The sequence below is a fragment of the Theropithecus gelada genome, chromosome 16 (assembly GCF_003255815.1).
Source record: "Theropithecus gelada isolate Dixy chromosome 16, Tgel_1.0, whole genome shotgun sequence".
NCBI lineage: Eukaryota > Metazoa > Chordata > Mammalia > Primates > Cercopithecidae > Theropithecus > Theropithecus gelada.
In genome coordinates this window covers 55560029-55628557 of record NC_037684.1, presented here as the reverse complement: position 1 = coordinate 55628557, position 68529 = coordinate 55560029, and the positions used below count along the sequence as shown (strand labels likewise).

Genomic DNA, 68529 nt, shown 5'->3' with positions numbered 1-68529 from the left:
TGAGGTCAGGAGTTTGAGAGCAGCCCGGCCAACATGGCAAAACCCCGTCTCCACTAAAAATACATAAAAATTAGCCGGGGGTGGTCGCACACACCTGTAATTCCAGCTTCTTGGGAGGCTGAGGCAGGAGAATTGCTTGAACCTGGGAGGCGGAGGTTGCAGTGAGCTGAGATCGTGCCACTGCACTGCAGCCTGGGTGATAGACTCTATTAAAAAAAAAAAAATCCTAACCACCCCCCCAAACTACTGAAAAGACCCCTCTCAGCCAAGGGGTCCCGGAGACACCTTAGAAATTTGAGTTTCCAGCCGGGCATGGTGGCTCATGCCTGTAATCCCAGCACTTTGGGAGGCCAAGGCGAGTGGATCACCTGAGGTCAGGAGTTTGACACCAGCCTGGCCAACATGGCAAAACCCCATCTCTACTAAAAATACAAAAAAATTAGCCGGGCATGGTGGTGGACGCCTGTAATTTCAGCTACTCGGGAGGCTGAGGCAGGAGAATTGCTTGAATCCGTTTCAGTGAGCCGAGATCACATCACTGCACTCCAGCCTGGGCAACAGAGTGAGGCTCTGTCTCAAAAAATAAAACCAAAAAACTGAGTTTCCAGCCATGCTGGGATGGTAGGTCAGAGGCACCTCATTCTGCCCGCTGCCGTGTGCGGTTTAGACAGAATTGACCAGCGTTCATGTTAAAATAGAGATCATAAGACTAAGAATACGCTCTGTGGCAATAAAATACCAAATTATAAACAGGACCTAAGGCCAGGCCTGGCGAAAGTAAGTCGTGCGTCCCTGCATGTGAAGAACCAACTCTATTCTAAAGGCCGCAGGTTTCTCTTTTTCTCTAGCAGCTAAACAAGCACTAGCCTCACGATAAGCAGCGTTGAGACCAGGCACGGTAGCTCATGCCTGTAATCCCAGCACTTTGGGAGGCTGAGGCGGGCAGATCACGAGGTCAGGAGATCAAGACCATCCTGGCAAACACTGTGACACCCCGTCTCTACTACAAAAAAAAAAAAAAATTAGCCGGGCACGGTGGCTCACGCCTGTAATCCCAGCACTTTGGAAGGCCAAAGCGGGTGGATCACAAGGTCAGGAGATGGAGACCATCTTGGCTAACACGGTGAAACCCTGTCTCTACTAAAAATAGAAAAATTAGCCGGGCATGATGGCCGGCGCCTGTAGTCCCAGCTACTCAGGAGGCTGAGGCAGGAGAATGGTGTGAACCCGGGGGACAGAGCTTGCAGTGAGCAGAGATAGCGCCACTGCATTCCAGCCTGGGCAACAGAGCAAGACTCTGTCTCAAAAAAAAAAAAAAAAAATCAGCATTGAAAGAACTGCAGCTCCTCCACCAGCCAACTCTGACTCTACACCCCTGCTCCACCAGCCATAGCTAGAGCTTTCCTTGGACAAGAGAGTCATTTCAGTAACTTTTCCCGATAAGAGACCCCGACCATAGACGGGTTCTGGCTGGTTTACAGAGATTCTGCCCTCATACGCCTTCATGTCCTGAAAAGACCTTTCGAGGTATACGACCTAATTGTAATACATTTACATGTTGCCTCCACCCCAAGGCGAACATGGGTCGTATGTAACATGCATGTTTGGATAAAGCACACGTGTCCAGATAAACATGCATGCATATTCACAGCGCCTCCTGTAACCTGTTGAGTATGTATACCTGACCAACCCATTCGACTTACATTCCTGTCTCACCCCACTCTCCCTCCAAGTGTCTCTGGCCTTAGGCCGGAGGCCACACTTCCCAGCCTGTCAGAATGGCCACCTTACAGGCTATAAACCTTTATAAGAAGTAAAGTCTCCTTTCTGAATGTATAGATCTTGTGATTTTTTTTTTTTTTTTTTTGAGACTGAGTCTGGCTCTGTTGCCCAGGCTGGAGTGCGGTGGCCAGATCTCAGCTCACTGCAAGCTCCGCCTCCCGGGTTCACGCCATTCTCCTGCCTCAGCCTCCCGAGTAGCTGGGACCACAGGCGCCCGCCACTTCGCCCGGCTAGTTTTTTGTATTTTTTTAGTAGAGACGGGGTTTCACCGTGTTAGCCAGGATGGTCTCGATCTCCTGACCTCGTGATCCGCCCGTCTCGGCCTCCCAAAGTGCTGGGATTACAGGCTTGAGCCACCGCGCCCGGCCCGATCTTGTGATTTTTAACTTAACACAATCCACAGCCAGTTTCCTTCTTTTTTTTTTTATAATTTATTTTTTTGAGATGGAGTCTTGCTGTCCCCCAGGCTGGAGTGCAGTGGTATGATCTCTGCTCACCACGACCTTCACTTCCCGAGTTCAAGCAATTGTCCTGCCTCAACTTCCCAAGCAGTTGGAATTACAGCCAGTTAATTTTTGTATTTTTAGTAGAGATGGAGTTTCACCACGTTGGCCAGGCTGGTCTTGAACTCCTGACCTCAGGTGATCCACCTGCCTTGGCCTCCCGGAGTGCTGGGATTATGGGCGTGAGCCACTGCACCTGGCCTTTCTTTCTTGCTTTGGCTGGGCCTCCCGAAGGGGTCCCAGGTGCAGAATATGATCAGAACAGACAAGACCCCTCTGATTTCATCTGTTTCTTTGTTACTCAGCCATCCTTGCTCTCATTCCTCTGACTCGTAGGCAGCCCTTCCACTGCGTTTTGTGTACATGTGTTTTTTCCATCTCGAGACGATAGATTTAAATGCCCATTCTTGTTACCACTATTAGCAAGCTAGGAACGACGGGGAAGAGCCTTAACCTGCTATGGGAGCAATCAGGAACCTACAGCAACTTTTTCCTTTTTTAGATAAACATTTTATTTTAGAATAAATCTGGATTTCCAGATAAGATGTGAAGATAGATAGGAGGGCACTCTTGTTAACATCTGACATTAGTTTGGTGTTTGTGTGTAATTAATGAGCCAATACTGACACATCATTATTGACTAAGGCTCACACTTGATTCCTGTTGCCTCAGTTGCACTTCCTGTCCTTTTCCTGTCCCAGGAGCCCATCCCGGACCCCACAGCACACTCAGTCCTCAGGTCTCAGGCTCCTCTCGGCTTCCCTCGTGTTCGATGACCGTGGCAGTTGTGAGGAGCGCTGGCAGGTGTTTTGGAGTGTGTCCCTCTGTTGGGATTGGTCTGATATCTTTCTCTTGGTTAGACAGGGGATATGGGTTTGGGGAGGAAGACCGCAGGGTTGAAGTCCCCTCCTCATCCTGGCCTGTCAAGGACATATGCTCTCCACCTGCCAGGTCACGGGTGGGGCTGGCCTGGGCCACCTGGCCGATGCAGAGCCTGTCAGGTTTCTCCACCACGACGTCCCCCTTTCCACACGGTGCTGTTGGCGGGGAAGTCACTATTTGCAGCACCCAAGGAAGGCGTGGGGAGTTAGGCTCCCCCTCGTTAGGGGCAGAGTGTCTACATGAATTACTTGGAATTCCTTTGTGATTCATCTCTCCTCCCCACTTATTTATTTACTCAGTCATTTCCTTATATCGGTATGGATTTGTGGAGATTCATGCTGCAAGTTATGAGCCAACACGGTGCTGGTTTTGTTTTTTGATCACTTCTTCACCTTCTCACTATATTACCAGGGCTGCCACAGCTAAATGCCACAACCTGGGCGGCTTAAACAACAGGTGTTTTTCTTCTCACAGTTACGGAGTCTGGACGTCTAAGATCAGGCTGCCAGCAGGGTGGGTTCCTACTGAGGCCTCTACTGTGATGGCACCCCTTCGTGCTCACGTGGCCTCTCCCTGCATCCTCACGTGGCCTGTCTGCATGCTCACATGGCCTCTCCCTGAGTCCTCACGTGGTTTCTCCTCTGCATGCTAACGTGGCCTTGCCCTGCGTCCTCAGGTGGCCTCTCCCTGCATCCTCACGTGGCCTGTCTGCATGCTCACATGGCCTCTCCCTGAGTCCTCACGTGGCCTCTCCTCTGCGTGCTAACGTGGCCTCTCCTTGCGTCCTCACGTGGCCTCCCCTGTGTCCTCACGTGGCCTCTCCCTGCATCCTCACATGGCCTGTCCGCATGCTCACATGGCCTCTGCCTGAGTCCTCACGTGGCCTCTCCCCTGCATGCTCACTTCTGGTGTTTCTTCCTCTTCTCATAAGGACAACAGTCTTGGCTGGGCACGGTGGCTCACACCCGTAATCCCAGCACTTTGGGAGGCCAAAGTGGGAGGATCACTTGAGTCCAGGAGTTCAAGACCAGCCTGGGCAATGTAGTGAGACCCTACCTCTACCAAAAAAAAAGAGACACCAATCTAATCATGACCCTCATGACCTAATTGAACCTTAATCATTTCTTCAAAGGCTCCATCTCCAAATGCAGTCACATCAGGGGTTAGGGTTTCAACTCGTGATTTGGGGGCAAAGAAATTCAGTCCGTAACACTAGCACTGCAAGGCACTCCAGGATCATCTTGTGTATTTGCTATTCCAGTCCTAGAATCAGTCACTTAGCCAAAGACCTGTGGTTGTTTTCACTGGAGAAGGATCTTAGAGACCAAGATCTGAAGGCTAAGTGTGCTCATTGCTTCTCAGCTGACAGAACAAAGAGATAGATGTGTGTAGACGAAGCTGTGTATATACACATCTATTTGTACACATATCCACAAGTGGTTACATTAAGCATAAGATTATACCAATGTCTCTAATTCTGTTACCATATGGATCATTCTAGCCTTTCCCCTTGTTTATCTGTAAGCTCCCATTCCCATAGTGAGAAACCTGACCCCTACCACCTGCCACCGCGTACTCGATTGTTCACTTCCAGAATGTTGTACAGTGGTTTCAGAATTATTAGCTGGTATCCCCATGGGAAATGCCTTTATCAACTAGAGGACAGTGTTGACATCCTCTGTCTTTAGTCCTACGAACTCCACCCGTGTCCAGAGTTATTTAGGCCAGCACCCTTCTGTGAGGCTGTCCCACGCATCTGTAATGCAGTGACAGTCCCTTGTCACAGTCTGAATTCCATCCCGGGATCCTCCATCTCCCAAGTGATTAAATTTGCATACATTAAGGCCAACTCTGTCTCCTGTACAGTCTATGGATTTTGACAGGTGTAGTTTTGTGTATTCTGCATTATAGTAGCATACTATGCTAGCACGTAGAATCGCTTCACGGTCCTAAAATCTTCTGTGTTCCATTCTGTTCACCCCTCCCTCTCTCCTCTTTTTTTTTTTTTTTTTTTGAGACAATGTCCCACTCTGTCACCGAGGCTGGAGTGCAATGGTGCGATCTCAGCTCACTGCAACCTCTGCCTCCCGGGTCCAGGAGATTCTTTTCCCTCAGCCTCCCGAGTAGCTGGGATTACAGGTGCCCAGCACCACGCCCGGCTAATTTTTTTTTTTATTTTTTTATTTTTAGTAGAGACAGGGTTTCATCATGTTGGCCAGGCTGGTCTCGAACTCCTGACCTCAGGTGATCCGCCCGCCTCGGCCTCCCAAACTGCTGGGATCACAGACGCAAGTGGCCGCGCCCGGCCTCCCACTGGTTTCTTTCACCCTCATTCACAATTCACGCATGCCTTGGTGTGACGCGCTGGCACCTTCCATCTTACGTCACGGGACGGAGGTACTGATACCAGAGAAAGGATAACTTGGTTGCTTCCAGTTTGGACAGTTTTGGACGATTATGAATAAAGATGCTATAAACATTCCCATGAAGATTTTTGTATAGGCACTGATAAGTTTTCAACCCAGGTAACACCAAACAGCACGGCTGCCGGATTGTGAGTCTCTGAGGCCGCGGGAACCAGGAGCACGTCATTGGGCATTTTGTCCTGGTCATGGGCTCAGCCACTGGAGTTTCTCCACCACATACATGGTTGCTGTGGACACGAATGTCTAACCTGTACCATTGAAAAGTATGTCTATTTACTAAGAGCTTTTAAATCATCAACACAGTAGGTGAAATCAATGATATTCCATCTAATACTTTTCTATGCCTGAGTTAGTCAGAGTTTTTCTTCTGTAGCATATTGATGGAACAAATTGCACTGATATTGTCTGATATTAAACTAGAGAAACCCAGACCATGAGGTCCAGCTAGCCAATATTTTATTTCAAATTTTTTCTTTTTTCTTTCTTTCTTTTTTTTTTTTTAGAGAGAGGAGCTCACTCTGTCACCCAGGCTGGAGTACAGTGGCACGATCACCGCTCAGTGCAGCCTCGAACTCCTGGGCTCCAGTGATGCTCCTGAAATCAGCAGCTCAAGTAGCTGGGACTGCAGGTGCACGCAAACACCTTGGCGAATTTTTTTATTTTTTCATGGCAACAAAGTCTCACTGTGTTTTGCCCAGGCTTAATTTTTAATTTTTTTTTTTTTTTTTTTTTTTTTTAGTAGAGACAGGATCTCACCATGTGGCCCAGGCTAGTCTTGAACTCCTGGGCTCAAGTGATCCCCCGCGTTCAGCCTGCCAGAGGGCTGGGATTACAGGCATGAGCCACTTCACCTGGCCCCTAATATTTTATTTCGTATTTTTTGCACCTAAAATCTGGAGTGAAACAGGCCTCTCATGTTCTGTTTTTGTCTGTTCTTGTCGGTTTGGAGTTGCTATCGCCCTAGCCTCATAAGTGGGCTGGACACATCCCACTCTTTTGACTTTCTGGAACATTTTGTCCGAGACAGGAATTAACTGGCCCCAGAAGATGAGTGGAACTCACTCATCCAGCAGCCTAGGCCCCGTGCTGGAGGAGGGCGGGCCCCAACACACACTTTCAATCTATTCGGTTTTTTGCCTTTTTTTGTTTTGTTTTTCTCATTTTATAGTTTTCTAGGAATTTAGCGACTTCATGCCGGTTTTCAGTGTTACTGGTTTGTAAGTGATTCTAATTGTATTATTTACAACTCTGCAGTCAGTTCCTTGCTTGTGTTTTGTTTGTGCCTTCTTGAGTTTTCCTTGCTTCATTCCTGCAGGGCGCTTTCACGGGGTCATTCCTCCCATGCCTCCGCTTTTGGGGGTTTTGTTGTTTTCTGAGACAGAGTCTCACTCTGTCGCCCAGGCTGGAGTGCAGTGGCACAATCTCAGCTCACTGCAAGCTCTGCCTCCTGGGTTCAAGCAATTCTCCTGCCTCATCCTCCCGAGTAGCTGGGACTACAGGTCCAGCTAATTTTGTATTTATTTATTTATTAGAGACAGAGTTTTGCTCCTGTTGCCCAGGCTGGAGTGCAGTGGCACAATCTTGGCTCACCACAATCTCCGCCCCCACCCCCCGCCCCCATTCAAGTGATTCTCCTGCCTTAGCCTCCCGAGTAGCTGGGATTACAGGCATGTATCACCACGGCCGGCTAATTTTATATTTTTAGTAGAGATGGGGTTTCTCTGTGTTGGCCAGGCTAGTCTTGAACTCCTGACCTCAGGTGATCCACCTGTGTCGGTCTCACAGAGTGCTAGGATTACAGGCGTGAGCCACCGAGCCCGGCCTAATTTTTGTATTTTTAGTAGAGATGGGGTTTCTCCATGTTGGCCAGGCTGGTCTCGAACTCCTGACCTCAGGTGATCTGCCTGCCTCAGCCTCCCAAAATGCTGGGATTACAGGCGTGAGCCACCACGGCCCAGTTTTTGGGTTTTTTAATCCTCGTTCTTCCCTCTCTCTCTCTTCCCTTCCTGCCCCACTGCTTGCTGCCTTTTTAATTTTTCTCTCTTTGTTCCTTTGGGTCTGCTCTGACTTGAGTTGCCTGCCTCGAGTGGATGCCTCAGTGCTGCGTTGGAGCAGACAGAGCTGGTCTGGAGTCAGCTGCCTTCAATGCCTCCCCGTTCCTCGACGTCATCGCAACTCCCAGTTGTGCAGCTGTCCCTCCTTGAGCATCCCGTATCCTGCACCCCGTGCTGTGCTGGGCCCTCCCAGCAGCTCTTCTTCCCGCCCCCAACTTCCCAGCATGTGCTCAGAGCTCTGTTTCAGAGGTCCCAAATCTTGCGTTAATTTGACCCAGAATGCCCTCAGCCTGCTCCAGCCCCAGGGACATACCTCCCAGTGGCCTCCCCAGGGAACACACTTGGGCCTGGCCAGGGCTACCCCATGTTACCTGGTCACTTAGCCTGACCTCTAGAGCTCTGCCAGCTAAGTTGGGTGGGATGTCCTGCCTGGAGAAGGCAGCAGAGAAAGGAGGTGGCCTGGGTGGATGCCCTAGGGAGGAGGTGCTAGGGAAGTTCCCATGGCTGCCGATTCACTGGGTGGCCCCTACAGAGGCTGTGCTCACCTGGGGCAGGTGGGAGGCCCCAGTGGCTGATGACTCATGCCCAGTCACCCCACACAGCTGTGAGATGCAGAGAAGAGGGATGTCGAGGGCATCTGGGCACAGATGCTCCCCAGCTGGCCGGGATGGTGCCTGGGGTGCTGAAGAGCACGCAGGCTGGGCCTCTCTGCTGGTTCTGTGCCAGCCACGAGAGAGGAACGAGACCTCTGGGAGCTGGGGACAGGCATGACCCTTCCAGTTTTGTCCTGACCAGCCAGCAGCAGGACTCATTGGTGGGAGGGGGATGGGGCAGCAGCCCTAGGCCTGGTGGGGACCCTTCCAACTTCCTGCAGGCTGGGCCAGGGCTGCATCCCCTGCACTCCTGTGGGCATCATCCCATCACCTGCCCACACCTCCAGTGGCAGAGGCGGCCGAGGAAGAGCTCTCTGTGACCTGGGTGAGGCAGGTGCCACCCGGACGCCAGGCCTCACTCCTCCCCTGGCTCTGGAGGAAAGACTCCATCCTGCTGGGAGTGGCTGTCCAAGTCACAAATGAGGGCAGTGGCAAGGACACGTCGTTCCTCCTGCATGCAGCGCTGGCTTCTCGGCCATTGCAGACAGTGCACTGATGGTGCCCTGTGTGCCCAGCCCTGCACAATGAGGGTGGAACAGGGAACAGGGACTTCAGTCACTGCCGGTCACCCTGGAGAAGCTGACTAGAGGGTACACGGTTTGCCCAGGGCTGCCAGGCTAAGGATGGGCCCCAGGGCCGAGGGAGGGTGCTCCTGAGCCAGGCATGCAGGGCTGGGCCTGGGAACCCTGGAAGACCTCTGAACACAAAAACTGGAGCAGCACCCAGCCCAGGTGGCCCATCACCTTGTGGGCTATGTGGGGGAAGGTGTGAGGGTCCAGGTATGGGGCAGGTTCCACCCCCAGTAGGTTCCCAGCTCAGGACTCAAAATGTCTGATGGGAACCAACTCCATTGGGCATGCAGCCCCCACCGTGCGATGACCACAGACGTGGGTCACCCTTAGCCCTACCAAGGGCCAGTACAACCGAACCCCTCCTCCCACCTGGCTTCTTCAAGGCTCACACCCTCACCTGACCAGGTAAACCAGCCATGGAAGGAGCCACGTGCATGGAAAGCTCTCCCTCGTAGCCAGCCGTTACCGTGGATTCTGCCAGGGGCATGAATCAGGGCTGGGTCTGGGGCAGGGGGTAGGGGGTCTCTGCCTTAGCCCTACTGACTCAGGGCCAGGCCATTCTCTGTGGCAGCAGCCACATCCCCCCTAGAGAATGAAATCACCTCTGGTCCAGACCACTGGTCTCCAGCAGCCCTGACCACTCCGAGTATCACCGAGCACTTGAAATGTGGCTTCGGAGCCTGAAGAACTGCTTTTTACTTTTATTTAATTAATTTAAATAACCACATGTGGTTGACGGCTGCCGCGTTGCACAGGGCATCTCTAGGGCAACCTCATCACCGTCCCAGCCTTCGTGGTGGCCTCGTCGGTGCCTGGGCTAAGTCGTGGGAGGTGGAACATGAACTCACTTCCATTCCTGCCTGGCGTGGGCTGGGCATTGCTCGCCTCTGCCCAATTAGTCACCAGGGCTGGCTAGAAGCCTCGGGAACATGAAGGGCTGCTTTCCTCAGCTCTACCCGTGCCTCCGTCTAACCTGAGCCCTGGGTGATCCCAGCACTTCCTGGAGTTACCTTTGGCCAGCAGGTGGGTGATAGATAGGTTTGCCCAACACTCACGCACACACACACCTGTGCACACACACATGCATGCACACACATGAACACATGCAAACACGGACACTCGTGCACACATGCACACACACATATGCACATGCGTGCACAGGTACACACAGGCACATGCACACACACAGACACATGCACACACACGGGCACACATGCACACGTGCACACACACGTACACTTGTATGCACACACGCAGGAACACATACTGCCTCTAGCTCCTGGAATACCACCCCAGGTCCCATCTGGGAACCTCCTTTATTGGGAGGTTTATTGCCTCCTTTATTGGCATCCTTTATTGGGCTGAAGTCCCCTCCCCCTGAAAGCTGCTGGAAGCCGCAAACCGCAGCCCTCCTTGTGCAGCTGTCAGTGGCCTTCATCTGTGCAGGGCTGGCTTGTCCATCTTCATCACCCCCAGGCTCAGGGGCGGGGCGACATTGATGTCTTCAGGAAACTGCAAGTGGGATGGGAGGTGAGGACCTCTAACCCAGCAAGGGAGTTGGCTCCGGACTCAGGGCTGCTTCGTGGGTTTTGGTGGTTTTTGTTTCTAGGTTTTGTTTTGGTTTATTATTATTTTTTGAGACAGAGTCTCGCTCTGCACTCTGTCGCCCAGGCTGGAGTGCAGTGGCGTGAACTCAGTTCAATGCAACCTCCGCCTCTCAGGTTCAAGGAATTCTCCTGCCTCTGCCTCCCAAAGAGCTGGGATTGCAGGCATGAGCCACTGTGCCCAGCCTCTTGTTTTGTTGTTGTTGAGACAGAGTCTTGCTGTGGCCTAGGCCGGAGTGCAGTGACGCAATCTCAGCTCACTGAAGCCTCAAACTCCAGGGCTCAAGCAGTCCTCCCACTTCAGCCTCTAGAGTAGCTGGGATCACAGGTGTGCACCACCACGCTGGGCTAAGTTTTATATTCTTTGTAGAGATGGGATTTCGCCATGTTGCCCAGGCTGGTCTGAAACTCCTGTAGTCAAGCCATCCTCTTGCCTCAGCCTCCTGGGTAGCTTGAACTATAGGTGTGAGCCACCACACCTGGCTAATTTTTTATTTTTTTGTAGAGACAAGGTCTCACTAGTTGCCTAGGTTGGGTTTTTTAAAAATTTAATTTAATTAATTTTTATTTTTGAGATGGAGTCTCACTCTGTCGCCCAGGCTGGGGTGCAGCGGCACGATCTTGGCTCACTGCAACCTCTGCCTCCCAGGTTCCAGCGATTCTCCTGCCTCAGCCTCCCGAGAGCTGGGACTACAGGTGCGCACGACCACACTGGGCTAATTTTTATATTTTTTAGCAAAGACGGGGTTTCACCTTTTTGCCCAGGCTGGTCTCGAACTCCTGACCTTGTGATCCACCCACCTCGGCCTCCCAAAGTGCTGGGATTACAGGCGTGAGCCACTGCGCCTGGACTTTTTTTTTAATGTAGGCAAAATTTACATAACAAAATTCATCATTTTAACTATTTGAAAGTATACAATTCAGTTAATTTTAGTACATTTGCAATATTATGTAACCCTCACCTCTGTCTAGTTCTGAAACATTTTCACCGTCCCGAAAGGGAAGGAAACCCCCTCCCGATTAGCAGTCACTCCCCACATCCCACCCAGCCCCTGACGACCACCGATCCACAGTCTGTGTGGATGAATCTGCCTATTTTGGACATTCCATGTAAATGGACTCATACAGTATAGAGTCTTTCGAGACTTGCTTCTGCTGCTGAGCATCGTGTGTTTTCAAGGTTTGTCTGTGTTGTAGCACGTTACTGCCTCCTTTTTTCAGTTAGTGCCTCCTTTTTTTTTTTTTTTGAGACAGAGTCTCACTCTGTCACCCAGGCTGGAGTGCAGTGGTGCAATCTCAGCTCACTGCAACCTCCACTCCCAGGTTCAAGTGATTCTCCCACCTCAGTCTTCCGAGTGGCTGGGATTACAGGCGCCCGCCACCACACCCAGCTATTTTCATATTTTTAGCAGAGGCAGGTTTTCACCTTGTTGGCCAGGCTGTTCTCGAACTTCTGACCTCAAGTGATCCACCTGCCTTGGCCTCCTAAAGTGCTGGGATTACAGTGTAAGCCACCGTGCCTGGCCATCATTCTTTTTTTTTTTTTTTGAAACAGGGTCTCACTCTGTCTTCCAGGCTGGAGTACAGTGGTGTGATCATGGCCACTGAAGCCTAGACCTCCGGGGCTCAAGCAATCCTCCTGCCTCAGCCTCCCAAGTAGCTGGGACTGCAGGTGCGCACCACAATGCTTGGCTAATTGTATTTTTGTAGAAATGGGGATTCGTCATCTTGCCCAGGCTGGTCTCAAACTCCTGGGCTCAAGTGATCCTCCTGCCTTTGCCTCTCAAAGCGTGGGATTACTGGCGTGAGACACTGTATCCAGCCTTCCTCACTTCTGATGAGAGCTCTGGGAAGATTTCCACTCCCCACTGCTCCCTGCCCCCAGCTTCCAGGTTTTAGTGCTAGCCTACAGAGGAATTCCTTGCAGCAGCATTTCCTGTAGAAAATCTGTTTAGCACTTACTTTACCCAGTTCCAGAGAGGTGATCATTATTTATTCTCTGCCACATGTTAGCATGCATGCAAGTATACACACACATGCATGCTGTGTGCATGCACACACAAACACTTGCACGTACACACGTGCACATACGCAAACATGTATGTACATGATGTGCGTGTGCACCTGTGTACTGTGTGTGCATAAATGCACACACACATGCAGACACATGCACACATCCATTTCTAACATGTGGTCCATACACACACAACACACATGTGTGCATGCAGGTGTGCGCAGGTGCCGACTTACACAGAGAGTGCTGCTTGACGTGGTGCCCCCTCCCCTTCCCTGCCCTGTCTGAGAGCTGGGTTCCGTTTTATTCGTCGTTCACAGGGAGGCCTTCTTGGCCCCTTCCTGGCTGGGCTCAGGGTGTTAGACTCGGCATCCTCCCACACCCACAGACGCCTTTCTTCGCCCTGCCAGGCAGATGGCGTCTGTGCCAGGCATGAGTCCTGGGAGCCGTCTTGGCTGTCTGAAGGTGTTTTCTGCAGCTTCCAGTTATGTGTAAGCCGCTATCTCAGTCTGTTCGTGCTGCTGTAACAAAACGCCACGGACTGGGTATTTATAAAGAACAGAAATTTATTTCTCACAGTTCTGGGGGCTGGGAAGTCCAAGATGAGGGTGCCAGCAGGTTCAGGGTCTGGTCAGGGCCTGGTGTCTCCTCCCAAGATGACAGCTTGTTACTGTGTCCTGCAGAGGGGAGGAACGTGGTGTCCTCACACGGCAGAGAGACAAAAGGGGAAAAGGGACCAAACTCCCTCCATCAAGCCCTTTCACCAGGCACTAAGCCATTCATGAGGGCGGGGCCTCACGATCCAAGCCCCCCTCCAAAGCACCCACTCCACTGATGCACTAGGCAGGTCAGTTTCTGACACACGCTTTGGGGAGGTCACAGGCAGGTGACGGCAGAGCCCCAAGCCAGTCTGATTCTTTCACTTTGTTGTTGTTGTTGTTTGTTTGTTTGTTTTTGAGATACAGTCTCGCTCTTGTTGCCTGGGCAGAGTGCAGTGGCAGGATCTCAGCTAACTGCAACCTCTGCCTCACGGATTCGAGGGATTCTCTTGCCTTGGCCTCCTGGGTAGCTGGGACTACAGGTACATGCCACCACACCTGGCTAATGTTTGCATGTTTAGTAGAGACAGAGTTTCACATGTTGGCCAGGCTGGTCTCAAACTCCTGACCTCAGGTGATCTACCTGCCTCGGTCCCCCAAAGTGCTGGGATTCCAGGTGTGAGCCACCTCGCCCGGCCTGATTCTTTCCCTTTCTTAGCAGATTCTTTCTAAATGGGTACCCATAAACTTTCCTTTCCCTGTTGCTATAGTTTGGGTGTTGGTCCCTTCAAACCTCAGTTGAAATCTGATCCCCAGTGTTGGAGGTGTCTGGGTCATGGGGGTGGATTCCTCACGAATGGCTTGGTGCTGTCCTCTTGGTAATGAGTGAGTTTTCACTCTTACTAGTTCCAGCAAAAGGTGCTTTTAAAAAGGCCTGCACAGCCAGGCGCGGTGCCTCACGCCTGTAATCCCAGCACTTTGGGAGGCAGAGGCGGGCGGATCACGAGGTCAGGAGTTTGAGACCAGCCTGATCAACATGGTGAAACCCTGTCTCTACTAAAAATACAAAAATTAGCCGGGTGCGGTGGCGGGTGCCTGTGGTCCCAGCTACTCAGGAGGCTGAGGCAGAAGAATCGCTTGAACCTGGGAGGCGGAGTTTGCAACCTCCATCTTAAAAAAAAAAAAAAAAAAAAAAGGCCTATACTTCCCTACTCCTCCAGCTCCCTCCCGCACGCGGTCTCCACACACTCCAGCTCCCCTTCACCTTTTGCCATGAGTGGAGGCAGCAAGACCCTCACCAGGGGCAGACGCCCGATCTTGAACTTTCGAGACCTCAGCATCATGAGCTATGTTAGGCTGTGGTTGCCTTGCTATAAAGAAATACTTAGGGCCGGGCGCAGTGGCTCAAGCCTGTAATCCCAGCACTTTGGGAGGCCGAGACGGGCGGATCACGAGGTCAGGAGATCGAGACCATCCTGGCTGACACGGTGAAACCCCGTCTCTACTAAAAAAATACAAAAAACTAGCCGGGCGAGGTGGCAGGCGCCTGTAGTCCCAGCTACTCGGGAGGCTGAGGCAGGAGAATGGCGTGAACCTGGGAGGCGGAGCTTGCAGTGAGCTGAGATCCGGCCACTACGCTCCAGCCTGGGCGACAGAGCGAGACTCCGTCTGAAAAAAAAAAAAAAAAGAAATACTTAGGACTGGGCAATTTTAAAAGAAAAGAGGGCCAGGCATGGTGGCTCATGCCTGTGATCCCAGCACTTTGGGAGGCCGAGGTGGATGGATCACTTGAGCTTAGGAGTTTGAGACCAGTCTGGGCAACATAGTAAGACCCCATGTCTACAAAAAATAAGAAAAATTAGCCAGGCATGGTGGCGTGTGCCTGTAGTCCCAGCTACTCAGGAAGCTGAGGCAGGAGAATCTCTTGAACCCGGGAGGCGCAAGTTGCAGTGAGCCGAGATCACACCACTGCACTCTGGCCTGGGTGACAGAGCAAGACCCTGTGTCAAAATAAATAAATAAATAATGAGAAGAGGTTTACTTGGCTCATGGTTCTGTAGGCTTGACAGGAAGCATGGTGCTGGCACCTGCTTGGCTTCTGCGGAGGCCTCTGGAAGCTTTGGATCATCGTGAAAGGCAATGGGGGAACAGGCAACTCACGTGGCCAGAGCAGAAGCCAGCAAGCGAGCGAGAGAGGTGACCCACACTTTTAAATAACCAGATCTTGGGAGAACTCACTATCTCAAGGACAGCACCAAGGGGATGGTGCTAAACATTTCTGAGAAATCCACCCCCATGGTCCAGCCACCTCTCAGCCACCACTCAGTGTAAACCCCACCTCCAACCTTGGGGTTTACAATCCAACATGAGGTTTAGTAGGGACAAATATACAAATTACATCATGATTCTTCATAAATTGTCCAGCCTCAGGTATTTCTTTTTTTTTTTTTTTTTTTTTTTTTTTGAGACAGAGTCTCGCTCTGTCACCCAGGCTGGAGTGCAGTGGCCGGATCTCAGCTCACTGCAAGCTCCGCCTCCCGGGTTTCCGCCATTCTCCGGCCTCAGCCTCCCGAGTAGCTGGGACTACAGGCACCACCACCACGCCCGGCTAGTTTTTTGTATTTTTTTAGTAGAGACGGGGTTTTGCCGTGTTAGCCAGGATGGTCTCGATCTCCTGACCTCGTGATCCGCCCGTCTCGGCCTCCCAAAGTGCTGGGATTACAGGTGTGAGCCACCGCGCCCGGCCTCAGGTATTTCTGGATAGCAACAGTAAAGGAGACACTGTGGTGGTCAGGAGTTGTGTCAGGACGGGCCCGGGTGTAGGCTCGCCCTCATACGTCCTGCTGGGAGCTCAGGGGGCTTTCCAGCCTGCAGGTCGGGACGTCCTTCTAGTCTGAAAGATGTCCTAGTATCATCAAACCACCCCACAGACCATGCCTGGAGACTCTGCCTCACACGCCTGTTCCCAGCAGTCACCAACCCCTCATCCCTCCCTTATCACCGCATCTGTGCAAGCGTCTCCCCTGTGACGGAGGCTGTTCCTTGGCAATGACTATCCTCAGCTTCAGCCCCCTGCTGACAGTTTTCTAGCTCAGAACCTGGGGCTCTGGCTGCAGGATGTCCTGTTCATGCCATGTCTGCATCCTGTCTTTTCGGAAGGGGTGGTGTCATTCTCTGGGCTCCACATCTGTTTTGTCCTCCTCTCTCTGACCCCGGGGCTTCAGGGCACCACTGTCCTCTTCCTTTGTCAGTTTGTTGTGGCTGGGGCTGGTAGTGGGGGAGCCACAGCAATCAGCCTCCCTCACCTTGCCCAGCCCGCACATTCCCAGGGCTCTGGCCATCCCCGCTACACCACAGCCCTCTCCGTGTGCACGGGTTATAGAGTCAAGACACAAACACACAAAAGCCAGGCAGACGGGCACAGTACCTGCTGCAGCTGCATGAAGCTGGGGCACTGTGGGTGAGAAGAGCTAGAAATGTTGGGGCCATCAGAGCCCAGGAGGACCAGCTGAGGGAGGAGCAGCCGACAGGTGGGCAGGTGCCCCTGGTCAGGGAGAGCAGGACTCCCCAGGAAGAAGGATCACAGTCACCGCGGGAGAACTGGGCTCTGTTCATCAACAGAAAAGCCATGAGCGATCCTGCCAATAAGGTCAGTTTTACTAGTCTGGCAGCCCCCACCCCAGGCTCCTGTAACTCAGAAACTGGGCAGTTCCGACTGCCTGTGCCTCATTAGTGACTGACGGTGGTCTGGCCGGTGGCATCTCCTGTCTCCAGGCCCTGCTGTGTAACTTCAGGAATGGATACCTGCCTCCCCCACCCGACCTCCAGCTGTTTGGAGCTGAGGGGTGGAGAGGAAGGACTTGGGGGTGGAGAAAGGCGGGCACCACTGCGGGGCCTGCGGGGGCTGCTTTCTTCTTCTGCAGTGACCTGGACGGGCTGAAGCTGTTGTCTCACTCACGCTGTGGTGCCCACACCAGAGCCCTGGTATGCTACTGCCTCAAAACACACATTCACCTGTTTCACGTTCTTGAGTTTCAGCGAGGATGCGACAGGTCTTGACATACATGGACGTGGGACCATGGGTATGGGTTCTTCAAGGTCCCCATGCACCGCAGCCCAGGGGGCTTGTCTGAAGGGCTTTCTTCCCAGCGATGGGAATCAAAGGCCCCAATCTTTGAAGCTGGCCATCAGCCTGAACGTCCACTCCTTGTTTTCTTTTGCAAGGAGGAACATTCAGAACCAACACAGATAAGAATGTTGACTCGGTCTCCAGGCTGCAGGGACTGGCGGGAGGCAGGTGGTCTGGCCTTGTATTGTGAAAGGTGGTGGCTTTGCCCTTGACCTCCAAGCTGGACATCAGGACCTCCGAAGGCGTGGGCCCGCTCTGTCTCTGGCCTTAGGTGTCAGGAGGTAAGGCTGCAGACGCTGACATCCTGGGATGCCCCAAGCCCGGGAACTGATAGCCCAGTGAGGGGGTCTCCCCTGTGTCCCCTGAGCCTGGCCTGTCACTCTGTCCAGGCCTCAGCTACCTGTCCCCTCCTGCAAAAGGCACCGCCTGTCGCGAGGAACTCATCTGGCTTCCTCGACATCTCGGGGGACACACGAAAAGCCCCCGCGAGAGCAGCGGGAGACTGCAGGTGGAAGGGGCTGGCGGCCCGAGGTCCAGGGGTAACGGGACGGTGCGGGGCAGAAGGGCTTGGCCCTGCGCAGAGTTGGGAGGAGGCCTGGAGCGCTCGCCCCGCCCGGCCCCGCCCCCGAGGGCCAGGCCCCGCCCCCGGAGCGCCGCGGCCCCGCCCCACCGGGTTGCTAGGGGAAGTGACGTCACAGCGCGATGGCGGCGGCTCCTTTAGGCAGCTGAAGGGGGACTTAGGCCCGGAAGATCCGAGTCCATCCGCGGCGGGGAGAGGGCAAGCGGGGTCGGCAGGGGCCGGAGCAGCGGCGGCGGCGCTCGGACTGTCCCATCCGCCCCGTATTGAGGCGCTGGGAGCGGCGGGGTGACAGGAAAGCGATGGTGAAAGCGGGGCCGTGAGGGGGGCGGAGCCGGCAGCCGGACCCGCAGTAGCGGCAGCAGCGGCGCCGCCTCCCGGAGTTCAGACCCAGGAAGCGGCCGGGAGGGCAGGAGCGAACCGGGCCGCCGCCGCCATGGAGCTGAGAGTCGGGAACAGGTACCGGCTGGGCCGGAAGATCGGCAGCGGCTCCTTCGGAGACATCTATCTCGGTGAGGCCCCGCCGCCCCCGCCCGCCGTTCGAGGACCCGGGCCCGGCGGCTGCCAAGACCAATCGCGACCGCGGAAGGAAGTGGCGGCCCCCGCGGGGTCTGCGTGCAAGTCGGGGCGCCGCCGGGTCGTGGCCAGAACCCAACGGCCACTAGGCGAGCGCGGCCAGGGGTGGGAGGGCAGTGGGGAGCGGACGTGGGGGAGGGGCAGGGCCAGGCCGGGGGAGCAGGGTCTGGAGGGAGGAGGGGACAGGGGAGCTGACCTGGGGTGGGGCATGGGCTCGGGGGCGCTGACCCGGGTAGGGGCAGGGTCGTGGGGAGCGGACCCGGGAAGGGCTGGGTGGGGCGTGGGGAGGCGGGCCTGGGGGAGGGGCAGGGCGGGGGTGGGGGCAGTGGGCCGTGGGCGGGGAGGGGGCAAGGCCGGGGCGACGGAGCGGGCGTCGGCTTCCTCCACGCCTAAGGTCACCGCAGTAAACAAAGGCCACGGTCTTTCTTCCGCAGCCCGGTCCGGGGCTGTCTGGCTCCCCCCGCAGAGGCTGCCCCTGCGTCTTGCACGCGTGGGGGAAAATGTCAGAAAGACCCAAATGCCTTGTGGGAGTGGGGGAGTGGCCCGGCTAGGAGCGGAGCTTGCCCTCCGCCTCGCAGCCCCCCTGATGACTGACCGCTGGGGGTTCTCTCTCACCTGTGCCCCTTGGCCTTGGAGCGGTGACTGAGTGCAGATGAGCAAGGGTTAAGTCTAGGTGACGGTAGAGAAAGTCACCCAGGGTTAAGATGTTGGCGAAGGGAGAGGCAGATGAGGTAGTTGTACTCATGAGCTGTCCTTTAGACTGTAATAGTCTCACGGTAGATTTCAGAAAACATGGGATTAGAACGTTCTGGGTGTGTCATATTTACAATGGAAAAATATGCACGTGAACACAAGTGTAATGAAAGGTTGGCTTAAATCTTCAAGTTTGTAATTTTTTTTTTTTTTTCCTTTTTTGAAACGGAGTTTCTCGCTCATGTTGCCCAGGTTGGAGGGCAATGGCGCGATCTCGGCCTCCCAGGTTCAAGCGATTCTCCTGCCTCAGCCTCCCTAGTAGCTGAGATTACGGGCATGCGCTACCACGCCGGGCTAATTTTGTATATTTAGTAGAGACGGGGTTTCTTCATGTTGGTCAGGCTGGTCTCCAACGCCTGCCCGATCTCAAGTGATCCGCCCACTTCGGCCTCCCAAAGTGCTGGGAAGCCACTGCGCCTGGCGGAAGTTTGTAATTTTAAAGTAACAATTTTCTGCACTTGTCAGTGGGATTGTGCAGTGCACGAGTTATTCCAAGACCCCTTGCATTTGAGGATATGTAGCCTGAGGCGGTGTGCCTGCAGAGGGGCTGCTGCAGACCTTTGAGGGGAGCTGTTTTCTGTTCCAGCAGCCCTAGCTTTTGGGGCATCTGTCAGCCAGGGTCAGGAATCCCATGGGATGTCAGTAATGCCTCTGGTCATACCTTTTAGATGAACCCACATGTGGACAGTACCCAGTTCTCACTCCCTTCCCACTTTTCACCAGAGAGAGAACTCAGGACCCGGTGGGCTGACAGCGTTAGGCTGAATCCATACATATGGGTGGCTCATACTTTGGGTGCCTGGTTAATCTGCCGGGTAACCCCGTCATATGCCATGTTGTTGCTTTTGAACCTGTACATATGCCTTAGTGGCCTGCTGAGTAAGCAGGACTTAGACATTTGGGTTTGACTATTTAAACATTTATACCAGGTGGTCAGCTGGATGTGTTCTTGGCAGTGTTTTGGAAGTCAGGGTGCTTGGTAAATGGAAGTCGTTTGGCTTATTTATAGAACAGTAGATTTTGGCGAAAGTTTTAATCCCAGGATCGGAGTTACACTGCAAAGCCAGTCCATTAACCACCTTTAGGCAGGCATCAAAAAGAAGTATTTTGGGCCAGGCGTGGTGGCTCACGCCTGTAATCCCAGCACTTTGGGAGGCCAAGGCGAGCGGATCACTTGAGGTCAGGAGTTCGAGACCAGCCTGGCCAACGTGGCGAAACCCTGTCTCTACTAAAAATACAAAAATTGGCCAGGCATGGTGGTGGCTGCCTGTAATTCCGGGTACTTGGGAGGCTGAGGCACGAGAATCACTTGAACCTGGGAGGCGAAGGTTACAGTGAGCCAAGATCATACCACTGCACTCCAGCCTGGGTGATGGAGTGAGACTCTGTCTAAAAAAAAAAAAAGAAAGAAGTACTTTGAAACTATTTGTTCTCTTCTCTGAGACCTTGTCAGACAACTTTTGTGCTTTCCAAAGATAGAGTCAGACAAATTTTGGTGTGGTTGTCACCAAGTGATTCCAGAGGTGGAGGGTGGAAGGCTGTCTCCTCACTCAGCGTTCTACCCTCCAGGCCTCACCTCTCGCTGGGCATACGGTCATGCTGGATACGGGATTGCAGGCGGCTGTGGCTCTGACTCCCTGGGGTTGGACCCCCCCAGACAGCCATCCATCAGGGTACACGTCCAGTTACTTGAGTAGGGTTGGGCACAGCTGAATTTTTTTTTTTTTTTTCCGTCAGCATTGGCTCCTGGCCACACTGTGGTCCTTTCAGATGACCCCTCTGAGGAAATGAAAGGCAAGGTAGTCACGTTAGCCGGAGTAAGGCAGTTTGGAAGAAGCGTGGGTCTCAGCAGAATGGCAGTTAGAGTCAAAGATGGCTGATCTGAAGACCTTGAGATGGTTTGATCATCTCCACCATAGTTTTGTTTGGGCAGCCAGTTAGACATAAATTGAGGAACTAGGTCTTCATCTTGACTTCTGCGTGTCGTGTATATTCTAGTATGAGTATCGTTAAGACCATTCCTACTGTTGTCACTGTGGTGTCCTCCAGGTGGGGTTCACCTTGCTTTGAGCCTGGCTTTTGGGTTTTTGTTTTTCCACTGGGGACTTTCTGTGCTTTCCGGTGTTTGAGCCCGGGAAGGCGGGGGGAAGGCTGTGTTTCAGTGGAGTGCCCGTGGGCTAGAAGTGTGGTGTGGGCCTGCCTGCCCCGACCCTGCTGTGAGAGTTGGAGGGCAGGGCTGCAGTGCAGGACCCCGCTGGGTTGTCGTGTTCCAAAATTGCCCCTTCAAAGGGGGCAGTATTTTGGGGCTATTTCTTGAATGCCCAGGCTTTGGAAAGTGGGACCCCAAAAAGAACAATCTCAGTCTTCAGTCTGAGATTGCCAGATCTGGAAGGCCCTTCAGGAGGGCAGGCTGGGAGGCGGCACAGCCCACACACAACCTGTGGAGCGCACACCTTGGCAGCCTGTCGTGTGACCTGGCCTCGGCCCTGTGCTGCCCTCCACATTCGTGTCCGTGTGGTGTGGCCATAAACCAGAAGTCCTTTCATTTTTGCTGGCAGAGCACCACTGAAAATAAACTTGATAACATTTGAAAACAGACAGTGTCCTTAATGTGGACCACGAGTTCCCAGCCCTAGTACCACAGGGGTGTCTGGGGGAAGGAGAGTGTTCAGCTGGGCCAGGTTAGAGGGAGAGGCGCTGTGTTCACCCCGCAGGGGACCCATGCAGAGAGGCAGTGAGAGCCCAACTGGCCTCTGTTCTCACCCGTAGTGTGTTCCGGAGGTGAGTGGCAGGACCGGATTACCTGGCTGGTGGGCTGGACAGGTGCATCTGTTGGCATTTGTACTTGATCCCATCGCACCGTCAGCTTGTCAGGGCCTCCGTTTGTCCACCTGTTACATGGATGGACTGACCTCGTAATGTGCACGAATATCTTTTGGGAGCTAACTGCTTCTTCATCTCTGAAGCACATGTTTTTCCCCTCACTGACTGATTTCTCAAGAGGCAGCCTGCAGGGTGCCTGGCATGCAGTAGGACCCCAAGACGTTGACCAGCCGTGAGAGGAGAGCGGCCACCTGTTCTCACTGTAGCTTCCGGGGTCTCCTCACTGCAGTGTTGAGGGCTGTAGCCTCTGTTGACCTTGGACTCTGCTTAACTCAAGCGTCTGTAATGAGAAGTCGTGGTACTGCTGACCGCTGCCCTGTGAGGTGACCTTTGTCCTGCTGCTCAAGGCGTCTCCCTGTTTCTTTGTTGACAGGACAGTCAAGCCTTAATGGGAGTTGCCAGCGTCCAGGCTGGTAATTCAGAATTACCCTCCTGTGCCAGGACAGGGCCACACTCTGGTTAGGTTCACTTAATTCACCATCTGCTTTTTTTTTTTTTTTTTTTTTTTTTTTGAGACGGAATCTCACTCTGTCGCCCAGGCTGGAGTGCAGTGGTGCAGTGGCCGGATCTCAGCTCACTGCTGGGATTACAGGCGTGAGCCACCGCGCCCGGCCTTTTTTTTTTTTTTTGAGACAGAGTCTCACTCTGTCGCCCAGGCTGGAGTGCAGTGGCCGGATCTCAGCTCACTGCAAGCTCCGCCTCCTGGGTTCACGCCATTCTCCTGCCTCAGCCTCCCCAGTAGCTGGGACTACAGGCGCCCGCCACCTCGCCCGGCTAATTTTTTGTATTTTTTAGTAGAAACGGGGTTTCACCGTGTCAGCCAGCATGGTCTCGATCTCCTGACCTCGTGATCCGCCCGTCTCGGCCTCCCAAAGTGCTGGGATTACAGGCTTGAGCCACCGCGCCCGGCCTTTTTTTTTTTTTTTTTTAAGACAAAGTATCATTCTTTCTCCCAGGCTGGGGTGCAATGGCACGATCTCAGCTCACTGCAACCCCTGCCTCCTGGGTTCAAGCAGTTCTTCTGCCTCAACCTCCTGAGTAGCTGGGGTTACAGGCGCACACCACCACGCTTGGCTAATTTTTTCTGTATTTATAGTAGAGACGGGGTTTCACCATGTGGACCAGGCTGGTCTCGAATGCCTGACCTCAAGTGATCCATCAGCCTTAGCCTACCAAAGTGCTGAGATTACAGGCGTGAACCACCACACCCGGCCACCATCTGCTTTTGGCTGCTGAACTTGAGGGACATCTTTTTGTTTTTGTAGGATTAACATTAACTGACACCCAGACATGGACTGAGGAAAGCCCTGTCTCAGAGCAGACCAGGACTGTTGAGCTGCAGGGAAGAGTTGAGGTGGTTTTGCTGATAGAATGTCCTTTGTATAAACAGACAACCCAGACAACCTGGTGATCTGTGTGCCGCCAGGTTTTGGTTTGTTTTGATTCTGACACCCAGGGCTCAGGGTCTTTTAAATTCTCATTCCCCTTTTAGTCATGCTTCTCAGATTTAACCTGCGGAGAAGGACCAGGCTTGTAATTTTCAATCTGTTGCACACCAAAACTTGTGTATAATAAGGTCAAAATGCTGCAGCGATGCCAGATTGCCACCACAGTTACTCAGTGCCTCCGTGCTGCCTTGTGGACTGGTGGCAGCTGGAGGACCTGGCTGAGCAGCACGGCTGGTAGAGTGTGGGGTGCCCCCGGTGGGTGAGGTGGGACAGGGCTGCAGGCCAGGGGGTCTGAGCAGTGCTCAGCGACCTTGAGGCAGGTGGTGCCCAAGGAATGCACAGACCATGATGCTCTGCTGCTTGATGCTTCTACATAGCAGGTGGTGAGGTGCCTGCTGGAGGCCCCAGAGAGTTGCCGTCCTCACATCTGTGTGCAGGGCCTGCATCCTCTGCTCCCCTGTAGAGACTCGGGGAAACCTTGGTATCTGGTTCCACAGCAGGGCTGGCTCTGTGTGCTTGCACAGCAAGAGGTCCCAGCCCCATGATAGGGTGTGATTGGTGGTGTGTGCCAGAGCAGCTGGTGATGATTTTGCCCCACGACAGTCAGTGTTGCAGGTGTGACTGGCAGACATGAGCTGTATCATCTACAGAGAAGTGGAGCGAGAGATGCTAGTCAGCAGGCTGTGTGGCCCCAAGCCATCGGCCAGAGGCCGTGGAGTCACTGGGCTGCCAGCTGGCGAGGGTGGCGGTGCTGTCCGAGGCTGCACTGCGCCTGCTTGGGGGTTCAGGGAGCTGCTGACATAACTAGTGGGATGAGTCACCCTCCCTCCCGGCTGGCGAGTTGAGTTCAGAGTCCAGGTCCTTAAAGGAACTCAGAGTTCGATTTTCATTTGCACAGTACATTTTTCGATGAAGTCATTTCTCTTGTAATTGGATAGACTGTCCCAACTGTAGGCAGGAAGAACAAAATTTATTACCTTGAGTGCTCTGAAAAGTCTCTGTTGATGGTAAGTGACGTTCTTAAATCTAGAATGGTCATTGGCGATGACCTGATGATGGTGATTCCCTTTTTTTTTTTTTTTTGAGACGGAGTCTCGCTCTGTCACCCAGGCTGGAGTGCAGTGGCCGGATCTCAGCTCACTGCAAGCTCCGCCTCCCGGGTTCACGCCATTCTCCTGCCTCAGCCTCCCGAGTAGCTGGGACTACAGGCGCCTGCCACCTCGCCCGGCTAAGTTTTTTTTGTATTTTTAGTAGAGACGGGGTTTCACCGTGTTAGCCAGAATGGTCTCGATCTCCTGACCTCGTGATCCGCCCGTCTCGGCCTCCCAAAGTGCTGGGATTACAGGCTTGAGCCACCGCGCCCGGCCTGATGGTGATTCCTATGGAACGCAGCAGTGGCGATGGGTTTGAGGCCCAGGCCGGAAGTGGCACATCTCGTGCCACCATCTGGGCAGACGAGGGGGTTCTTGGGTGTTCAGTGGACGTGTGTAGATGTCAGCAGACGGCTCTAGTGCCCACTTGACCTTACTCTGCCTTTCATCAGGGAATCTTAAAGAGCTCATTCATCTCCACGACACTCAAGAAACAGATGTCAGACCTCACCACTGATCTCCATTGACAAGAGAAACTGAGTCACTAAGAACTAGCCAGGTCGCTTTGCCCAGCACTAGTCTCCCAGGGAAAGAATTCTCCCAGGGCTCTGTCTGGGCTGCTGAAGCTAGTGTGAATTCCTTTGCACATAGCCACGCTGTTGGGAAGGATTCCAGTGTCTTTTTTTTTTTTTTTTTTTTTTTTTTTTTGAGACGGAGCCTTGCTCTGTCGCCCAGGCTGGAGTGCAGTGACGTGATCTTGGCTCACTGCAAGCTCCACCTACCGGGTTTACGCCATTCTCCTGCCTCAGCCTCCCAAGTAGCTGGGACTACAGGCACCTGCCACCACACCCGGCTAATTTTTTGTATTTTTAGTAGAGACGTGGTTTCACCGTGTTAGCCAGGATGGTCTCGATCTCCTGACCTCGTGATCTGCCCCCTTTGGCCTCCCAAAGTGCTGGGATTACAGGCGTGAGCCACCGCGCCCGGCCGATTCCAGTGTCTTATACTCCGAAGGGATCCGTGATGGAAGAGGAGAGAGCTGAGTATGTGCTGTGTGCAGCTTCTTTTTCTCTCCTCTTTGGTTAAAGCTCCTGGGATACCTCACGCAGTGGATTTGGGGAAGGCTTTGGGCCAGATTCAAACTCAGGAGTATTTGTGGGTGAACCTGAGAGGGATGGTGGCTGTCACGTTTGTCATTTATCAGAGTAAAGCAGAGATGGAACATTTCTAGATAAAAAGTGTAATTTTGCCTCCAAACTCATAGTCCAGTCATCAGGGTATTAGATGTGTCATTGGTTTTAGCCATTGACTGACGAAAGATGTGCGACCGGTGTGTGTTGGTAGGTGGTGCATTTCGGGCTTTGAGAACAGGCGACTCTTCTGGCTTTGTGGCCCCAGGAATGGAGAAGGGCCTCCCTCTGCCTGGCGGAGGGTGTTTGCAGTAGGTCGGCTGGAGATGACTCCCGCTGCCTGCCTGGGTGGACTAGGGCTGTGATTGTTGGGTAAAAACCCAGCCCTTCCTCAGGGGGAATCTCAAACCACCCCCTCCCAGAGGCCTGTCAAGGCAGTATGGAGAAAAGGGAATGGCACCCTGGAGCTCCACCATGGGCTGTCTGGGGCAGGTGGATGCAGGGGCCCTGGTCAGGGCTGATGGGAGGACGCAGACCAAAAGGGCTACTGGGGAGAGGGAGCTGCAGCACCTGGAGACTGGTAGGTGGGTGATGGAAACCGCATAGACTTTCTGTGCAGTTCAGACTCGTCCTGTTGTGAAAATGGGACTAAGGATAACTTCCCCCAGAGATGTGCTGGCCAATGAGCCCGCTTTACTATGCTAGAAAGGAGAACACGTCCATTACTTGGTCCTTCCTGGAAAACTCACATAGTGCTTGTCGTTTCTCCAGCATGTTGGGTATTTGGTGGACACCAGGTAATTCCTGTTATGGTTTTCTTTCTTTGCCAAGGTACGGACATTGCTGCAGGAGAAGAAGTTGCCATCAAGCTTGAATGTGTCAAAACCAAACACCCTCAGCTCCACATTGAGAGCAAAATCTACAAGATGATGCAGGGAGGAGGTAGGTCCTTTACCAGTCACAGAGGAACACCAGGGTTCTGTTTGCTAAGGGAGAACAGCAACTCAGCATTGCTGGTTAAAATAAACCCAAAACTGGCTCCGGGCAAAAGGGAGGGAAGTGTTCCCCACACCCTGACGAAGAGGTCACAGCTTCCTTCAGAGAGTCTCGGGTCCAGAGACCCTCCCTCAACACAAAGATACATCTTATGGGCTGGGTGCGGTGGCTCACGCCTGGAATCCCAGCACTGTGGGAGGCCAAGATGGGTGGATCATTTGAGGTCAGCAGTTCGAGACTAGCTTGGCCAACATAGTGAAACCCCGTCTCTACTAAAAATACAAAAATTAGCTGAGTGTGGTGGCATGCACCTGTAATTCCAGCTATGCAGGAGGCTGAGGCAGGAGAATCGCCTGAGCTTGGGAGGCAGAGGTTGCAGTGAGCTAAGATCACACCACTGCACTCTAGCCTGGGCGATAGAGTGAGACCCTGTCCCCCCAAAAAAAGAAAAGAAACATCTTATGCCATCTTGTCCCTTTGTTTAAATTTTGCTTCATGTCAGGTCATGGTGTCTGAAATCAAAAGTTTGTGTGAATTTTAATGCATGCTCCCTTTGGTGTCCGTGCCCCTCAGTGGTCACTGGGGCTGTTGCTGGTGGGACCTTCCTGCTGTGTGATCCCTGGGTGAGGCCTCTGCTCCTTCGCATGCTTTGCTTACAGCTTGGGGGATGTCCCTTCACACTCTCTGGGCTCGTTTTCTCCTGAGCAAAACAAGGGTTTTGGGCTTGGCGTCCATCATGACCTGTTCCAGCTCAGTTACTGTCCCCGTTCGGCGAGCCCTCAGCCCAAAGCCTTAGGTACGTGGTGTTCCATGGTGGGCCGAGTATGGAGCAGAGTGCTCCCGTCCTGACCTCAGAGTCCAGCTCTTGCGAGTTCCCTGGACTTTGAAATGGTTCAGCTGATGGAGCAGGAGGGCATTCTCTGCAGGGATTTCAGAGCCATGAAGCACGCGTCTCAGCAGCAGAGCTTCGGTCTGGCAGGTGCGCTCTTTGGGAACAGGGCTTTCTGTCTGAAGAGTGGCTGTGCCATGTCCGTGGAGCCCTCCCAGTTAGAAGCCTCCGGGGCACATTTGTAGGCGGATGGTTGGATGAGTCCCCTTGGGCAACCGGCCAAAGGAAAACTTGTTCAGGGCCTCTGTTAGCCCTGTCGTCACGGGAAAGGGAGGACTGTTGATGGGCTTTTTTGACATCTTTTCTCAGCACAAGCAACGTAATCTGTGCTACTACAAGAAACTGACATTTCTAAGTTTATGTGACACAAAATGTCCTTGGCAGCACCTGTGGTCCTGGGGAGCCCATTACAGAGAGGGTCATCCAGTGTGTCCTACACAGGCCTCACATGAGCAGAGGAGGCCACAGGAATGAAAAATCCCATCACCAACCCAAGGAAAGCTCAGCAGAGACCCCACCCGGGGAGCCTGTCTGGTGGCCCTTGGTGGTGGACTGGCGTCTCAAGGGCCTGGAGCCTGCATTGAAGGTGTGACCAGCCAAGGAGAGCAGGGTGGTGCACGGTGTGACCTTGGCCTGCGGGAGCCTGGTGCGGGGGTCGAGTAAAACCTGCACGCTTAAAAACACCTTAAGTTTTTACGAGAGACATCTGCAGGTGAACTTGCAAGCCAGGGGTACACAAGGGCAAAGGGAAGAAAGCCAGTCCTTAAAAGAGGATAGGCCGGGCGCGGTGGCTCATGCCTGTAATCCCAGCACTTTGGGAGGCCGAGGCGGGCAAATCATGAGGTCAGGAGATCAAGACCATCCTGGCTAACATGGTGAAACCCCGTCTCTACTAAAAAAGATACAGAAAATTAGCCGGGCTTGGTGACAGGCTCCTGTAGTCCCAGCTACTCTGGAGGCTGAGGCAGGAGAATGGCGTGAACCTGGGAGGTGGAGCTTGCAGTGAGTGGAGATGCGCCACTGCACTCAGGTCTGGGTGACAGAGCGAGACTCTGTCTCAAAAAAAAAAAAAAAAGAAAAAAGCCCAGGATGGTCACTGGGGAAGCCAACCCCGAACCAAAAGGTAGCTACGTGGTTCCTGAACAGGACTTCCCCTGGCACTACTGCCATTCGTAGTGGTGTGTTCTCTGCGTGGTAGATGTTGGCAGCACCCCAGCCCCCAGTTGCGATACTCAAAACTTCCTTCAGACAGTGCTGAAGGCCCCTGGCAGGCAAAGTTCCTTCCCCTGTGGCCACTGGCTTGAGAGAGTAAAGAAGCTTGCACCTTCCTGTTCCTGCCCATGCACCTTCCCTAGGATCCTGGAAACCAAACAGGATTTCAGAAATGGATTTTCTCCCATTTGGGCTTCAAGCGCATTGCCATGTCCCTGACCATTCCAAAATGTAGGTCAGGTCATCTGTGTTAAATGCACACATACCTGGTGGATACTGCCAAAGTTTTGTTTGTTTGTTTGTTTGTTTTTTGAGACGCAGTCTCACTCTGTTGCCCAGGCTGGAGTGCAATGGCGGGATCTTGGCCCACTGCAACCTCTGCCTCCTGGGTTCAGGCCATTCTCCTGCCTCAGCCTCTGCAGTAGCTGGGATTACAGGCGTGAGCCACCCCGCCTGGCTAATTTTTGTATTTTTAATACAAAAGTAGAGACAGGGCTTCACCACATTGACTAGGCTGGTTGTGAACTCCTGATCTCAGGCGATCTGCCCACCTCAGCCTCCCAAAGTGCTGGGATTATAGGCGTGAGCCACCACGCCTGTCCAGATACTGTAAAGATCTAAAGATCTGCATTTTAGAAAACAAATGATGTCCAGGAAGGCAAAAGGCCTCATTCTGGTGGTGGTTCTTGAATTCACTTTGAGACAAAACCAGGGAGTTGACAAATAATGGGAAGAAATTGCTTCATCCAGAAACCACCAGATCTTGCCGCCGCCCGTTCTTGTGCAGTGTCTGCTGTGGGTGATGCAGATTGTCCTGTTGTGGGTGGCGCAGATTGTCCCCTTGTGCAGTGTCTGCTGTGGATGGTGCAGATTGTCCTGCTGTCTCTGAAAAAACGGGCAGCAAGCACCTCTCATTGCGGTTTTCCTTCCTTTTACGTGAGAGTCAAGCAGTGGTGCCAGGTTCTGATCTTGCTTACGTCTGCTTGATGGAGGCTGCCTTTCAGGAGAAAGCTCCACGCCGAGTGCATTCTGTTATCTGCAGCTTGGGAAGAGTGAGCATTAAAAACATACCGGTCACTGCCCACAGCAGCCCTGGGCAGTGGGTACTGAGCTCTTCAGCCTCATGTTGCAGATGAGGAAACTGGGTTTAGAAGGCTGTGTAACTTTACGGAGGACAGACTTGAACTTGGGTGTTCTAGCCCCCCAGGCTACTGCTCGAGCAGCTGTCTGCTCCCAGAGAAGGAAATGGCAGCCACCCTATGTGGCCTTCAGCCGTCAGGAATGTGTCCCAGATGCTCCCACCTGTCCCAAATCTGGTTGGGACAGTAGATTCAATACCTGAAATAGTAGAAAGAAACTAAAATTAGCTGTGTTGATAGAAGACTTGGATAGACACCTAGTTTTTATCAAAACCGACTGGACTGGTGAGCAAAACCCAGGGACTGTTGTAGGTGCTCTTTCCGATCCTAACATCCCCCAAAAGCGGCTTTAGGTCACTCCCTCCTTGGGGAACCCCTCAGCAAACGACATTTACTTAGTTCTCAGCTGCTTTTGGTCAAGGCTAAGATGGCAGGCGTGGTTTCTGGGAGGGAGGAGGGAAGTGCTTGTGTAGAACTGGGCCAGTGGGTGAAGGTTCTGTGGTTGAGGGTGGGCGACTGCCTACCATCATCTTTTTATTGTGAAATATCGTACAACTCCAAAGAACGTATGTAACATGTATGGTATCGAGGACATTAAAATCAACAACCAGGACCCTGTCCTGCCCGTCTGAGAGGAACGCTCCTCCCTGTGGAGCCCATTTGCCTGCCATGCCCCATGCCTGTACCAGGCCCTCGCTCACCTGTTTGTAAGTTTTTGTTTCTTTGTCATCCTACAAGAAACTTTCAAAATCCAAATAATGAAATTATCTAGAAACATTTTACAGTTAGATAAATCATTTTAGGGTTGAATTGCTGAAAACTTCATGAAAATTTCTATTTGCATTAATGCTGAGTCCCCACATTTATATTGAAACTTTTCACAGATCAGGGTGGAGCATGTCTTCATGTATCTGGCCTTGTCCCCCCATTTTTTTATCCCCACGCATATATTTAGCTACCTTTGGGCACCATGAGGGAAGAGTGTTGAGGTGACAAATAGCAGCACGAGTGGCTGCTTCCCACCGTGACAGCACCTGGACAGGGCAGCAGGGTGGCCCTGGATGACTGGCACACTTAGGCAGCCTTGGGTCTCTGTTTTCAAACCCATTGGCTTCACTTGTTACTGCAAAAACACCAGTCGCAGTAAGTCCATTGAGCACAAGTGCATTGGGAGCCGAGAGCGTGTTGCTTTTACTGTATTTTATCCATTCTCTAATGCCATGAATGACGGGGTGCATTGTGACAGCTAACAAAAAAGGGGTGATTCTGCTGAGACTTTTGGGGGGCAGGGAGGAAAAAGAAACAGGCCAGGTGTAGTGGCTTACACCTGTAGTCTCAGCTACTTGGGAGGCTGAGGCAGGAGGATGGCTTGAGCTCGGGAGGTTAAGGCTGCAGTGAGCTGTGATGGTGCCACTGCCCTCCAGCCTGGATGACAGCAGGACCCCTGTTTAAAAAAAGAGAGAGAGAAAGAAAGATGGTGTCAGTAAATACACCATCAGTAACACCAGTCAGTACACCATCAATCAGAACGCCGTCACTCACGTCAGTCAGTAAACCATCAGTCATGTCATTCAGTACACCATCAGTCAGTACACCATCAGTCACAGTCAGTACACCATCAGTCAGTACACCATCAGTCACATCAGTCAGTACACCGTCAGTCACATATGTCAGTACACCATCAGTCACATCAGTCAGTACACCAGTCAGTTCACCATCAGTCACGTCAGTACACCATCAGTCAGTACACCATCAGTCACATCAGTACACCATCAGTACACCATCAGTCACATCAGTCAGTACACCAGTCATGTCAGTACGCCATCAGTCACATCAGTACACCATCAGTCAGTACACCATCAGTACACCATCAGTCAGTACACCGTCAGTACACCATCAGTCAGTACGCCATCAGTCACACCAGTCAGTACGCCGTCAGTCACACCAGTCAGTACGCCGTCAGTCACACCAGTCAGTACGCCATCATTACATCAGTCAGTACGCCATCAGTTACATCAGTCAGTACACCATCAGTTCAGATGGATCATGAGTCCATGCCACATACGTCTTTTGAATACATGAAAGTGTTAGTGTTATGCGATGCGGTCTGTATTTTGTAACTTTCTTTGACCCAGAGTATTCCAGAGTATTCCTGAGATTCTTCCCTATCGATTGCAGCTCTAGGTAATTGATTTTCATTGTTTGATCATCTACATAGTTGTATAAAGTAGCTTCCTCTTACTTATTCTGCATTGAGCCCTGGGGAGCTTCTAGCATTTGCTCTTAGGGACAGTGCTTTTGTGCACATCTTGTCCATGTGTCTGGGGCACACGTGCTAGCACCTACGTCTGAAGGTGCAGTGGCTGTTGCTTGGCACGTGCAAATGTCCAGTTCTGCAAGATAACGCAGGCGTCCGCATATTGATGTGTATCGATTTTTCCAAAGTGGTTATGCAGATTTCCATTCCCCCCTGCAGAGCAGCAGAGGTTTGTGTAGCTCACATCATCCTCAGCCTCACAACACTGTTTTCAGCAGGGCAGGGGGTGAAAAAGGCAGGAAAAAACTGCTGTTACTGGCATATTGATGTGATGTCATTTCCTACATAGGGATCTCAACAGATTAGAGAGTTTAGCAAATTTAAGATCAAAATATAAAATCTATTTATTTTGTTAAACCAACAATAATTAGTTACACAATGTAATTTAAAAAGTACTGCTTACAGTAGCAAAAAGGTATCTAGGGATAAATTTTAAGACACATAAGTTCTGTATGCAGAAAATATATAAACTTTATTGAAGGACATTTAAGAAAGATTTGCCTAATTCTCCTCTATGTTCAGAGAAAGGAAGATGCCAGGTGTCAGGTCTCCCAAAGTTGCTCTTAACATTCAGTGACGTTCCTGTCGACATCCAGCCGCTTCTCCTACATGACGAGGTGATTAGAATTCACCGAGAAGAGTGCAAGGCCAGGGTTAATTAAAACACCTGTGAAGAAGAGGGCCATTTGCCCTGCAAACACCAGCACTTACTATAAAGCTGTCACGATGAAACTTTGTGTAGTTCTGGCCACGAGAAGGGCTTAGAAGGAGTGACAGCCTAGAACACTGAGCACACCGGGCCTCTGTGGGTTGTAAGTATTTATCGCTCTCTGTTAAGAGGAGTCCTGAGTGCTTGGAGAAGCAGCTGATTCCAAGGCTGGGGCAGAAAGAAGGAAGGTGAATCTGGAACACGTGGCAGAAAGAAAAGAAGTTCAAAACCGATAGGCATTTGTTGTGAGGGTACAGGAAAAAGCTTGAAAGGTTATCTGTTCCCTAAATTTAGGACAGTGAAAACTTCAAAATGAGTATTAAGAAGAAGGAACTGTGATACATTGGAGTGGAGAAAGAGAATTTGGGAATCCATAATGCTGCATATATATAGAGAGAGAATTCACAAATCCGTAGTAAGGTGGAGTATCTGAAACACCCAAAATCAGAAACTTTATGAAAAGTGCTGACATCTCAAAGGAGGTGTGAATGGGGGCAGTTTGGATTTTCAGATTAGGGATGGTCAGCTGTGGCGCAGAATGCAACTATTCCAAAATCCAAAAGTAGGTATGTATTTGCATGTGTATGTCATATGTTTTCAGGTTTATATATACATTTATATGCAACTGTTCCAGAATCTGAAAGTAGATATGTATTTGCATATATATATATCGTATGTATTCAGGTTTATATATACATCTTTTTAAAATATATATACATATATACAAAAGACCGAAGTCAAACATAAACACACATGTATATGTATATGCCTTATGCCTTTAACTTTTTTTTTTTTTGGTGAGACGGTCTCATTCTGTCACCCAGGCTGGAGTGCAGTGGTGCAGTCACGGCTCACTGCAGTCCTGACTTCTGGGCCTAAGCCATCCTCCCACCTCAGACTCCCGAGAAGCTGGGACTGTAGGCACACAGCACCAAGCCTAGCTAATTTTTAAAATTTTTTTGTAGAGACGAGGGTCTCACTATGTTTCTTTCTGGTTTCAAACTTGGGCATAAGTGATCCTCCCGCTTCCACCTCCATCGTGCTGGGATTATGGGCCTGAGCCTGGCCAGTTAAACTTTTTGTTGTGGAATGCAGTTGAAATCTGTAGTAACGTTTCATGACTTTCTCTGCTGATTTGAACATCCGGGTCCATTTCAGTTGACCTCTGACTCCAGGTTTGTTTTCCACTGTGGATGCCGGACATTGAGAATGTCACGCATGCTGTGCTCTTCCACGTTCTGCAGGCTCCTCCTCAGCTCTCTTCTGGGATGAGGTTGGGTTCCTGGATCTGCTCGGTCTGGCCTTTGTGCTTATGCTCCCAGCAGTGCAGGGGGCAGCCCAGGGCGCCCTCTCGGGGCCCCTTCCCGCCCTCAAGCACGGCTGTTATTGGCTGGTATGGCTGTCAGTCACTGGCCGGGCCGGCGTTGTTGAAACCGCCCTGTCATGTGTGAGGCTGTGTGTTTTGTTTTTTCCCTTAGTTAAGGTGTGAGGGCGAATCAGGCCCCATTACTGTTTTTGCTAGAAGTAGAAGTAACTTTTATACTTTTAAAAGAAAACAATAGCATCTCTTTTTGATGCTGAGGGCAGAAATTATTTTTTAATGTAAGATACTGAAAGCACTCATAAAGCAAAAAGATAGAGGCATTCATATTCATGAAAATTAAGTCTTTTCATCAAGAAACTCCAGAAGAAAATAAAAAACGTGCCATTAACTGAGAGATACTTACCTCACAAAAAGCCTACAATGGTTTAGTATCCGGAATTTATAAAGAACTACTATAAATAGGAAAAAGATACGACGATAGAAAAACTTAGCCAAAAAAAAAATACACACCTTCAGAGGAGAAGAGATACGTATGGCCAGTAAAACGAGCCAGGCGTGGTGGCGCCTGCCTATAGTCCCACCTACTCAGGAGGCTGAGGCAGGAGAATTGCTTGAACCCGGGAGGCGGAGGTTGCCGTGAGCCGAGATGGCGCCCCTGCACTCCAGCCTGGGTGACAGTGAGACCTCGCCTCAAAACAATAAAATAATGAAACAACTTTTTTAATGAAGTAAATTTCCCTAATGGTACCAAAACTTGCTGTAAGACTAAACTAAAAATCTGTCTTGCCATGGAAGGACATAAAAGGTTTATCCAGGCCGTTCATAAGCTGTATGTGTGTAGAGCCATGTGTATAGTTAAGGACCCAGTGCTGTGAAAACATACCAAAAAAACATGTTCTTGTGGATATAAGAAAAAAAATAGGAGTGAAGGGCATATTTTGGGGGTGGTATTTTGAGAAACCCATCTGTTGCTGCAGCATTCGAATTTGACTCTGGCGTGAGGCTGCGGTGCGCGCTCCTGCGTGTTCCTGCACGCGTCTTTACCAGCACGTGTTTCCATCTCTCAGCATCTTCTTGTGGTCGTTGACTTTTCATACGTAAAGTCTTGGGTGAAGTGTCCAGGTCTTTCACCCATTTTTTTCTAAAGTAGATTTTTTTTGTTTTGTTTTCAGACAGGGTTTTGCTCTGTGGCACAGGCTGGAGTGCAGTGGTGCCATCACGGCTCACTGCAGCCTTCATTTCCTGGGCTCAAGTGATCCTCCTGCCTCAGCCTCCCAAGTAGATGGGACCACAGAAGCGTGCCACCACACCCAGCTAATTTCCAAAGTTTTTTTGTAGAGACATAAGGGTCTCCCTATGTTATTCAGGCTGGTCTCGAACTGGAGCTCAAGCAGTCCTCTCGCTCCAGCCTCCCAAAGTGCTAGGATTACAGGCATGAGCCACTGCACCTGGCCCGTGTGTCTTTTTAGTGTTGATTATGCCTTCAGCACTGATACTGTGCAGCCATCTGTAAATTCTTCCTGTTAGATTTATTGTGTCTGTATTCTCACTTCTCTGATTTGTATATTTCAAGCTTGGGTTACTGTGTAAATCCCCAGAAAGTTTTCATTGCTTTTATTTTTCTCTTATCCAGTCAAATACTTCTACCAATATTGTAGTAATTGAACATATTTTCTTCTCTCACCTAACCCATGGTGGCTGCTTTCTCTCCTGAAGCTCCTCCCCTCTCCGGTGTGACGTCTCTGGCGGGCTCTGCTGGTCCTTTCTGCCTGAGCTCTTTCTCTCCTGCATCATGACTGTTTCCTGTGTCTCCCGCCCCCCTGCCCTAGAAGGCGAGAGTCAGGGAGGTGGGGCTTTGATCCCCTCCTCGTCCCCTTTGCAGCTCCTGCCCGCTTGGCCCTCGTCCAACCTCTGCCTCAGGCCACTTGCTAACAGATGGGGCCTAATCTCGAAGATGGGTCCCTGAGGACCGGCGTTGCCGGGGTCTTCTGCCTCCATCACCCCTTCCCCGTTCAGGGTTGTCACCAGGACCCCATGGTGTGCACAGCGCAGACGTAGTGTGGAGCTTAGGCAGGGCCTGGACTGAAACGCTGTCTGATTTCCTCGCCTAGTGGGCATCCCCACCATCAGATGGTGCGGGGCCGAGGGGGACTACAATGTCATGGTGATGGAGCTGCTGGGGCCGAGCCTGGAGGACCTCTTCAACTTCTGCTCCAGGAAATTCAGCCTCAAAACCGTCCTGCTGCTTGCCGACCAAATGGTAAGGACTGTTTCCTGACACTTGGCACACACTTGCCGTCTGATGGAATCAGCCGCTCACTTGTGCTGTTCTCGCCATTATTACGGCTGTTAATTCACAGAGGAAATGGAAATGTGCTAAGCCTTAGCCTTGAGGCTCTGGTGGCTCAGCTGAGTGGCTTGGAGGCCACCCTCTTGGTACCAGCATAGCACGTTTCCATTCAGTGGGCCCCTCCGTCTCTCAGGAACATGCGTGTGATTCCTAAGCACCTCCGTGCAGTTTCTCTGCCAATCCTGGTGTGTAGCCTATGCGGAGAGCAGGGCTGGGAGAGACCGATGTCTAGTGGCGGGTTGTTCCCTCTCTGTTGCCTCACCTCTCTGTTTTGTGGGAGCTGAAGGCAAAGCGCCTAGGCCCGTGGAGGGTGGAGGGTTGCTGAAGGCACCTGGGGGAACAATTTGGTCAGTTCGGCGTCCCCCTCACTAATGGTTAAACTACCCTGCCGTGGCTGAGGGGCAGGAACAACGCAGCCACTGGCACAGCGTCCTGCAGTTGAGCTGTCCCTCCCCGAGACTGCCCTGGGCTGCCATCTCGCGCCTTGCTCTGCTCGCAGATCAGTCGCATTGAATACATTCATTCAAAGAACTTCATCCACCGGGATGTGAAGCCAGACAACTTCCTTATGGGCCTGGGGAAGAAGGGCAACTTGGTGTACATCATCGACTTCGGGCTGGCCAAGAAGTACCGGGACGCACGCACCCACCAGCACATCCCCTATCGCGAGAACAAGAACCTCACAGGGACGGCGCGGTACGCCTCCATCAACACGCACCTTGGAATTGGTGAGCCCCTGGGCATGGGTCACTGACCTAGGGTGCCTTTGGGCATGTCCATGCCTCAACCCAGGGAGAGGCCAGCCTCTTGGGGAGCTGGGGGTGCGAGTGTGTCCTCAGACCTCTGCAGCAGACAGTCTGGCTCATGACTGCCAGGTGTATGGGGGCAGGCGGATGCTGGGATGTTTCTGAGTCACCTGTGATGTGTTCGGGAATTTCCTTAGTATATGCATAAGGGGCAGCTCTGGGTGAGAGTGATCCGGGCGTGCGTGTCTGAGGCTCGTCTCCACTGGAAGTGCCAGCCAGGTCTCTTCACGCCTTTCCCTTTTGTTTTCAGAACAATCCCGAAGAGATGACTTGGAGTCTCTGGGCTACGTGCTAATGTACTTCAACCTGGGCTCTCTCCCCTGGCAGGGGCTGAAGGCCGCCACCAAGAGACAGAAATACGAAAGGATTAGCGAGAAGAAAATGTCCACCCCCATTGAAGTGTTGTGTAAAGGCTACCCTTGTAAGTCTTTGGAGGCCTCTTCTCAGTGGAGCTGTTCATGGGGGTTGCACGTGCGTCGGGCCCACCTCGGGTGTGCTGAGACGGCTCAGCCTGGGTTTTGTCAGAAGAGTTGCTCCCCTTCCAAAGGGGTGGTGGCAGAACGAGGGGTGCTTTTGTGTATGGTGGTAATAGCCTGCCCTCTTGTTCATCTTGACTTACTTGCCAAGTGCCCATCAGTGTGGAGAGCACTTGGAGGCCCTGGAGAGATGGCAGGTGAGGCAGGCCTGAGCCTTGGGGTCCTAAGTGGCTGGAAAGGGATGGATGGGCAGTGGTGGGGCCTGCCTCTCTCCGCATTTGTAGGACTGCTCCAGGATACATACCTCAGATGAAACGAAATTGTGCTTTATGATTTGAATTTTTTTAAAAGCTTTCTTAAGGCCTAGAGTCTTAGAAATCTGCCAGGTGTTTTGCATCTGTCCTTCTCCCCTTGAGTGTGCAGCAGCAGGAGGTAGACAGCGACGCTGGCAGACACCTCGAGTCGCAGTTGGGTTTCACGAGTTAGCTTTGAGTTTCTTGTTTTGCAGCCGAATTTGCCACATACCTGAATTTCTGCCGTTCCTTGCGTTTTGACGACAAGCCTGACTACTCGTACCTGAGGCAGCTTTTCCGGAATCTGTTCCATCGCCAGGGCTTCTCCTACGACTACGTGTTCGACTGGAACATGCTGAAATTTGTAAGTTGCGCTGCCAGCACGTTCGCTCAGTGTGGTGTGCAGGGGATGCCTTGTCAGCGAGAGGCCGGTGACCGTCTTGTTGAGGGGCTGTACCATATAGGGAGTGTCTCTGGTGGTGAAGGGCGAGTGTGTAGTGGGCAGGACTTGGACTGAGTGGGTGTCTGCCTGCCAGAAAGGGGTGCCAAGAAGTAAGACACCATTAGGGAACGCAGAGGGGTCCGTGGAATTCCCGGGTGTGGACAGCAGGAGGCCCCATCCCTCCCTGTCACCAAGTGGAGCTAGGGCCCAGAGCATGCCCTGGGGGCAGAGGGTGGGGGCTGGGGGTGTGCATTCCCATTCACTGTGCCAGATGGTCGTGGTGCCCACGAGATGAGTGGGGTTGGGGCCTGGTGAGGTGCTGCCCGTCCAGCCTGACTGACCCTGTTGTGAGCTGGTTTTGCCTGTGGCTTTCTTGATGCGGGTGTGAGCATGCCCTGGAGCCTCTAAAACGCAGCCCAGCCCTGGGTCCATGTCTGAGCCGAATTACTATTCCGACACCGCTGCCAGAATTGAAGCTCCTGTGGAACTGCTGTGTTCTTTCATTAAAAACTTGCTGTTAAGTTGTCAGTTTTAAATAGAAGTTGGAGTCTTTCCAGGCAACAGTCTGATGGAGGAGCAGAACTGCCTCTTGGGAGGGTACAAAAACGGCAGCCTTGTCCGATAGTCGTGCAGGGGCCAGGGAGGGGCAGGGGTGCCCTGGACCCGGCCTTGGCGCCTCCAGGTGCTGGGAGGGGTGCACTCTGCAGAGCTGATGGGTCCCTCTGCCGAGGCTCTGCTGCCTCGGGAGGTGGCAGAGTGATACCCTCCTGCGGTGTTTCGGGAGGCGGCAGAGCGAACCTCCTGCGTGGTGGAGTCACCTGGCCCTCAGAGCAGGCTGGGCCAGTGTTTTCTGTAAATGGCAGCCTGAGGAGTCTGGGCGGTGCTGGCTGAATGGTGCTGCAGCTGCAGGCGTGTGTCCTACTGTGTGTTGCCTGGTGGACGTGGCTGTGTGCAGTGAGCTGTACTTGCAGGAAGAGGTGGCACCTGGGTTTGGCCCTGGCTGTAGTTTTCAGGCCCCTGCCACACAGCATTGGCAGTTAGAATCTGCTCTTTCATAAGCTGCTGTCTCGGCTTAGAATCTGCCAGCCGCCCCGCCACACCTGCACAGGCTGTCACAGGCCGCAGGGTCTGGACCCTGAGTGAACTCCTCGTCCGAGCAAACGCTCTCATCCCCACCCTGCTTTCGTCCCCAGCTGTCACCATTTGGGGCCTGTCTCTGACCTCCGATGGTTCCTGTGTCTCTCCTCTCCCTGCGCGTGTCAGTGAGCATGTTCACAGAGAAGCAGGGGGCCAGCTGTTGCCCATTTTGAAGTTTAAGGAAGTTTTGAGCCCACAGGGAAATGACATACGAGTGGAGTTTTTTTGATTGTTGGGGGAGCTGAGAGGCCTGACTCTGACCCCTTGTGAGGATCACGCTGGCGTCCCGTGGGGAGAAACGCATGGCCTGTGGGCGGCTTCGCAGGCGGTCTTGTCCCAGTGCCGTTTGGTAGGGATTTTCTCACGTGGCCGGGGCAGCCTAGGACCTAGGGTTGCTTTCTGTCAAACCTGGTTCCACTCCAGCCTCATCTCCTGCCTCCTCAGGGTGCCAGCCGGGCCGCCGATGACGCCGAGCGGGAGCGCAGGGACCGAGAGGAGCGGCTGAGACACTCACGGAACCCGGCTACCCGCGGCCTCCCTTCCACAGCCTCCGGCCGCCTGCGGGGGACGCAGGAAGTGGCTCCCGCCACACCCCTCACCCCTACCTCACACACGGGTGAGTGCCCCCCCACCAGCGCTCTGGAGCAGCTCTGGGGTGACTTCCTGTGTCCCGGGGTTGGTGGGGAGAGTACACTTGGTGGTGGATGCTGTAAGTGCCCCGTGTCAGGCGATGCTCGCTCCTGCGGGTGGATGAGCCAGGCTGCCCGGGTGCCTTTAGAAATGAGGGCACCTGCTGGTGTGCGTGATTCCTCCCACATCTCACGTTCCTCCCCTATGAGCCCCTTGGCCTCGCTCCCATGTCCCTTTGTGTCCCTCCGGCCGGATCTGAATGTTGGTGGCCATCGGCTGCTGCCAGCTCCTGACTGTCCAGTCAGCCCGGGGTCCTCTCTGGCCACAGCCTCTCACAGGAAGCCCCAAGCAAGAGGCAGCAGACAGGGGCGACCCACTCCGTTTCTCTCCCTGTCCTCAGCTAACACCTCCCCCCGGCCCGTCTCCGGCATGGAGAGAGAGCGGAAAGTGAGTATGCGGTTGCACCGCGGGGCCCCCGTCAACATCTCCTCGTCTGACCTCACGGGCCGACAAGATACCTCTCGCATGTCCACCTCACAGGTAGGTGCAGAGCTCTTGGGCGGGCGCTGGGCCTTGGGCTACCCCGTCTGAGTCAAGAGCGGGCTGTGGTTTTTCCAGGGCTTCTTTCCTTCTTTCCTTTCTTCCCCTCATTTTTGAGAGTTTTTAATCTTGCCAGGGTGTGGTGTCCTGGTTGCAGATGAGGCTTCTCGGGAGGGCCTGGGAGACAAGCTGGGCCGTCACGGGGCTTGTCTCCTGGTCGCAGGTGGCCAGTCTCAGGTTCAGGTGCCCGAGGCCAGCAAACCGTGGGGGCTTTCTCCTGCTGTTCGAGTGCCCGCTGCCTGCAGCTGTCCCCAGACAGCCAACACCACGCGCCCGCTTGCGTCCCTTTGTGGGTGCCCCTGGCCCAAGGGAACCTTCCTCATTCTTCCTCATTCTTGCTGCTGGCCAGGGATGGAGGCCCGTAGGGACCTCCACGGGCTCCCCGCGCGACCCTCCCTGGTGGCGTGCCCTGCGACAAGGCTTTCCTTCTTTTGACGGCCTCGCCTGTCTTCCCTCGGACGAGAAGTACCCTGTTGCACAGCCGGGGCCTGGCCACGCCCGCCTCCTCTTCAGCATCCTGCAGCAGCCTGTCCTCTCCTTGCTCTGGCTTCTGTTGTCTTCTGCGTTTGCTAACGTGCTCTTTGAACCAGAACAGCTTTCTCCATATGGATCCATCGTATTTCTTCAGATAGTTTTCTGGGTTGTTCGCCAGCAGGGACAGGGTTAGTGGGGCAGGGCCGTGTTTCACCAGCAGGCATCCTGGGGGGTGCCCAGATCCCCCACGGGTCTTCCGGATGAGCAGGAACTCGGGTCAGAAGCGCCCTGGAGCCTGGCTCTGGGCTTGTGGGGAGGTGTCTTTTGGGGTCACAGGATGGAGCCAGGCCTGCTGCCGCGAGCGGGGCTGGGTGTAGCTGGCTAGCCAGGAACATGCCGGAGTGGGGAGCACTCAACCACCTGCCGTCTTTTAATAAAGTGATTGGGGTCACTGCATATTTCTAACTCACTAATGATATCACTAGAAGTGGATTTCTTGTATGATAACTTCCTCCCAAAGAGACCAAAGATGCAGGATTTTGACTTCGTGGTTATTTGAATTGGGTTCAAGGGGTCTGGGCTGCATCACGAGAGTGGGTCCCTTACCTGCGCACAGCCCTGCTCTCCCCTCCAGACACAGAGAGGGTTTAACTGGCTTCTTTCCAGGAGCCTGGCACTTGCGCATCAGTTACCGTGAGCAGGTCCCAGGAGGGTCTGCCCGTGCCCTCGTGTCGTCTTGACGCACGGCTGGCTCTGTAGCCCTGAACCATGGCGCAGGAGCCGAGAGTGCTCCCCTTGCTGGGCGCTGGCTGGACCTGGGCCGCCTTGCTGCAGCGCTTGGCCAGCAAAGACTAGGGAAGGGGCCTAAGTGTTTTCTGTTTGTTTTAAAGAAAGTGAAGTGTTTAGTGGTTTGGGATCTTCGAGGGCAGTGAAGCCATCCTGAGCGGGCTGAGCAGCCACGGCCTGAGTCCAGCTGCCTCTTCTCGGAACACAGCCCTGGTGGTACCTGGGTGTGGCCATCATAGCCACGAGCCCCCGAGGTGGCCGTGAGCAGTGCCTGCTTCCGTGGTGAGCTATGGCAGGAACCCACGGCTGGCTCTTAGGCCCTTGTTTTCCATGTGAGGAAATATAATGTGGACTCTTAGCAGGGAGGAGTCTCCAGAGAGAGCTGGTTTGGGGGTGTGTTCTTTCTGAAAGAAGCATCTTGGCCTCTGCTCCTGGATACCCTGGGGGGCCTTCTTGAGAGGCATGTTGAGGGCTCCCCACCTCCAGGGCCGGCCCCTCCGTCACCATCTCACGGGAAGGCTTTGGCTGTGTTCCCTTCCTGCCAGACTCTGCCAGCACTGGCACGGGTGGTGGCTGTGACCGGCGGCCCCCCGTTTTGAATCTCAAGGGGGGTACAGGAGGCTCGAGTGCTCTGAGCGCCTCACCTGCTTGCTCAGGTGAGCTGGAGAGACAGTCACCACGGGCGGTGACTCATCCCCGGCCAGTCTTCCTCCTCGGGCCGTTGCTCTTCCCGGTTCTTTCTGCTCCTCTCAGGAGTCCTTGCGCCCCATGGAGATGGGAGGAGGCAGCAGGAAGGTCTCCCAGGGCTTGCTGGCCATGGCTGGGTGTGGATGGGTGGAGGACCACATGGCAGCCCTGCCTGCAGGTCACAGAGACCCCCATAGTTGTAGGACCCCGCCCCAGCCTGGACTCCACCTGGGTCTGTTCCGTCTTCACCCCCTCTTCTCGGGCTGTTGGTGTTCGGCCAGGGCTCTTTGGCCACGGTAGCCTGGGCCCTAAAGGCCATCTAGTTGCTGAGTCTGTTTGGGGTTACTTTGTGAGAAGAAGGCCTCGTCACTTCAACAGTTGATGACTCGCTTTGATCAACCCCTGTCCAGGACTAGGCCTAAGCCCTGTTGTCATAGCGGCAAGGACGTGCGTCTCCGCTGCCTGCAGGCTGCGCCCTGAGACCCAGTTGTGGGGCTGCCCAGTACCTGCCATCTCGCTGGGAGTCAGGTTTCCTTAGTGCTTGAGAAGACTCAGGAGGGCCTGTCCCGTGCCCTCATTGGCCTTAAGAGCAAGTGATTCCAGAAGAGGAGTGGGCGCCACTCCTATCCAGAGGCCCGTCCTGAGAGGCAAGTGAGGCTGTGCGCCGTGCCTGGGCTCACCCAGGCGGCATCCGTCGGTCTGTGGACCTGGTTGAGGCAAGGACGCCCATCTGGACATGGGGCCGACACAGGTAGTCAGGGGGCCGGCGGGACGCTTACCAACAGCTGTCTTTTCCCCACCTCAGAATAGCATTCCTTTCGAACACCACGGCAAGTAGCTGCTCGTCTCCCATCGGAAGGCAGCACTGGGTGAGTGTGCGCGCGGCGGGCGCCAGGCAGCAGTGCCAAGTGGGTGGGAGCCACCATGCCCCGCCCGTGGGAGCTTGCAGGTGGGCTGGGCTTGCATGCCAGGTGCTGGAGGTAGAGTGAGGCTTCTTCTGCTCTGTTCTTCTTGGGTGCAGAGCGGCGGCAGTCCGCTGCCCAGTCTTGGGGGGAGGCTGTCCACAGAGAGCCTTGGAACAGAGTGAGCCCAGGAAACCATCCTGTTGGCCTGTGGCCTCCCCGTGACTGCGTTCTGTGTGCCATTGCTCCCCTCCTGTCCTGGGCGCCCACCCGTGGGGCAGGAGCGGCAAGGCGGGTGCCCTGAGCACTTGAGTTGCCTTGTCTAGGGTGGGCCGTGCCTGGAGGGCGTCTGTGTCCTGCTCAGCTGAGTGGCTCCACGCTTGTGTTGGGGGCTCCTAAGCTCTTGCCGCGCCACACTCCTGGCGGTCTCTGCCATGCCGGCTTTTCTAGTCGCCTCTCTCTTCCTGTCTCATTTATCTCTGTCCTTGTTTTGTGTTTCTTTTCACACTTGGTCTCTGCCCAGCCGTCTTGTCCACGCAGCTTCGTCTGTATTAACTCCTCCAGCTGCAGCCCACTCACTCCCCGCCGTCGGTGCATGGCCGGCGTCCACGCTGTGCTCCCTCCTTGGCGGCCACGCGCGCTCGGCAGCTCCTTCCAGCAGGGGCTTGCGCTTCTGTCGGGTCCGTGCCGCTGGGAGACCTGCTGCAGTTTTCACACTGTGCACACTCTGGAAATGTGTTGACAGAACTGCTTTTCACGTCTTCCCCGAGAGGGGTACCCGTTTTCAAACACCAGGTTCCTTTCCAGGAAGGGAGGCAGGAGCACCCATCTCCGCTCCACTCTGATCCTCCGACCGTGCCGAGCTCGGCTCTGCGGGCACCTTGCTTGCATGCCTCTTCCTCCTTCCCGTCTTCCTGTCACTCGTTCTGCTGAGCACGTGTCCCGGCCACAGAGGCCCCTGTGCGTGGCGAGGGACGCAGGCGTCTAGACTGGGGCTAGGCAGTGGCAGTGCGTCCCCTCCCTGCCCAGCACCGTCACCGTGGTATCTGTGCCCGGGTGCCTGACCAGCTCCCCCAGCCCCATGCTGACCTTCTCCTGTGCTTTGGCTCCGACAGATTCCTGGTCGGGTGGCTTCCAGTGGTCTTCAGTCTGTCGTGCACCGATGAGAACTCTCCTTATTGCTGTGAAGGGCAGACAATGCATGGCTGATCTACTCTGTTACCAATGGCTTTACTAGTGACGCGTCCCCCGGTCTAGGATCGAAATGTTAACACCGGGAGCTCTCCAGGCCACTCACCCAGCGACGCTCATGGGGGAAACAGACTAAACGGACAGACTCCAAGAGCTGCCACCGCTGGGGCTGCACTGCGGCCCTCCACGTGAACTCGGTTGTAACGGGGCTGGGAAGAAAAGCAGAGAGAGAATTGCAGAGAGTCAGACTCCCTTTCCAGGGCCTCAGCTCCCTCCAGTGGTGGCCGCCCTGTACTCCCTGACGATTCCACTGTAACTACCAATCTTCTACTTGGTTAAGACAGTTTTGTATCATTTTGCTAAAAATTACTGGCTTAAATCTGTGTAAAGAAAATCTGTCTTTTTATTGTTTCTTTCTTGTCTGTTTTTGCGGTCTTACAAAAAAATGTTGACTCTAAGGAATTCTGAGACAGGCTGGATTGGAGTTTGTGTATGAGGTGGAGTCGGGCAGGGAGAGGGTGCAGGCAGATCTCAAGGGTGTGTGTTGTGTGTGTTTTGCAGTGTTTTGTTGTCCACTTTGGAGAGGAGATTTCTCAGCAGAAGTCTGTGGTGTGTGTGCGTGCCTGTGTGTGGTGGGACCTCTTCAACCTGATTTTGGCGTCTCACCCTCCCTCCTCCTGTAATTGAAATGCCTGCTGTCGGGAACTCTTGAGGCCCTTGGAGAGCAGTTAGGGACCCGCAGGCTGCCGCGGAGCAGGGGTGCGCGGTGGGTGTTACCAGGCAAAGCGCTGTGCTCTTCTTCCCCAGGAGGTGGGCAGGCAGCTGAGAACCTGGAAGCAGAGGCTTTGAGACCCTAGCAGGACAATTGGGAGTCCCAGGATTAAAGGTGGAAGATGTGTTTCTGGTCCCTTGGGAGAGGATTGTGAACCGAGAGGTGTGTGGTTACTGCAGTGTTTGTTGCCTTTGCTGCCTTTGCACTCGGTACGTTTTCTCAACACTCAGTGCTCCTGGGCAGATTGGCAGTCGATCTGTGTGAATGCCCGTGCTCAAAACCAGGAGCAGGGCTGTCCTTGCCAGGTGCCAAGACTAGCTCAGAAAAGCCGGCAGGCCAGAAGGACCCACCCCGAGGTGCCAAGGAGCAGGTGACTCTCCCAACCTGACCCAGAACCTTCACGCCCAGGAAGTAGGGTCTGCGCTCTGTGACCTTCTGTTGGGCGCGTGTCTCTTGGTCAGAAGTGAAGCAGCGTGCGTGGCGCCGAGTCCCACCAGAAGGCAGGTGGCCTCCGTGAGCTGGTGCTGCCCCAGGCTCCACGCTGCTGTGCCCTGAGGTTCCCAGGATGCCTTCTCGCCTCTCACTCCGCAGCAGTTGGCCAGTAGCCAGTGGCCGTGTGCTCCCACCCCCGATGCGCAGTGCAGTCTGTGGTCGTGGGCACTTCTCCTGGACCCCATCACGATGGACAATGTTCCCTTTGGACTCTAGGACCCTGAAGGTGTGCACCTGGGTTCTTCCCTCCCCTCCCCAGAGATGCCCGGACACCGTAACTGGCTGGCGTCCTGGAACACAGTCGTTCACCCTCCCGGCTGGCTGGCTGGCTGGCTGAGCCCATGGGTGCTTTCTGAATCCTAGGCTGGTTACTGTGTAAGCATTTTGGAGTGTGGGGCCTTGAGCGGGTGGGAGCTGTGTGTCGAAGTACAGAGGGAGGTCGGGGTGGGTCAGAGCCAAGTTAGAGATTTTCTTTGTTGCCAGACGCCTTCCTGAAGGTGGACGTCCCCGACCCGGAGAGACGTTGCGGCTGTGGCCTGAAGTGGCGCAAGCTGGCTTTGTAAATACCCGTGGTCCTGATGTAGCGCCAGAACGTTTGTGGCGAGGCAGCTCTGCGCCCGGGTTCCAGCCTGAGCCTTGCCGGGTTGCGTCTTCGGAGTGTGCTTGTGACAGTCCTTGCCCAGTATCTAGTCCCCGTCGCCCCGTGCAGGAAACGTAGGTAGGACGTTGTGTCAGCTGTGCACTGGCGGCCAGTCTCCAAGCTGTGCGTTTGTATCGCCACTGTATTTGTGTACTTTAACAATTGTGTAAATAATAAATTCATAATGACTTCTACCTTTTTTCCCTCCCCTTTCCATGTGGTCTTTATTTCATCAGCTGGAGTTTTCGATGCATTGAGGTGAACTATGTGAAAATACTTTTTTGAGACGACTGTTTGTTCTTTCTCAGCCTGTGGGTGTTTGGGAGCTGGCAGAGCAGGAGGAGAGCTGTGCCCTGGGCCTCCTGCCAGGCAGGGAGGGGTGGTGACTGCTCCTCGCCGTGCTGCCCCCTTGGGCTCTGGTGTGCACACGGAAGTCCACTCATGTTCTGTGTGATGGTTCTGGAGAGCCTCTGCCCTCTGAGGTGGCGCCGGCAGCGGCACTCCAGCCGCCTGGGGTGAGCACGTGTCCATTCCCACTGCCATAGGGCTGCAGTGCTCAGGGCTTCCCCTGTCACTTGAGCTGTTGAAGCCCAGGAGCTGCCCCGATGGCCCTGCACAGGAACAAGGATGCGGTTCCTCTCTGCCCGCCTCGGAGCACACAGCAGTGGCCCCTATCCAAGGCCTTCGGGGGCTGTCGGGCTGCCGGAGCAGGGAGGTCCGCACCTACTCCTGACCTGTGCTCGTGTGTGGGTGAGCTCAGCCAGGCTAGGCCGCCTCCCCTCCAGCTCCCCTCCCGCCCCTACCTCCACCCCACACTCTCCACTCCAGGCCACTCCTTTGGTCCTTGGCCACAGCCACACCAGCAGGGTCACACTGCCTAAGATGAGGATATTTTGGTTTGTAGTGAAAGCATAAAGACTTCGGGTCAGTTGCGTGGAGGTTGCTCGAACTAAGAATGGTGTAGCTTTCTGAGCCCCACGTGGGTGTGTGCTGAGGGGGTTCCGGGGCTGTCCCGCCGACTCTGCCTGTGACGCACTCCGCCCTGACCCTGGGGAGGCCTGTGGCCTGGAGCTCTGCCAGCCCGTCCTGCGCAGACTTTGCCGTCTCCCAGGGCCTTCCCCGTCTCCAGGCCGCCTCACATGGTTCCCTCCTGCTGCCCCAGACTGAGACGGTGTGTGGGGCCTCACTGTGGCCGTGGGTGAGGCTCAGCCCCTGCCCTGTTCACCGGCCCCAACCGGAAAATGGCAAGACCCAAGTTCCAGCTCCTGCCTGACCTTCCCCAGGCCCGCAGCCTCCCTCCTGGGGTTCCCTGCCTTGAGAGGGAGCAGGGGCTGCACGTTCTCAGGGCCTGCTGGGCGGCGGCTCTGCATCTCACCTGTGAGGGCCTGAGTGGACAGGGTTAGAGAGCTTGTTCTCTGTACCTGAGTCTGGCTGGGTCTGTGTCCTCAGACGTGGTTTAGAGGGGAAGAGCAGGCCTTCCAGGTCCTGGGCAGCGCCTCCCGGGAGCTTCACCACAGACCCCTTGGAAGGCCCAGGGATGGCAGCGTCTGGAGCCACCAGGTCCTTTCTGGGTTCCCTGCGCCTCCCCCACCACCTCCCCCAGCACGGGCCCTGCACACATCTGTTCCAGGGCTGTTCTCTGGGAAAGCCCAGGCCAGGTGAACACCTCCCTCCTCCCTCTGATGTGGGCTCATGTGAAGAAGTCTGTGTGCCCTCTGCCCCCCGCCCCGCCCCGCCCCGCCCCACGTAGCAGTGGGTTCTGGATGGATGTGTCTCTGGTCAGGGGGTCTTCACAACATGGTAGACCTGAACCACTTTTGGCCCCAGAATCTGTCACCAGGGTTGGGGGCTAGCTCTGTGCAGCCCACACACCAGATCTCTGCGCCCAGCTTCCTCCAGCGGGCCCCGGGCTTCCCTTCCCTTCACTCCTGCCTGTTGTGTCAGAGCAGACCCGCTGCTCCATGGCTTCTCACCTATAAAGACACCAGCTGAAGGAGGGGGTGGAAGAACTCAACACCCACTCCGCGGCACAGGGACCCCAGCCCCCAGACGTCCCATGGCCCCCAGCCACGCATGGCCGCCTTCCCCAGGGACCCCAGCCCCCAGACGTCCCATGCCCCCAGCCATGCATGGCCGCCTTCCCACATCGGGAGCACTCCTGAATCACTGAGCAGGGCCCCTCAGGCGTGTCTGTCTAGGAGCAGCACTGCCTGGCCACTTTGTGTTGGGCCTCTGCTGTGTGCTGTGGGTGTGGGGACCAGAGTGGGGCAGATGAGGGGCGACAGTTGAGCTGGAGGGGCCTGCTTCCTGCCTAGGGGAGGGTGAGGGCCTGAGATACCTGGAAACAGAGGGTTCCAGGAGCGAGCACCCCCCACCCGGCCCATGACCTCCCTGCCAGTGCCTCTGTAAGCCCAGGTCACTCCTGAGGCCAGCAGAACCAGGCACAGCCAGGTCCAGAGGCGGCAACCCCTGGGTCTGAGCAGCCCCCATGGGGCCCTGATGTGGGGGTGCCGGCCGGCACCCCCGGCACACGGCACTGTGCACACTGCCATGTGTCTTCTGAGGCCCAGGCTGCCTGCTTCCCACCACCTTGCCTGCTCCCACCTCCTCATCCTTCTCCCTTCAGCTGCTGGGTGGGGCTGGTGGACTCTGTCGAGACACATGGGCCTGGCTGTGCAGAGGTGGACCTTGATCCCTGCAGCTGCTGGCATTGCCCGCCAGCCTGAGCCCTGCTAGAGGCCTCCACAGCCCTGCGGCTGCAGGCAGGAGCCTGGGCTGAGAGAGCTCCAGCCCAGCTGGGGCAAGGCCAGGGGCAGATGGGGGCACCTGGAGCTGAGATGTGCACTTTTCGCTTGCTTTTCATTGCAGAGGAGCAGGGACATGGCATCTCTCCGGCTGCATGCAGCCCGCCAGGGCACCCGCTGCCGTCCCCAGCGCCCACGACGCACCTACTGAGGGCCCCGGCGGCCTCTGACCGGGCTCCCAGCCACGCAGGCCACTGCTGGCCACGAGGGCAGGTGGGTGTTAGGTGCCCAGGACAAGCCCAAGTGCTGGACTGGGCTGGATGGAGGACAGGGCACAAAGACCAGCCCTGGGCACCGGCCACACTGTGCACACTGCCAGCCAGAGGGGCAAAAAAGGGAAGGCAGGAGAGTCCTGTTTCTTAAACATAGCAGTGAATAAAGTGGCCTGTTCCACCTCAGCTCCCATATAACCACCACTTAGGGGCTCCCAGGGAACGTTTCAGAGACCACCCTGGCACAAGCGGCCTCCAGGCACCCGCCCCACACCCCCCTCCACGCAGTGCCTGCCCCTGCTACGAATGCTGTGCTGCTGCAGGGAAAGCTGGTGAGGACAGAGCCACTGTAGGAACAGCCAGGCTACCAGCAGATGTGAGATTTGGGACACAGTTAGGCCACATGGCAAAACCACACAGTCCTAGGAAACCATTGTCCTGACGCTCCACCCACATCCAGGTTTATTTCCACCTTCCAGGGGTGGAAGGAGCTGTCCCCAAGACACTAGAGGGGTGGGCACAGGCCCCATGTGAGAGTCCAGGGTAGGACAGGCTGGAGAGGGCCCCACGCAGCACCTGCCCTGCCAGCCTGTCCGCGGCCCACCCTCCCATTAAAGTCACGTTGTCTTGCAGTGCGGGTTTCTAGGTCCTTGAGCATAGCAGTGGCCACAGGCTGCTTGGGACCAGCAGGCGGGGCCCCTGGTGAGGATGCCTTGTAACCTTGTGGCTTGGTTTCACCACAGATCCACTCTGGAATGACATGGTTCCCACCCCGCCACCTTCTCCCGCAAAACACTGATCAGGCGACGATCCGCTGGGCCGGCAGCCGGAGCCCAGCCATGGCCCTGCCTGAGCCAGTCCAGTTTGTAAAATAAATAGCAAGCGTTGCCGGCTTCTGTACCTCCTCCCTGTGCCTGCCGGCCCCGCCCAGCCACTCAGACACTCGTTTCCGGGGTGTGAATCACCTCCCCGTTTTTCTCAGGCTCAGCCTTCAGGAAATGCTCCACCTCCCGCAAGTCCACCCCCGAGTCTGCAGGAGGTTTGTGGAGCTTCTCCTCCTCCGCGGCCGCCACCTCGGGCTGTGGCTCCTTGGGCTTCTTCCTAATGCAGAAGAAGTTGCCCAGCAGCAGAATCAGGGAGGAGGTGAGCACCTCGGCCCCCGCCAGGATGAACACGTACTTGTAGACGTGGGTCGCATCCAGGAGCTTGCCTGTAGGAAGACCCCTTTAGTCCCAGCTGCTTCTGCGGGCTGCCCCCAGGGCCCAGAGCTCCCCCAAGCCTGTGTCTCTGCGTCTCAGCACACACGGGTCGCCCTGTCTGCCTCTGAGTTGGTGGGGCTGGGAGGTGTTCTCTCCCTCCATGTGTTCCAGCTGGGGGCATCCTCCCTCCTCAGCCTCTTCTCCCTCCTCCCCAGGGGAACGAAGACTTAAGAGGCTAAAAATAGCAGTGGCTTTGCGGAGAGTTTGGGCTTTGGTTGGTGGCAGGAGTCAGGCTGGTCCCCACCGAGTTCCCCTGAGGCTTCCAGTGGGCAGCCCCAGAAGCCCTGCTGAGTCCAGCACCAGCCCTGTGTCCTGGCCACCGCGGACTCCAAGACACGAGTCTGGGGGTGAGACCTTGGCCCTCCCCAAGCCCAGGACCCCCTCGCCAGGCAGCCAGAGCCTGGGCAAGGCTGCTCCAGTCAAACCTAATTTCCCTCACGTGTTAGCTCAGTCAGCCTTCAAAAAGGAGGCCCCAAAATACAAAAACTGGCTGTGGGGTTGCCCGGAGCTGCCACGTGGTGCCCATGTAGAGCCTGGAGGAGCTGCCCACCCCACGGATCCAGCCCCTAGCTGCCTTGTCTATCTGGGGTGCACTGTGCCGGACCGAGCCCCTCACTCCTAACGGAGACCCACTGGCCCCAGCAGAATCAGGGTCGGTTCAGCACAGTGCACCCCCTTCAGCTCTGAGTCCCACAATGCCGACAGCTGCCTAGGGGTGTGCATCCCTGCCTCGCAAAGTGGGCATCTGATGGGAAGGGCAGACGTGGGGAACTGCCTGGGGGCGCAGCGCTCACCTCCTGATGGGGGCCCGATGAGTACGGCCACCGCCTCCATCAGCAGCACCAGGCCGATGGCGCTGGAGAACTTGTGGGTGCCCACGATGGCCATGAGCACCTCGAACTGCAGGGCCCCCACCATGCCGTAGGAGATGCCAAAGAAGATGCAGAAGACCACCAGGCCGCCGTAGTCGCCGGCCGTGGAGCCCGCCAGGTCCGCGAGGCCGTTGAAGAACATGGAGAAGCTGAAGAGGTAGACGGAGTAGGGCCGCACCTTCCCAAGCCCCGCCACAAAGCCCGCAGCCGGCCGCGCGAAGATGTCAATGAAGCCCAGGACAGTGAGCAGGAAGGCGGCCTTGGTGTCCGGCACGCCCAGGTCCTTGGCGTAGCTCACCACGAACACGGGCGGGATGAAGAGCCCCAGCACCATGACCGAGGCGGCCACCGCGTACAGCACGAAGCCGCGGTCCCGGAAGACGCTCAGGTCTAGCAGGCGCCGGGAGGATCGCGGCGGCCCCGAGCCCGGCTGGGCCGCGGCCACCAGGGGCCTCATGAGTGCGGCGCACACGCAGCAGTTGAGCAGCAGGCCGCCCAGGATGAGGAAGCCGCCCCGCCAGCCGTAGCGGTCCTGCAGCAGCTGCCCCAGCGGGCTCAGGGCACACAGGAAGACGGGGCTGCCTGCTGCCGCCAGCCCGTTGGCCATAGGGCGCCGCTTGCTGAAGTAGCGGTTCAGCATGATGAGCGAGGGCTGGAAGTTGAGCGCCAAACCCAACCCTGGAGGAAAGGGAATGTGGTGAGAGCCCCCACAAGGCTGCCCCCAAAGCCCAAGACCCGCGTCTCTACCCCCAGGTTCCCACGGGCTCGGGCTCCCAGTGTGCAGAGCCCCTGCCACCCACACTCGCAAGAGGGGGACGAGGTGGGGCCGGGACATCCCGCAGCCACCCGCCCTGCTGTCCTCCAGAGGTGGCCTGGACCCAGGAGCAGAAGTGCACGGCCCGTCCCCCTCCCAGCACCTGCGGCCCACCGGCCGGCCCCACTCACCAGTGATGACCCCAGTGGTGAGGTAGACCTGGATGATGCTCCGGCAAAAGGACGCAGCCACCATGCCCAGGGACGCAAAGAGGCCCCCCACAAGCATGACGGGCCGGCAGCCAAAGCGGTTCACGCACACACTGCAGAGTGGGCCTGAGGAGGGCGGCAGCTGAGGGGGGCTGGGCCTGCAGCCAGCTCTGCCCCCCCCAGCCCACCGAGCTCCCAGTCTGCAGCTGGCCTCCCCTTCCCACGCCACCCCTCCCTCCGCGGGGCACTGGGGCACGCTGGGGGCCAGTCCCAGAGCGCAGGGCAGAGTGACAGGCGAGTGCCACCTGCTGGGCTCTGTGGTCCCTGCAGCGCAGGAACAGCCATCTTTTCAGGAACGGCTCTGGGCAGCCCTGTCCTCTGGGACTGTCTATAAATACAGCCGACCCGTTTGGACAGGGGCCAGGATGGACTTCGCACCCTGCCTGGGTTGGCCCTGTGGAGAACATGTTGCTGCCCAGCAGGATCCCGGCCCCAAGGGCTTCCCTCCAGGGTTCCTGGGGAGCGGGCAGAAGGCCCTGTTGCCGAGCCTGGCCACACGCGGGCTCTTGCGCCTGGCAGGATCTGCCAGCAGAGCCCCGGACGGGGGCCCGGTGTGAGGCCGCCCTCACCTGTCCCGTAGAGCATGGCCAGCAGGATGGAGGAGATCCAGGCTGTGTCGCTGTAGCCGATCCCGAACTCCCGCATGAGCTCCTTGAAGAAGACGCTGACGGCCTTGGGGAAGGCGTAGGAGAAGCCGGTGATGACGAAGCAGCCGAAGAGCACGGCCCAGCCCCAGCCGCCGTCGGGGGCCTTGACGCCTGTGGGGCCCTCGTCCACCACGGCCCCTCCCATGGCCGAGAGGGTCGGTTCCGCCTCACCTGAGAGAGAACACAGGCTGACTCAGGCTGCCCGGGTGACCATCCCAGCTGCAGCCCGTCGGGGAGCAACACGAGTTGGGTGGCACACACACCTGGGCTGGATGGCCCCGCAGCTCGGCTGAGGGGCAGCTGCCCAGCGCCCGCACTTGTGGCCCCCTGACCTGGTGCTTGGTGGAGGCAGGAGGATGTGGAGGGAGGCTAGCAGCTGGGGGTCCCACTCCCTCTGCACTGCCTCCTACACTCACACAGCTGGCTCTAAAGGGCAGTGGCTTTTTTGGGCTCGGCCAGGACTCAGATTACCTCCTGGGAGGAGCAGCCCCCGGCAGGAACATGGGCCTGGCCGTCATTTCTGTCCTGGCTCGCTCTGGCTGACCCGTGCTGGGCAGGGCCACACACCATGATTCTGGCAACAGCCTGCACCTCCGGTCCCCAGCACTGAGCTCGCCCCGGGGCCTCGGGGGTGGCGTCCGCCAGGTCTCTCCCTGTCTAAATCTAGATGGAGCGTGCCTTGCTCTGGCTCTCCTGCCCCCAAGGGCCCACTTTGGCTTCAGTGGAGCCCGCCAGGAGCTTGCACAAGAGGAGGCGGGCAGTCGCTGGCGGTGAGGGGCTGGGCATCAGGCTGGAGCGGGCAGTTGGAAGCACAGGGGCTGCAGTATTAGAGTGGGTGGGGTGGGGAAGGGGGGGCACAGCTGGCCCCTTATCCCTGGATGCCCCCTTGCCTCCCACCAGCCCTTTTGCTCAGCAACTCCTCCAGTGAGAAGAGACTCACCCCACCTGTGCCTGGAGTGACCCACAGGCTGCAGCCTAAAATCAGGAGGGTCTGGAGCCTCCTGGGGAGGGGAGGGGCTGGGGAGGCTCCCATCCAGCCCACCAGAGCAAACCACGCCAGCCCCCACGATGTCTGAAGCTGGTGTCCCTTTTGTAAACTCCAGGAGCTCAGCTCGTTTGAGTCAAGTTGGAACCTGAGGCCAGACTTCCATCTTCATGCCCCACCCCACCCAGAAGTCACCTTGTCCTCTCCTTACCAGGGAGCTGCAACCTGAGACCTTGGGTGGTCTGGTCCAGCCGGCTCAGCTTCTCCAGACTGCTGTGAACCAGCGCCCCGGGAGGCAGCAGCAGGCCTGCTGTGCAAGCTCCACGCAATCTGTGGGGCTCCACCCCCGCCCCCTTTCCTTGGGTTCCTCCTGCAAGTGTGTCCGCAGACCCCATCCTGGTGGGTCCTCCGTGACGGCCCAACTTTGCCTCTAAGGCAAACACGTAACTAGAGGCAGGACCCGCACAAGGGCAAGGACCTTTGCTGGGAGAGTCTGAGGGGTTCCGCGCGTGGCTCCTCACTCCTTTTGACCCCTCCCCACATCCAGCCTGCCTGACCATCCCCACCACAGGTGCTGTGCCTCCTGGAGTCCCTGCCTTAGAGGTCCGAGGATGGTTTGTAAGGGCTTCATAAGTGTTCCACGAAGTCACTGTTACTGGGAAATGCCGCTTGACGAGGGGACCCAGGAGCCAGCTGTGGCTGGCTGGCTGATGACGAGGCAGATGCGGTCCACTGGAGCAGAACAGACCCCCGCCACAGGGCCAGAGGTCCACTCCCCAACCTGTACTGGCTTCCCTGGGGCCAAGGCCTCGGGACCATTTCTGGGAAACCCGGGAGCAGCTTTTGCTTCTGCACCTGGACACCGGATGCCCCCACACAGTGCCTGGGACAGGACAGAGGACGCCTGTCACACCTCCCCAGGACACACCACTTCAGGACATGCTGTCTGGGGTCACTAAGCAGCAGGGTAGGTCCTGCTCATACTGGTATTAAGTTTAAAAGTTTCCTAAGATGACAGTATACAGCAGGGTAACTACAAGATATTAAAAATACATGCACTTGAGGAATGAAACTGGGAAAGGATGCAGACTGTGGGTCACGGGGGAGACTGGAGGGGTTGACGGCCTCAGGGCCCCAGCTTGTTTGGGGTTGCAGGTTGGCACTTTTTAAAATAAACAGGCCATGCAAGGCCAAGGAAGGAAATATACAAGAGACAGAACAGCCGGATTTCGCGTACCCCAGGCTCCCCCTCCAAAGCACAAAGAGGCACCAGGGCCTCTGAGTCTCCTTGGCTGCACCAGTGGGGGCGGGGGACGCAGGCAAACCCAGCATCTGAAGCTTGCCAGGGTCCTCAGGAGACAGACGAGGGCTCGCGGGGAGGCAGGGGACGGGGGCCACCCTCAGGAGACGCGGCGCCCCTGAACTAGAGTCAAGGAGGGCTGGCAGAGGGTTGGGGCAGTGCCAGGACTCACTGGCCAGGAAGGCACAGCATGTTCTGAGACCTGAGGTGCTTGTGGCTTCCACGTGAAGCTCACGTGGGGAGGGCCATTTTCTGTGTCAAGATGAGGCATTTGGACAAGCCCCCAGACCACAGCCTGGCACCATCGTCTGTCCTCACCCAGCCTGGGGTGCCAGCCATGCTGAAATGGCTCCAGGAGTTCCCACTCCAGCCTGGTGTCCAGGGGCTGACTTGGAGCCAGCTGTCTGCCCACATGGCTTGGGGCACGGGATTCCACAGGAGGCGGAGTACGGGGAAGGGGCACGAAATAACGGCGCAGACAACCCATCTCCCAGGGTAACCCCAGCACTGCGATGGGCCAAGGTACAGGTCGCCTGGTGTTCTGAGGACCACCCTGGGGCTGTCCTGCCTGGAGCACACGCCACAGTCACCAAGCATTGGCCTCTCCGTGGGCAAACGCCATAGGCTGGCCTTCCCCTGACATTTACTGCCCCCCCCCCCCCCCCCCAGGAAGCGTGCCAACCCGCCCAGAAATAACCTGGCCTCTGGGATGAGAAAGCTGATCTCCCAGGTGGGGGCTGCCAGAGAGCGGGTCCCCCAAAGACTCCACGACCCCAGGCTGCTGGAAGCTGAGCAGGAGGCCTGGGGCAGGGGTGGGTGGAGCCCTTGCAGGAGACCCTGCATCCCACAGCCGTGTGCCCTCCCAAGCCAGGGGCTGCTGGCAGCAGTTCCCTCAAGGGTGCAGGGCACAGAGGTCTGTAAGGACCCCTGGCTTTAGGCCAGGACTCAACCATGAAGCCCTCAGGACCTGGGTGCCTGCCAGTCAGACCCCTGCACTGCCCCGTCACAGGCTTGGAACGCAATGCCAGGTGGCTCGAAATGCCGACCTGCAGAGCCAATGTGGACTCACGCACAGAGGGTCCGGAACCCGACCCCTGCTGCCCAAGCCTGCTCCTCCTGGGCCTCTCTCCAGTAACCTTGCTGACCTCCTTGGGGGGCACTGGGCAGCCTGGCATGCTTCCCCTCAGGCGTCTGGACCTGCAGACCCCTCACCCGCCTAGGTCCTCAGGTTTATGCGCAGCGCCGCCGCCTCGCTGAGGCCTCCACTGGACTGTCAGCCCGTTCCCTGGGTCCGTGCAGTGGCCTGAGCCCCGGGCCCGAGGTCTGTTACCTAACTGACTCCAGCCCTTGAAGGATGGGCCTTGGCCCTGCCTTTGTGGCCCAGGCAGGAGGCGGAGCAGGAAAAGGGCAATTCCTTTCCTTCCTGGATCCAAGGGAGCTGCCTGAGGACCAAGGAAGCGGCCCCTCTGTGGCTAGCGCCTGGCTGCTAAGGGGTGCTGAGGGCGGGAGGGCGCCGCACCCGGGGAGGGGCCTCGCTGAGTTCCCTTCTTCCCCCGCCATCCCTGTTGTGCAAACAAGGAAGGAGCAGTGAGTAACCCCCGGCAGCCCCGCCCCGGCCGCCTGCAAAGGTGTCCGGGCCGAGCTGGCAGGGGGTGGACGCTGCGCAAGGGGCTGCCCCAGGCCTGGGCCCTGCACCCCACCTCTGACCCCCGCGGACCCCCGCGCACGCCCGTGCCCTGCCGCTGTGTCCGCTTACATCATGACGGCAGGGGCCGGCGGGGCAGACGCACAGGCCGGACTGGCCACTTACACCAGGGCCAGGAGCCCCCCACTGGTGCCCCAAGAGGGACTGGGCTCAAGTCCCACGTGGGAAAGGGAGGCTGCATGTGCCGCCGCCGGCTTCAGCCCTGAGCTGACACTCCGGGGTCTCAGAGCTTGAAGACCCCTTTTCCGCAAGGCCGAGGTCACCGCCCTGGGGCCGGAGCTGGTCCAGAGCCGCCTTCCCCCACCTCCCAGGCCTCCCGGACCCCGCCAGGCCGCCCCTCCACGAGGCCACCTCGCCCCATTCCTGGATTCCCATGCACCCCTCCACCCTAAAGCCAGTGCCCGAAGGCCAAGACTAGAGGGGGACTCGGGTCAGGAGGCGCCCCCACCCCACCGCCGCCCAGCGGGCGTCGTGGGGACCCGGGGGGAGGTAGTGACCGGGAGGAGGCAGGAAGGCGGGAGGTGGGGGGCGGAGGGGGGAACCCAAAACTCCTCCCTCGCCAGGAGAGGTCCCTCCTCGGCGCACCCCCGCCCCGCCTGCGGGTTCCGGCTTCCCGGCTCTGCCGGCGGGGGTCGGCGCGGGTGGGCGAGGTTGGGCGGGGCCCACCTGGGGGAGGGGGAGGGAAGGATGCTCCGCCCGGTCCCGCCCCGCCGGCCGCGGGACGTGGGGGACGTGACCGCGCCATGGGAGGAGCCCCCGTATTGCCCGCAGTAGGAGCCCTACCGGACGCTACCGTAATTGCCGGCGCGCGGGTCCACCGGGGTCAGCGGAGCCCGGGAGCCGCGCCAGGCGTCGGGGCCTCGAAGCCACAGGGCGGGGCCGGCTCCACTTGCTGCAGAGGTGGGTCGAGTGGGCGCGGCTCGGGGACGTCGACTCGTGAACCGCGGGTCTCGGGGCAGGGGCCCCCGCGGTTCTGTGCGTGCGGCTGCCCGGCGTGGCCCATTTCACAGATGGGACTGACTCGGGCAGGTGACGCTGGGAGGACTCCACGAGCCCTATCTGCTCCTGCCCCGCCCCTGCGCCAGGGCCTGGGCACCTCCAATGGCTTTTCGCCACCGCCCAGAAGGCCCCCGCTGGGGCCCAGAGTGTAGCCCACATTTGGCTCCTCACTGGAGGGGGCGGCACTGGCCCTTCTGTCCCACGTGGCCAGGTCACCCCAGAACCCACCGCTGAGCCAGCCAAGCCTGGCATAAGGGTCAGTGCAGGCCAGTGGGGGGGAACCGTCCGGCCTGACGGCTGGGCCCGGGATCCATAGAGCCCTCTGGTAGCTGCACCTCCAAAGTAAAGTGCCCTGCTTCAGTCAGTGGGGGCTGGCCTGACCATGCAGGCCACATGGCTTTCTGGGTGGCCTGGATGGTGGGCCCTGCCCAAGGTCACATGGGGTCGTTACCAAGTCTGCCTTGAGATCAGGCCTCCAGATGCCCACCCCAGACTGTCCACACCACAGAGCCCTGGGGGAAAGACTGCACCTGCCAAGGCAGTGCCCCTGTGCACTCAAAGCCTCTCTGGGGGCAGACACCCACCATGGCCTCCTAGCACCTCCTCAGTTCCTGCTCGCCATGAGGGAGTCCAGCCTAGCCTCCTCCACACCATGCTGGAGAACAGTTCCTCTCCCAGCACGGTCAGGCCAGCCCCCACCTGACTCCCAGGCCTGTGAAGTGAAGCTGGGACCCTGGACTCCCCAGCCCCAATAGACACAAGACCACCCACCCTTGTGCTCAGCACGGACAAGCCCTTGAGCCTTGGGGTGGGCCAACGGCCATTTCCCGCCCAACAGGCCTGACTCTGGCCATCACCAGGAGAGGGACCCTTTCAGCCCAGGCCGCCTGGCCACGAAGCTCGGTGCCTCTGGGACAGAGAGGAGGACAGCGGCCCCTCGGCTCCCCTCCTCGTCCCTCACCGACTCCAGCCACCCCTGGTGGCCCCGGCCAGAGCTAAAGACTTCCTTCCACTCTGCAGCCGCTGTGTCTTGGCTGGCCCAACACCCAGGGAGGCTCCTGATCAACCCACTTTTGGGATGGGGAAACAGGCGTGGGTTAGGAAGTGGGAGGCTACCAAAGTCTGTGCCTGGTTTTCCCACGCCTGGGGGCTGGGGTAGAGGTAGGGCGAACCCAGGGAGCCCAGCCTGGCCCTGGAGGGGATCCTCCATTTCCCTGCACGGGCTGTTAGTCATTGCCCAAGGGCGGGTGTGGGTCGGGGAGTGTTTAGGGTGCTGTGAACAGGGGAAAGCGCCTGGGCCAGAGCGCACGTGCTCCCCACTCCCCTCGCGGAGGCCACCCATACAGGGAGGGCTGCAGCAGCCCCACCAAATATAGCCCGCGCCCCCCGCCGCCGCGGACCGAGCTATTTATACCCGGACCGGGCCTGGCCGCCAGCGCAGCCACGTCCTGGCCGGAGCCCAGCCCCTGAGGGCAGCCCGACGGGTGGACGCCCGGCCGGACCGGGGGCCACGAGACTGGGCAGCCAGGGATGCGAGGGCGCGGAGGGGCGCGGCTGGCTCTCGGGAGCCCTCGGTGGGGGCCGCGCGGGGGGCGAGAAGGCTAGTCCATGCCCCGGGCGCCCCCGGACCTGAGGGACAAAGTGGGCGGGGTGGGGGCGAGAGTGCGGACCCAGAGGCCGCCCCCTTGCCGGGCACGGGGAAGCTCTTGGGCCCCGGCCCGCGCACGAGCGTCGCGGCCGCGCCTACCTGCCGCCGCTGGGCCGCCTCCGCCCGCCTCTCGCCGCCTCCGCCCGCCTCTGCCGCCCGGCGCCGCGCCGGGGGCGACTTTAAGTGCTCGGGTCGCTGGCGCGGCACGTCCCCCGCGCACGTCACCGCCTGGCGCCGCCCCTGCGCGCCCCGCCCGGACCCCGCGCCGCCTCCGGACGGGCTCCCGGGCCGCCGCTCCCCGACGGCGCGTCCCGCAACCCCGCCGGGCCCAGGGACCCCCCAACCGGAACCGTCCCCGTGGCGCCCCCGCTCCGGAGCTCGCCCGCCCCCTCCGCGCCCCGGGACTGGGGCCACCCTGCCTCGCCTCCCCCGGAGTCCAGGCTCGCTGCTCCCCGCCAACCCCCATTCCCCACGTCCCTCCGTTTCCCCGGCTCGCGGGGAGCGCAGCGCGGCAGGTCCCAGCGTCCTCCAGGCAGCGACCCCTTGTCCCCCAACGCCGGGGCCCCTTGGGCGGGGAGGGGCGCGCGGGCCCCGTGGGGTTCCGGCCGCCTGGCTCAGCTCCGGGGCCCGCATCCTCCCTCTCTGAGGCCACGTCCGACCTGTCCCCCTTCAGACCTCCGCTTCCTCGTCGGTCCCGGTGCGGACGGCGGCCCCTCCTGGCTCGGGGAGCGGCCCGCGGCCTGCGCTGCCTGGATTTGGGGCACGGCCTCGCCCTCCCTGAACTTCCGTTTCCCCAGGTGGCTCCGCGCCCTGCGGGGCCCCACAAAGCCGCCCACTCCAGCACTGCGCCCCTGCCCCGCCCCTCTCGCGGCTGAGAACCCGGACGTCTCCACCTTCGGGGAGGCCAGGGCTGTCCACCCGCTGGACCCCGCGAGGCGCTTCTCCCAGCGCGTTTGCAACGTGGAAATAACGGGGCACTTTGGGTGCCGAGGTTTGAGGCAGCTTCAGGGTGTAAGGCCTTTGTTGGCCTGGACCAAGGAGTCTGGTTGTCAGGGCCACAGGAACGCTTTAACTGGCCCCTCACAGACCCTGGGGCTTCGGAGGCCCCGGCACCAGTAAGCCCGGACCTTCGCACAAAAGAGGCAGTGGGTATCAATGGAGGACCCCTCCAGAGGGCAGGAGGAGGCGCATCCCTGGCAATGAGGCCGTGTGGGCCTTGGCTCTCCACCTGGAGCCCAGCCTTCCGGGATGCCAAGTCCAGTAAGGCCGCCTGTTCTTTCTGTGGAATGTAACGAGGCCGCCCTCCCACTGGCACTCACAGAGGCTGAGTCTGGGCCTCACCCCTACCTGGGGCCCAACCACCCCCATCCCCAGACATCAAGATGAGAGCCTGTGAACAGAACCCAGGCCTGTGGCAAGTGGTGAGGGGGCCTCGGACTTCGTGGAGGAAGACTCCACGTAGTTGGCCCGTGCTGCTGCCCAGGGCAGGTGGTGGAGCCACCTTGGGTGATGCAGGTGGTGCTCCCGTCTTCCTGTACCAGGCGATTCGTCAGTTTCTGTGAGGGAGAGCAGCAGAGGGGGTGGGGGCACCGTGGGCAGCTGCGGGAATGGGTCCTCCACAAGGTATTGCCTGCTGGGGTGGCGGGGGCACCGTGCTCCCCATCCCAGATTGTTGAGTCACCAGGCCTGCCAGCTGGGCTTGGGGCCCCCACCGAAGCCATCAAGACACCTTCCACGTCTGCCTGCAGCTTGGCCCTGATCCCTGAACCCTGAACCCACCGTAGAGCAGCAACAGGGGGAGGAAGACAGAGCCGGAGAGCCTGGGGTCTCACTGCCCCCTCCTGCCTCTTGAAGCACAAAGGGGCGCCCCTTCCAGAGCCAGGTCTTCTCCCAGCTGGGAAGATGCCCACTCATCCCTCCAGGGGTCCCAGGGAGCACCTGGGGTTTGGCTCGGACCCCCAGGTCTGGCCCCCTCTTAGGCATGGCTTCTCATGAGTGTGGACCCCAGGACTGCCCACCCAGAGCTGGGGTGGAGCCTCCTTGCCCTCAGAGGGGAGGGAGCAGGCAGACTGACGAGCACTGGCTCCCAGCAGAGAGGTCAAGTCTGTGGGCTTTGACTGGGGGGACTGGAAGACCACCGAGTGGTCACAGTGATGTGATGGCTGCTGGGGGCTGGGGCTGGGGGCTTGCCAGGTTGTTACCCAGAGGAAAGGCTCAGCACGGCTAGCGAGCAGGCCACCTGGGACAGCTCAGCCCAGGCCTGGACAGGACAGGGCGCTGTGGGGTTGGGCCAGAGCCTCCGCGACCCTGGGCCCCTCTCTGAGGATTCTGGCACTCTGGTAGCATGAGGTACCCCTGACCTCCAAGGGCTCAGCTTGTAGAAAGGTCTAGCAGTTGCGGGGGTGGGGGGGCATTCCAGGCCTGGCACCAGGGCCCAGCTGGCCAGGCTCCATCTGACACAGGACTCCATGGGCACCTGGGCACTGAATACCACTCAGGTTTTGGGTAAGGTACCTTCCGGGGGTCATGCCCCTCCCTCAGCAATCATGGATGTGTCAGAGACAGCGATGGTGCAGCAGGGGAGAGGCACCTCTGGGTGTGGTGCAATCCCGTCGCCTGCTAGTGGCCTGGAGGTGCGGGAAGGGGTAGGAAGGGCCACGTGTGTCTGCATCTCTGCAGCTGCACTCTGGGTGGTGTTGGGAGCACCCACCCCAGACCTGGCTCTAATGCCTGCTCCCCAACAGTGGCCCTGGGTCAGCCCCCAGGCCCAGGCCGCCCTTTTCTGCAGGAAAGGAGGTGTGGGTGTGGACAGGTGGCACCATCCCTGGCCAGTGAGCAGCTTCACAGGACGCCCCCCTGTGACCCCACGGCCCCCAGTCTTGACTTCTCCGCCAGCCTCAGGTGCCCCCGCCTGCCCCTACCTGCCTCCAACTTCCTTTTGTTCCCAGTTCCAGCTATGGGGCCCTGGAATGTACTCCTAGGGGCCTGGCCCCCAGGTCCTTCCCACCCTGCTCCCTGGCAGGCTTAAGCTCCCTGGGGAACGTGGTCCCACCTTTTCCAAGAGCAACCTTTGTGGGAGGGGACGGGCATGAAGGGAAGGCTGGGATCTGCTTCCTCCCCCATGGGCTGCCCCAAGGGTCTCATCTTCAGTCAGGTTGGGAGCCAGGCCCTACCTCTGTGTCATGCCATGACCTAGGAAATCCGGAGAGGCTTTTTTCTGCGGGACACCACAGCCGCTGCTCCAGGGAGGGTGGCAGAACAGGCCCCCAGACCTATCGGGGCCAGATCTCGGGTCCCAGGGAACCTTCCAGGGTCTGGGGAGCCACACAGAGCCCACATCCTGCGTCCTGGGGAACCCCACACACCATTTTCCAGATCCCAGCAGGGCCACCCCGTCCTGCCCCAGTCCTGGCCGTACCACCCAGCACCAGTTGCCGCCCCATGGACAGGACTGCGGCCAGGACTGGCCGGGTCAGGGGAAGAAAGCCGAGTCACGGGGAAGGACATTCCGGCCGAGCCACGGCCCCGCCTCCCTGGGGTCCTGGGCTGTCTAGCGCCTGACCCTGCCTGCCTTACAGCTCCCTGCCCAGAGGATCTGCTGACACAACTGTCACAGCCTGTCACTCCACACCTGTGGCCACACCTTCCCCAGACTCCAGACCCGTGCGGGGCATGTGGTGGGACGTGCCCAGGCTGGGCAGGGGATGCAGCCAGGATGGTGCCAGGGGAGGCTGGTGACCCCACCACACAGAGCCTAGACCCAGGACCAGGACCATGGCCCAAATCCACGCCTTCCCTTCACTCGCCCCAGAGAACCTGTCCAGGCTCCCAGAAAAATACATTTTTTTCTTTTTGTTTTTGATAGAGTCTCACTCTGTCACCCAGGCTGGAGTGCAGTGGCGCGATCTTGGGTCACCGCAACCTCCGCCTCCCGGGTTCAAGCGATTCTCCCGCTTCAGCCTCCCAAGTAGTTGGGATTACCGGCACCCGCCACTACGCCCGGCTCATTTTTGTATTTTTAGTAGAGACAAAGTTTCACCATGTTGGCCAGGCTGGTCTTGAACTCCTGACCTCATGATTCACCCGCCTCGGCCTCTCAAAGTCAGAAGAATGCATATTAACCTGGCTGCTGCTGGGCCTTCCCTGTGAGCGTCAGCTCAGGCAGGGGGCAGAGGTGAAAAGGGCAGGAGAGCCCACACCGTGGCCCAGTGGGGCCTGACCCACCACACTGCTGCCCATGGTGAGTGTTGGTCATGGGGTTCAGGTGTGATGCATGGTGTAGGGGTATGAGTGTGCAGGAGAGTGGGGTTAGGGGTGTGCAGGGGCATGAGGGTGTGTCTGTGCACAGGTGTTGGGGTACGTCTGTGCATGGGTGTAGGGGTGTGTCTGCACAGGTGTAGGGTTGCATCTGCATAGGTGTTGGGGTGGCTGTGCACAGGTGTTGGGGTGTAGGTGTTCATGGTCTGATGAGAGCAGCTGTTGTGGGCTGGCCAGGTCTTCTTGATGTCCTCAGTGACCTCTCGCTCTGTCATTGGGAGACAGAACTGAGACGGGGTCAGTGCTGCTGGAACATTCAAAACTAATGCCCATTGGTTCCTGGGCTGTCATTCCAAGAATGTGGTCAAGTGGGGAAAGAAAGAAGTGTGGGGATCTCTCCGGACCTCAGTCTCTTGCTCTGTAAAGTGGGCCCAACAAAGCTCACCTGGTGGCTCTTGGGAGGGTTTCACCTCTAGCCCTTCTCACCTGTTAGGTGCATCCTCCCCTCCTGAGCACCCCTGAAGACCTCCCACAGTCCTTCCAGAACCCCATTGAGAAACCACATTTTCTTCCATGCCCTGTCCCCATCATCCTGTCAGCACTGGCCGGGCTCTCAAGTTAGACTTCAGGTTCATCCTCCCTCTACCCCACGCCCGGCTCTGTCCACGGGTCAGGCCTGGGCTGTGTCCTGGGGCCAGATGGCTTGGCCTCTTGTCTTCCTGACGTCTTCCCTGGTGCCCTCAACTGAGCTCTGCCAGGACAGCCATGTGTGGGTGCCAGCAAGTGCAGGGGCTGTGTGGTGTGGGGACTGAGGTCCCAGCCCATGGGGAGCTTCTTAGGGACACAGGCTCTGAGGACAGGCAGCCTCTGCCTAGGGGTCACTGCTCCACCAGGACACGTCCGTGCCCGTCCGCCACCACACTCTAGGACCACTCTCGGGGAACTCTCCTTTGCCTCTTCATAAATGAGAGGATGGAGCCTCAGAGAGGTCAGACTCAGCAGCCAATCATGCTTGGCTCTGGCCTTCCCTGTCGAGGGGAGGGCAAAGGGTGTGGAGGGTAAGGGGCAGGGTGGGCAGGGGGGCAAGGGGCAGGGTGTGCAGGGAGGAGGTGCCGCCCCAGCACTGGTCCCAGGTGTGGACTGCAGAGCCACAGTGGGTGCGAGACCAGGGAGGGCCAGAGAGCAGCCTGGGGGCCCTGGCCTGTCCAGACCACAAGGCTCCCGAGCCTCTCCTCTCGGCTCTCCTTCAGTCTCTGAGCCTTGGCATGGGCTGTACCCTCTCCCTGGGTACTTGGGGCTCAGAGGGCTTCGCCTGTGGGCTGCAGACCCCAGGGGAGCTGGTGCACCTGTGTGTGGTTCCAGGACTTTCTGTTATCCAGATGCGGTGACCAGGTTGGGGTAGGACCTGGCTGCCAGGGGCAAATCATGCCAGAGGATCCTGGGCAGGTCCTGAGCCACGGCTGTTGCTTACCCATGGACCCTGCCAAGGTCCCACCACCCCTACCCTGATCGGTAGAGGTGAAGCCTCGGCTCTGGGGGAGACACTGGGCTGGGAGGCCTCTGCCGTACCTGGGAGACAAAAGGGCCTGGTGTCAACGTCCCACCTTCCCCACAGACTTGCAAACTGTATTAATCCTCTACTGCCACCTACAAAATCATCCCCAGGCCTGGCACAGTGACTCACGCCAGCAGTCTCAGCAGGTTGGGAGGCCAAGGCAGGAGGATCCCTTTGGGAGGCCAGGAGTTCGAGAACAGCCTGGGCAACACACATGTACATAGAGACCGGGACACACCCACCTGCGGTCAGGTAGGGCTGTGTTCCATTTCCTCCTTTACTTTCCCAAATTTCCCATTTTGCCAGCAGGGACTTTGTATTACTTGTTCATTCCTTTTAAAGATCAAGGTGGGACTGGGCGCGGTGGCTCATGTCTGTAATCCCAGCATTTCGGCAGGTGGATCACATGAGCTAACGCAGGTGGATCACATGGGCCCAGGAGTTCAAGGCCAGCCTGGGCAACATATTAAAATCCTGTCTCTACAAAAAAAAATCACACAAAAATTAGCCAGGCGTGACGATGCACACCTGTAGTCCTAGCTACTTGGGGGGCTGAGGTGGTACGATTGCTTGAGGCCGAGATTTTGAGCCTGCAGTGAGCCAAGATCATGCCACTGCCCTCTAGCCTGGGACAGAGTGAGACCCTGTCTCAAAAAGCAAAAATCAATAAATTGGACTGGGCACGGTGGCTCACACCAGTAATCTCAGCACTTTGGGAGGTTGAGGCAGGCGGATGACTTGAGGCCAGAAGTTTGAGACCAGCCTGGCCAACATGGTGAAACCTAGTTTCTACCAGAAAATACAAAAAATTAGCCAGGCATGGTGGTGCGCACCTGTAATTCCCACTATTCGGGAGGCTGAGGCAGGAGGGCAGGAGAATTGCTTGAACCCAGGAGACGGAGACTGCAGTGAGCCTAGATCATACCACTGCACTCCAGCCTAGGTGACAGACCAAGACTCTGTCTCAAAAAGAAAAATAAATAAATAGGGCGGGCACAGTGGCTCACATCTGAAATCCCAGCACTTTGGGAGGCTGAGGCGGGCAGATCACCTGAGGTCAGGAGTTCGAGACCAGCCTGGCCAATATGGTGAAACCCCATCTCTACCAAAAATACAAAAATTAGCCAGGCATGGTTGTGGGCGCCTGTAATCCCAGCTACTCGGGAGGCTGAGACAGAAGAATCGCTTGAACCCGGGAGGCGGAGGTTGCAGTGAGCCGAGATCATGACACTGTACTCCAACCTGGGTAACAGAGCAAAACTCTGTCTCAAAAATAATAATAATAATAATAATAATAATAAATTAATTCAGGTAGAGCTTCTGTAGCACACGGCTACGGTGGAGGCAGCTCAGAGGCACTGGATGTGCTCACGTTGCTGTCTACTACCAGCTGTCTAGTTTCAAAACTCTTTCATTACCCCTTAAAAACACCCTGCACCAGCCGGGTGTGGTGGCTCATGCCTGTAATCCCAGCACTTTGGGAGGCCGAGGTGGGTGGATCACGAGGTCAGGAGATCGATACCATCCTGGCTAACACAGTGAAACCCCGTCTCTACTAAAAATGCAAAAAATTAGCCGGACATGGTGGTGGGCACCTGTAGTCCCAGCTACATGGGAGGCTGAGGCAGGAGAATGGCGTGAACCCGGGAGGTAGAACTTGCAGTGAGTGGAGATCACGCCACTGCACTCCAGCCTGGGAGACACAGCGAGACTCTGTCTCAAAAATAAATAAATAAAAACACTCTGCACCCATTAAGTAATCGCTCCCCATCCTCCTTCCCACAGCCCCTCCCCATTCCCTGGTATCCGCCCATCTGCTTTCTGTGTGTGTGGACTGGCCTGTCCGGGACATTTCATGTGAATGGAGCTCTGCGGGGTGTGGCCTTTGTGACCGGCTTCTTTACTGAGCATCACGTCTTCCACGTTCATCCATAGGAGAGGGTCTATCAGTGCTTCATTGCTTTTTGTTTTTGACGGAGTCTCGCTCTTGTCGCCCAGGCTGGAGTGTGGTGGAGTGATCTCAGCTCACTGCAACCTCCGCCTCCCCGGTTCAAGCGATTCTCCTGCCTCAGCCTCCCCAGTAGCTGGGATTGCAGGCGCCCGCCACCATGCCCAGCTAATTTTTATACTTTTAGTAGAGACGGGGTTTCACCATGTTGGTCATGCTGGTCTCGAACTCCTGACCTCAGGTAAGCCGCCTACCTCGACCTCCCAAAGTGCTGGGATGACAGGCGTGAGCCACCGCACCCGGCCTCTTCATTCCTTTTTACGGCTGAATAATGTTTCCTCATGTGGATGGACCACGTTTCGTTTCTTCACTCATCTGTTGACGGACATTTGAGTCGTCTCCACCTTTTGGCTGCTGTGAACAGTGGTGCCACGG

The 68529-nt window shown here is 56.7% G+C and overlaps 2 protein-coding genes across 15 annotated transcripts; one reads left to right on the top strand and one right to left on the bottom strand.

Moving 5' to 3' along the window:
* Window positions 1-17802: 17802 nt before the first annotated feature.
* Window positions 17803-50789, top strand: CSNK1D (casein kinase 1 delta). 8 transcript variants are annotated; one of them, XM_025362808.1, is made up of 10 exons: window positions 17803-18247; window positions 26448-26558; window positions 36314-36462; window positions 37052-37280; window positions 37609-37779; window positions 38343-38491; window positions 40151-40322; window positions 40737-40876; window positions 43689-43752; window positions 44901-47079. In XM_025362808.1, the coding sequence occupies exons 1-9, from the start codon at window positions 18172-18174 to the stop codon at window positions 43719-43721; spliced, it is 1230 nt and encodes a 409-aa protein (XP_025218593.1). In that variant the 5' UTR covers window positions 17803-18171; the 3' UTR covers window positions 43722-43752; window positions 44901-47079. The 8 variants fall into 8 exon arrangements, with proteins under 8 accessions (XP_025218593.1, XP_025218591.1, XP_025218592.1 ...); XM_025362806.1 differs by lacking the exons at window positions 43689-43752; window positions 44901-47079 and adding an exon at window positions 49749-50789; XM_025362807.1 differs by lacking the exon at window positions 43689-43752.
* Window positions 50320-61133, bottom strand: SLC16A3 (solute carrier family 16 member 3). 7 transcript variants are annotated; one of them, XM_025362813.1, is made up of 5 exons: window positions 60994-61133; window positions 53620-53868; window positions 52973-53116; window positions 51950-52705; window positions 50320-51106 (listed from the first exon to the last, which is right to left on the bottom strand). In XM_025362813.1, exons 2-5 carry the CDS (start codon window positions 53840-53842, stop codon window positions 50832-50834), a joined length of 1398 nt encoding a protein of 465 aa, XP_025218598.1. In that variant the 5' UTR covers window positions 53843-53868; window positions 60994-61133; the 3' UTR covers window positions 50320-50831. The 7 variants fall into 7 exon arrangements, with proteins under 7 accessions (XP_025218598.1, XP_025218597.1, XP_025218595.1 ...); XM_025362812.1 differs by having other exon boundaries at window positions 61010-61127; XM_025362810.1 differs by lacking the exon at window positions 60994-61133 and adding an exon at window positions 60434-60513.
* Between the last annotated feature and the right edge of the window lie 7396 nt (window positions 61134-68529).

Excerpts from the sequence above, each read along its gene's own strand:
- CSNK1D (XM_025362801.1), top strand. The coding sequence starts at position 26,315 with ATGCTAGAAAGGAGAACACGTCCATTACTTGGTCCTTCCTGGAAAACT. Across the intron at positions 36,463-37,051 it reads TGCTGCTTGCCGACCAAATG|ATCAGTCGCATTGAATACAT; the intron begins GTAAGGACTGTT and ends CTCTGCTCGCAG. Across the intron at positions 37,780-38,342 it reads GTTGTGTAAAGGCTACCCTT|CCGAATTTGCCACATACCTG; the intron begins GTAAGTCTTTGG and ends CTTGTTTTGCAG.
- SLC16A3 (XM_025362809.1), bottom strand. The coding sequence starts at position 53,842 with ATGGGAGGGGCCGTGGTGGACGAGGGCCCCACAGGCGTCAAGGCCCCC. Across the intron at positions 53,117-53,619 it reads GGCCATGCTCTACGGGACAG|GCCCACTCTGCAGTGTGTGC; the intron begins GTGAGGGCGGCC and ends CGCCCTCCTCAG. Across the intron at positions 51,107-51,949 it reads CATCGGGCCCCCATCAGGAG|GCAAGCTCCTGGATGCGACC; the intron begins GTGAGCGCTGCG and ends GTCTTCCTACAG.